Source organism: Pistacia vera, unplaced genomic scaffold (assembly GCF_008641045.1).
Source record: "Pistacia vera cultivar Batoury unplaced genomic scaffold, PisVer_v2 Contig650, whole genome shotgun sequence".
Lineage (NCBI taxonomy): Eukaryota > Viridiplantae > Streptophyta > Magnoliopsida > Sapindales > Anacardiaceae > Pistacia > Pistacia vera.
Window position 1 is genome coordinate 567,643 of NW_022196502.1, and position 60,948 is coordinate 628,590.

At 35.4% G+C, this 60,948-nt stretch overlaps 8 protein-coding genes and 1 non-coding gene across 10 annotated transcripts; 4 read left to right on the forward strand and 5 right to left on the reverse strand.

Moving 5' to 3' along the window:
* Positions 1–11,225: 11,225 nt before the first annotated feature.
* On the reverse strand, positions 11,226–13,490 carry LOC116111828. The gene is made up of 3 exons (XM_031397978.1): positions 12,914–13,490; positions 12,048–12,737; positions 11,226–11,661 (listed from the first exon to the last, which is right to left on the reverse strand). The coding sequence occupies exons 1-3, from the start codon at positions 13,408–13,410 to the stop codon at positions 11,415–11,417; spliced, it is 1,434 nt and encodes a 477-aa protein (XP_031253838.1). The 5' UTR covers positions 13,411–13,490; the 3' UTR covers positions 11,226–11,414.
* A 506-nt stretch (positions 13,491–13,996) lies between these two features.
* Positions 13,997–19,393, reverse strand: LOC116111837 (lysine-specific demethylase JMJ25-like). Its single transcript, XM_031397985.1, has 11 exons — positions 19,239–19,393; positions 17,964–18,551; positions 17,477–17,619; positions 17,299–17,398; positions 17,005–17,137; positions 16,876–16,930; positions 15,860–16,541; positions 15,398–15,727; positions 14,480–14,899; positions 14,312–14,384; positions 13,997–14,154 (listed from the first exon to the last, which is right to left on the reverse strand). The coding sequence occupies exons 2-11, from the start codon at positions 18,495–18,497 to the stop codon at positions 14,012–14,014; spliced, it is 2,613 nt and encodes an 870-aa protein (XP_031253845.1). The 5' UTR covers positions 18,498–18,551; positions 19,239–19,393; the 3' UTR covers positions 13,997–14,011.
* Positions 19,394–22,907: 3,514 nt separating this feature from the next.
* Positions 22,908–31,198, forward strand: LOC116111838 (acyl-CoA-binding domain-containing protein 4-like). Of its 2 annotated transcripts, XM_031397987.1 has the most exons (18): positions 22,908–23,213; positions 23,823–23,893; positions 24,345–24,408; positions 24,503–24,574; positions 24,968–25,162; positions 25,269–25,346; positions 25,633–25,734; positions 25,882–25,948; positions 26,206–26,267; positions 26,632–26,771; positions 27,326–27,452; positions 27,536–27,650; positions 28,521–28,609; positions 29,174–29,257; positions 29,342–29,530; positions 30,025–30,180; positions 30,689–30,748; positions 30,876–31,198. In XM_031397987.1, exons 1-18 carry the CDS (start codon positions 23,052–23,054, stop codon positions 31,065–31,067), a joined length of 2,025 nt encoding a protein of 674 aa, XP_031253847.1. In that variant the 5' UTR covers positions 22,908–23,051; the 3' UTR covers positions 31,068–31,198. The 2 variants fall into 2 exon arrangements, with proteins under 2 accessions (XP_031253847.1, XP_031253846.1); XM_031397986.1 differs by having other exon boundaries at positions 30,689–31,198.
* A 1,224-nt stretch (positions 31,199–32,422) lies between these two features.
* On the forward strand, positions 32,423–37,352 carry LOC116111826. Its single transcript, XM_031397976.1, has 2 exons — positions 32,423–33,836; positions 34,453–37,352. The coding sequence occupies exons 1-2, from the start codon at positions 32,690–32,692 to the stop codon at positions 36,864–36,866; spliced, it is 3,561 nt and encodes a 1,186-aa protein (XP_031253836.1). The 5' UTR covers positions 32,423–32,689; the 3' UTR covers positions 36,867–37,352.
* A 921-nt stretch (positions 37,353–38,273) lies between these two features.
* Positions 38,274–39,497, forward strand: LOC116111820 (protein SRC2 homolog). The gene has a single exon (XM_031397969.1). It carries the CDS (start codon positions 38,274–38,276, stop codon positions 39,495–39,497), a length of 1,224 nt encoding a protein of 407 aa, XP_031253829.1.
* Positions 39,498–40,895: 1,398 nt separating this feature from the next.
* On the forward strand, positions 40,896–43,118 carry LOC116111839 (autophagy-related protein 18a-like). The gene is made up of 4 exons (XM_031397988.1): positions 40,896–41,744; positions 42,352–42,553; positions 42,709–42,835; positions 42,911–43,118. The coding sequence occupies exons 1-4, from the start codon at positions 41,022–41,024 to the stop codon at positions 42,999–43,001; spliced, it is 1,143 nt and encodes a 380-aa protein (XP_031253848.1). The 5' UTR covers positions 40,896–41,021; the 3' UTR covers positions 43,002–43,118.
* Positions 43,119–44,004: 886 nt separating this feature from the next.
* LOC116111841 (putative protease Do-like 14) lies at positions 44,005–47,748 on the reverse strand. Its single transcript, XM_031397989.1, is given in 12 exon segments — positions 44,005–44,154; positions 44,157–44,172; positions 44,285–44,377; positions 44,476–44,596; positions 45,422–45,564; positions 45,853–45,934; positions 46,072–46,283; positions 46,430–46,557; positions 46,645–46,866; positions 46,973–47,086; positions 47,252–47,354; positions 47,447–47,748. Coding segments are annotated over 12 exon segments (1,347 nt in total). The 5' UTR covers positions 47,462–47,748; the 3' UTR covers positions 44,005–44,056.
* A 1,567-nt stretch (positions 47,749–49,315) lies between these two features.
* LOC116111836 (probable histone H2A.5) lies at positions 49,316–50,268 on the reverse strand. The gene is made up of 2 exons (XM_031397984.1): positions 49,994–50,268; positions 49,316–49,591 (listed from the first exon to the last, which is right to left on the reverse strand). Exons 1-2 carry the CDS (start codon positions 50,198–50,200, stop codon positions 49,367–49,369), a joined length of 432 nt encoding a protein of 143 aa, XP_031253844.1. The 5' UTR covers positions 50,201–50,268; the 3' UTR covers positions 49,316–49,366.
* Positions 50,269–55,591: 5,323 nt separating this feature from the next.
* Positions 55,592–55,662, reverse strand: TRNAG-CCC. The gene has a single exon. It is a non-coding gene; the product is annotated as a tRNA-Gly (tRNA).
* Between the last annotated feature and the right edge of the window lie 5,286 nt (positions 55,663–60,948).

The following is a 60,948-nucleotide window of genomic DNA, read 5'->3' on the forward strand; positions in this document are numbered from 1 at the left end:
AGGGATAATCAGTTTGTCTGTCAGGGTTCGGCAAAGTCTTATTTTACGAGTGAGACAACTTTTTCTCATCTAAATAATAGTTTAATAACATTTTCTCACTCGTAGACTTTTAAAATACTATTTTACTATTTAAATTTATGTTTCAATAATAAACAAAGAGCAAACTCAATCCAGACTATTAAAGTTTTTGGAGACAAGAGGTCAATCAGTCTTTTGGTGGTAGAGTATTAAATTTTGGTAGTTTGAATTAACCAGAATTTGACTTGAGAGGGGCAACTGTATAAACTCTAATCGCTCGATTGTCGACGATTGACAAAGTCGATAAAAGTAGGGTTTAAGGGATTTTAGTGAATGATGATCAAGAAAAAGAATAGTGGTGGTGTAGGGTCGCAATGACACCAAAATATGAAACGGAATATAAATTTAGGTAATAAAATAGTATTTTAAAAGTATGTGGATGAGAAAATGTCATCAAGCCTTTATTTGGGTAGAAAAAAGTCGTTTACTCCTTATTTTACAAGAAACCATACATGTTTTCATCGTAAAGCCCTTACTTTGTCTTTATTGGCGTTTGATTGGAGGTAATAAAAGACTATTAAGGTTATGTCATTTTATATTACTTGATTACCATGTTTGGTTGTCAAGTAATATAAGATTCCGATAATCTTTTATTACCAATAGTTGTTACTGTTGGTAATATTGAAGGTGATCTGATTACTTCTATTTTCATAGGTATTGTAAGATTACTTTAACCTTATTTTTGTTACAATTCTATATTTTATTAATGAAAATTTTGGACAATAATGCCCATGTTTTAAAATAAATTTACATTAATATATCATTTCAATTTTACCCTTGTTTATTTAAGTTTTTGGACAATAATACCCTTATATTTAAAATAAATTATAGACCACCACTGCCACCCAGCCACAACTGCTGACAGCGGGCCAACCACCATGGACCGCTGTCGGAGTCCTTAAAAACTTACGAGATTCGTCAAGAGGCTTTGATATAGTCGTTTCTAGCCATATTGATGGCCGAAAACCGTCATATTAGGCAAGCTTTGGCCATTAGCGGCTAGATCTCTTCTGTCCGGAATAGATCTGGCCAATAATGGCCAAGGATCTGGCTAGAAATGGCCATATCGAAGTCTTGTGGTCATGATGAGCTACTCACGACGACTTTTAGAGACTTTCGACAGTGGTTTGCAGGGGCAGCCGGCGGCGACAGGGGGTGGGGGTGGGGATGATTTTATCATAAATTAAAGTTTTATAGAGGCAGGGGTGTTTTGGCTAAATCTAAAATATTGGAGGTTAAAAGAATTATTAAAAAATTAATAATAAAAATAATATTATATTAATATTTAAAAAAAAAGGTAATTTAGTAATTAAAATAATATATCTACCAATTTATACCCCATAACAAAACATATTAATATAATATACCCACCAACTAACCAAATACTTTTTCCTAAAAATTTTCAATAATCTTCAAAGTAATATAAAATTCTAGTAATCTAACATTCCCTGAACCAAACGTACCCTTAATAATTTTAAAAAGTCGTTAACTAAGGGCCAAAACTGTGATGCCGACTGAGCTTCAGTTTATTATTCATACCGAAATTGACTAAAAGACCAAATTAACCTTACTTTGTCTTTATGTGAATGGGTCAAAGCTTTGAGATGATGGCTAATGGTCACGTTAAGATTGAAATATAGAAGTTGGTAGAAAAGTTAATATCTTGAAGTATAGGTTATGAGAAGTTAACTTGAAGTGTAAAACAAGTTTTTATGGGTTATTAGAGGTTTTATCTTCTTGAATGCCAATTTTTCCGCTGGTTGTCTCGTTACACAACAATCTTTGAGTCTACATCCCTTTAGGAAACTTATCGGGTTTGGGTCTCCAGTGGCCCAAAATCACCAATTTTGCTCATCTTTGGTAAGAAGATAGGTCTTCTTTTTAAATCTTCAACAAAGAAACTACAAATAGAAGAGAAAATACCAAGAATCTTGGATGAGAAGTTTCTTGGTAAGTATTAATTATTTTCTTCTCTAGCCTATCATTGCACTTTTCTTATTTGGTAGTTTATTGCTTAAACACTTGATAAATTAGTGTTGTTTCTCGTAACTATCAAAGTAATTGTCATTGTGGAACATCTCTCGGTATGTAAATCATATCTTACCTATATACATCATATTATGGTCTTCATTAGCTGTGTTGAAAGCTCATTCATACACCTACAACTTCTCCGTTGACCAAGCAACTCAGTTCAATCATTATGATACTCAAACACGCGTTGCAAGTTGACGGATTAGTTGGTAGCCGAAATCTCAGGAGGCCTTCAGCTGGATGTTGGGACATTTTTTTTTAACCAGAGTTTTAGGCCTCAAAACTCTCTTCATATGCATTCTCTTCTTTCTCTAAGTATGTCTTTCTAAAACTCCTAGCTAATAATTTGTAGTTTCGTTTCTTTGATTCTATCTTAGCACTTCAACTCAACGTCTAACAGAAATTCATTTTATCAGCCCTAGCACTTCCGTTCCCCACTTAAGTGATTAACGACCAAACACTTTGCACTTCCGTTACTTTTGTACAGAAATCATTTTATCAGCCAGCTCCGTTAGTCCTTGTCCTTAATTGTAATTTTTGACACTAACTAATTCTTTTTTCTTCAAAATAGCATATAGTCTTCAAAGTGGTTTCTTTCTCTCAACAGTTATGATTTATGAAACAAATAATGTCATCCAACATACTCATGTAAATATGATGATGTTGCTGGCGTCAGCATGATAATTGTTGGTGATTTTTTATTTATTTTTGGTTTTGTTTATGTAGTGTTAAGTGTATTTGGATTATTAGTTCTTAATTACTGACCGCCTTTTTTTTTTTTTTTTTGTGTTAATGTTTGGTGATCGTGAGCTTAGAAGAAGGTGTTTGGTAGCTTAGTAGATATTGAATTGTAATGTTGATAATAAAACAGAATCTTAACGTGCTTATTGGGATTAATGGTTTTTGAATTATGACTTGTAACTTGACGTTTCAAATTAGTAGTTGAACATGGATAATGGATAAGTGTTAGGGGGCGATAAGTTTTATGATTTTGGGCTTTTGGTGGAAGGATTTTGGTGGTTAAATGGAATTGTCAGGAAGGGTTTTAACAAGCTGAAAGAGAGAAAGGATAGAGACAGAAAATAGGAAATTTAGAGCATGGTTGTTGATTATGTTTTACTTGAATGGTGGACGCCGAAGAGCAAATGGGGGGCTATTGGGAGCAGCATAAAACAATTACCATTAGAAAAAGGGTTTCTGTGTTCACCTGAATATTTTACATGTCAAATATTTGAAATGACCTTGAAATTTAAGATAATTAACTAATGTTTGCTATACTGTTTTATGGAATTTATGGCCTATATCAAGATTAATTGGTTTCAAATCCCAGTCTTGCCATAGAGAACTATAGTTGGCTATGATTTGGGATCTAGAGCATTACGTCTACACTTAACAATGCCTTAACACTTGAGTTATGGGCCTCGAGCTTGGGTTAGCTGTGATTTGTTTGTTAATAGATTTGTACTTTAGGAAGCTCATTGCTAGCATCATAGATCGGATAGGCATGGCCCAAAACCTTGTGAATTGGTCTTTACGGTGCTTCCTCTATCAATTAGATCCTTTATCCATAGAATAAAGTATCTAGGCATATTTGTTTCTTTCATAATTCGACTTCTATGAAGTTGCTTCCTTTGCTACAGCTGATAAAAATCATTTTTTCCACATGCTATGTATAAAGCCTTTTTTTTTTTTTTTTCTAGCATTTATTAGTGTGTTTGCTCTTTCTTCCCCTTTTTTCCTCTATTGTCGAGATAGTCCCAGAATGACAGAACACAACCATATTATTAAAAGCTTGTATAGAACGGGTTTGTTCTAGTGCCCAAAATAATATTCTAAAGCTTTGTATGTTCTCCTTACTTGTGTGGATAAGGCCTATGTTGTAGATATATAGCTGCGATCATAGGATCAATTTCTAGTTGCATAGTTTCATAATAATTCTGTAAACTTCTGCATAATTTCATTCGGATTGAGCTGACTCCATTACGGTCTTCATTATATATATAAATTTAGATGGATGTTCCCGATTACTTTGAGCATGCTTATGTAAATTAAAGAACCTTGTGATTTATTTTAGATATATATAAAAATTATTAGAAGTTAAGCCCAAATGATAAGCTAGATAGTTGGATGCCCGAATCACATAAAGCACTACCGGCCTAAAGATATTAATAGCCCAAATGATAAGCTCTCCTACTATTACCCCAATGTTTAAATAGGTGAATTTAGAATGACAAGTTTATGTTTGGAATGGTGTATTAAATAATAAACATCATTAATCTATGTTTGAAATTGTTATAACTTAGAATTAATACTTCATTTTTAATTTCTAAAATTTAATGAAAACTGAGACACGAGAATAAATGTAATTAATTCAAATCAGAACATTATTTATCATTCACATTCTTTCTCCAAATAAAAAACTATAGAATTTGGATTTACTGTTATGATAATAATTAATTTGGTAATAAATATCCACTTTGGTTTAAATGCATTTATCAGTTTTAAAACTGAACTTGTTTTCTGTTTTTGTTATTGTATTTTCATTATCATTTTCCTTTGCTGAAGCAATATTATTGAGGACTTTAAGTTTATTGAACTGTAACTTTTATCAGTCAAAAATGTTCATGTAATACATTGTAAACTAAAGTAAATATGTTTGTTCATAATTTTTCTTTCAGTGCCCATTAGTCAAATGCATAATAATCATCGTGTGGAATTCTTCCCCCCTTATTACTTTACCACAATTGATATGGGGCTACATGGCTTCATAATCTGTTCGCAATAAACTCGTTTTATATTATATACTGGTAGATGACTTTAGGGGGACTTGTCAACCTTCTTGTTGAAATACCTTTGTTATACTATTTAGTTCACATCTTTGGATTGAATTTTGTGAGTTTTAATTGTTTGGATTTGATGTCAAAGAGTCTGGTGCTGATTTGTTACATTATGTTTAGTTGTACAAGGTGTACTGCTATTGGTGGACTTTTGAATGATACATTCTTATAATATGTGGTAGTTGTGCTTGTGTTGGAAATGGGGAATATCCCTATTCGTATAGCTCTTTCTTGTTTCTATAAAATAATGTTTATTGATCTTATTTATGTCTTTCCCACAGCTGCTTAAAAAAAAAAAAAAAACATAACTGCAATATTTTTCACACTTTATACTGATTGATTTAATTGTTTTATTTTTACACAGATTGCTTCAAAATTGTTTGAATGACATTGCAACAACAGTTGAACCATGGTTTCAAGTATGTTGACTGGAAAATGAAGGTACCCTGTTATTTCGCAATCAAAGAAAGAAACAATACTCAAGCCATAACTTTGGTTGATTGGTGGCCAAGTTCATAGTGCAAGTTGAATTCTCTTACATCATTGCTGTTCACTGTAGCTCTTTTTGACTTGCTTATGTTTGCTAGCTGCTTCACTCAGCTGCAGACTTTGAATGACCCTTTTTGGCATCTCACTACGAGAATACTGACTCTTGAGTCAACTCTTTGTTTTCAGTGTTCTTTTAATGAAGAAAATGCATGATCACTGGATTATTTTATGATTGTGAAGCAAAGCATCCCTGTATTTTATGAGTCTTCAATTAGCTTGTGTCTCATTTAAAACTTTTTCCAGTCGAAAGTATGGGAATATATCGATATACTTGAGCTATTTTTAGTTTTAAAAGCTTGTGTTCATTAAGAAGTTGTCGTAATTTGCATAGGTGGTTAGGGGATTGGGTATTCAATTTTTATTGAAATATGATGTTATTAGGCCTGTTTTTTGTATTTTCACCTTTGTGCAAGTTTCTTTGATGCATTTGACGTTAATTAGTTTACAATCAGTATAGGCTTGTGAGCATTGTCGGATGTATATGGTTATAATGCATATTATGTTATAAGCATTTTTTTTAAATTTTTTATTTAATCTAATGTAAATATTTTGCAGATGGCTTAGCCAGAAAAGGTGCCATGACAGTTTTGGGAAAGTTGCTGTTCCTAAACCATTAACTTATCCAGCCAAAGTATCCAGTTGACTGCTCTCTTTCCTTCTTTTCATTTATAAAGTTCGATTAATGGATGTGTTGGGTTTCCCTTTCAAATCTCATGTTTTCTCTCTTTGCTTCAAGGTTAGAAAATCTGGGCTGGACCCATGTGGAAATTTTCCCTAAGTGGGTAACATGTCTTGTGTTTGGGTTCTTTCCTGTCTCTCCCCATATTTTAAGCATTTAATGCCTCTGGGTGCACTTAATTGCTTCCTTTTCAGCTTAAAATTGCCTAACTGGTGCTTGGATTAATTAATGATTTTATATACTTCATAGGGTACACTTAGTTGGGAAGTATCTTATTTATGCCTGTGACTGCTTTATGCAGCGTGAAGCTATCCATGGTGTAAGTTAAAATATTTAATTTATTTGGAACTTGATGTCAATGGCTCATATTGCTTCGTTTTTTAATTTCCTTATAGTATTTTACCTGATTATGGTATAAGCTACTGAATTATGCACAAGTTTCGAGTAAAAGTATAAAAAATAAACTTTATTGTTTTTAATTAATTTTATAACACATAAAATTAAAAAAAAAAAAATTATTGGAGAAAGCCTTTAGAAAATTTAAATAGATAAAGATTAATACATATGGACTGTCTATGGTTGTCGAAAAATATATGGGTGTTGATGTCATCATCAAAACCTTAGGGGTTTCTATGCACGTTTTGTTTACTATCACAGCACAAAAAAAATCTCGCCTGCCCAACCAAGCAAGACAAGCTAATCTTTTTGTTTTGTGTCTTTTAGTTTCACATGGAAACGTTCTTCGACTGATTGATTAAAGTTCTTCTGTCGGCGAAAGCTGTAGTTTTCTTGGTTTCCTTAACTGCTTGTGTTTTTTTATTTTGTATTAGTTTTAAGGATCTGGCAAATCTTGTTGGTTTCTTTTAGGGAAAGTTAGTGAAACTAATCTTACAACTCATTAGGATTTTGAACATATTCTGTTTTAAGTTATTTAACAGATCCACACAAGATCAGAGTTCTCTTGGATGTATAATTTTTTTTGTCAAATTTATATTTTTTTTTTTTCTGGAAATTATATATATACTTTTTGTTTTTCCAAATTCAGTGTCCCGCATAGGAGGAATCTGGTTACATCGACATACCTGCATTGATACATTGACTCTCATTTCATAAAACATGCAGGAGAAAAAGAGAAAAAACAGAGCACTTAAATATTTTCCATACCTTCTCCCCGTTTGAATGGAGGAAGACCCTTGCAAGGGCTGTGCTGCATCGAAAAACATCCCCTAATCCACACTGTAATATAATTGTCGAAGCGCATCAATTGATCAAACACAAGCTACCAACAATGATAGATGAACAGAAATTTGGTATCTTGTACGATAATAACAAATATCCGTATGATAAATTCAGAGTCATCATCCAATTGAACTTTCAATAAACGTTTAGGTGCCTCTTCAAGCAAAGGAAGACCCAACTTCCCAGGAAGGCTTCTTACCCTTTACCTAAATAGCAAACTTAAATTCAACTAATGTATTGTTAAATAACACTCGAAACCTCAAAATGCAACAATAAAGTTTACTGCCATAATTTTCAACTTCCAGAGCATAATTGAAAGTTGAAATCCTCATATAATGCTGCTTGAAAAGCAGGAGTAGGAAAAAGCAATAAATACAATAACTACCTACTGAATTTTGTATCAAATGAGAACCCCACCATAAACTTCAGCAATAAATAAAAACCCCTAAAATGAAGCGCATTCACCCAAAGTTAAGGCTCAAGATTCGCATACAACAAATCTCAACATAGGCCTCATATAAAAAAAGAAATCAATGAATATGTAATTTAATCATTTCTTGTGGACCAATCTTTAACCAGCGAGGACTCAATTCAAGTCTATACGAACACTTAAAGAAGGGGACGCAGAATGAAAATGATACCAAAATTACCAGGTGACATAGAAGCTCACCCCAAACGAGTGAACATTTTCAGCTGCTACAACTGATTTTAGGTCAGACAAACTGCATCTACAAATCCGGCTACACTAACTTGAGCTCAAGAGCCAGAATGCCTGCAATGAAAGCCCTGATCGAATACATGGTACAGCAAAATACAAAGAAATAACAAAGTACACATATACCTTACCGGCATTCCCTTCCTCAGACTTAAATTTCTTGTAAAGCAAGATTGTTCCACTGGGTTTGAGAACTCTCGAACTTTCGCCAAGCACCCGATCATCAGGAAACTCGGTGGAGTACTAATAGATATAACAAGTCGAGAGAGTTGGACTCCATTGGCACTGACCTGTCAAACAGAAGAACAAATTGAACAATAACATTGCATACAAAAGGATTGAATTGAATTAGAAAAAATAATGAAAATTGAAAATGAAACCCAAAAGAGATTGAAAAAGTACTTATTGAAGATGCTTCGTGATAATGTAGGGATCACAGTATTCCTCTGCTTCATCCCTGAGCTCTCTCGTTGCATTAAAAATCAAGAAACCATGCTTCTTCTCCTTGGTGCTTGAATAGAAGTGATTAATATCTCTCGAAGAGACTTGCAGGATGGGTACGTAAATTTCATTATTTTTTTTTTCCTTCCGTGCTTGTATAAAAATATCTGGTGATAATTATTTGATCAACAGTTTTAATTATTGTGGTTTATGATAAAATTTGCAGTTATGAGTCAGAATTTATTGAACATTGTTGTTAATGCAGTAACAAGAAAATTAAGTTGTTCATCAGCTTCAACATTTATGAATCTGGAGAAAGTTTTAGTTGGAGTGAGTTTCATTTTTGGAGAAACTACTAATGCAGGCTAAAAACACGAGGCCAATGGTTCAATGGGACCAATTCTCAATTTCCCCAACACAGACCTCTTTTTTTATTTTAATATCAGGACATTGAAATCATTTGATACATTAATTATAAGTTACTGAAATTTGAGTTCTGTGAATAGAAATGATAAATATGTTGAAAATTTCGGTTTATAAAAAATGAAAATCAGTTGTACAAAATTACAACCAGGAGAGGGTTTAATTATTGCCTATACTTCCCTTCGAATGCAAGTTCACTTAGTATCATTAACAAGAAGATATATCGCAAACTTTTGTAAACTAGGGTACATAATTAATCTCTTGAACGTGAACGTGAGATATTTTTAAGGTATTTGGTTACATAATGGTGCAATAAAAAGATATTTTTAAGGTATTTAACTAACTTTTGAACATTAGCTAAATTCTTCGTTTCTTCGAAGTAGCCTACAGATGCTGATGTCAACAAGATGATGTCATGCTGACATCAGCATGAAGGTGTTATCTAATATGAAAAGTTTAAAAATTATAAGCCCTGTAACAAAATAAAATCTGAAATCCAAGGAACACTGTAACAAATACAATAAATCCAAAATCCAAATCCAAAGATCAAGCCATAAACTAAATAAACTAAAAATCAATGTCCAAATCCAATTCAATTTTAATGTTGCGGAGACCCAGATGCTGACATTCTCGGTCTTTTATCTCTTCTCTGACAACCAACATTAACTAGCAATCATACTATTAGATTCAATTTAGTATTCTACATATGATACTTTTGATTAGTAAGAAACTGCATAATTAAACATTAAGTAGCATAGCAAAATTTATTAAACATCCAGCTTACAATTTTCTATATCCAAGTAAACCCACAAACCAAAGCCCACAGGGGATATCCACTAATGATCAATTTCACAAATAAAATTCCCGAAATATATAAATATAAATAAGTAATACAAACAAATAAACTAAATCTTTATTGATAATAATACGAGACAATGACAAGCCTTAAGCTTTCAACATAAATTTCACTAATATAAAACATTCAAGTTATTGATATAATTACACAAACCAAAACCAAAAGCAATAATGCCCGAATTTTCTTCTAAAATTTGGGTAAAAAATCTATCCTAGAAATAGAAATGAAATATACATTAATATTAATTCATTAGCATAAAATGGCTATTGTTTTGTTGAAAAACAAACAACCAAACGAAATGTATGTAAATAAAAAACTACTAAATAATGGAGCAATATTAACCCTCTTGCAAAGAATTGGTATTGCTCCATTATTTTCAAAAACTTGTATACACATAGATCAAAATTTTATCCATTTCTAGATGTAGCTTCAATAGCAGCTAAGTCTAGAGGGAAATTATTAGCATTACATTCAAACATAACTTCCATATCAAGGTAGCATTACATTCAAACATAACTTCCATATCAAGGTTAGTGCGGTTAATAATATCAAACCCATCAACTACAAATTGGTTGAAATTGAAACCATCTAGGTTGAAAGCCATAATGCTAATACCTAAAACAATGAACTAGATAGCTGCTACAAGCCAAACAGCTAGGAAGAAATTTAAAGAACAAGAATTGTTGAAACTAGTATAAAGATTGATTGGCCAAAATAACCATGAATAGCTACAATATTATAAGTTTCTTTCTTTTAATTGAATCTTTAACCTTCATTAGTGAATTTATTATTATTATTATTTTAATCAAACTAGAGGTTACCAAGGAACCATGCATTAGCACTTAATAGGAAGCCGACGAATACACCAACTACGCTTAACATGTTATTGTTATGTCCAAAAAAGTTATTTTGATTTAGAATAATTAGTAGAATTACTCAAATAATTAAGTGTTTTCCACTTAGTGAACTAGATTTATTGTCATTACCTCTTTTTCCAATTAATCCCTTGATCTATTTTAATCACAATGATGAGCAAGTGTATAAATATAGAAAAACACTATACTTACTCATGAGTTGTACTAACTGCCTTACCTTTGTTAAAATTGCACATGGTATCTGTACTATGCGTATAGTATCTGTACTATGCGTATAGTATCTGTACTATACGTTATATTTACAAAGGATAATAAGATGGTTAGTAAGATGGTGAGTAAGCATAGTATTACTCATAAATCTATTCACGAAAAGATAGTGGATAGGAAGTAGTGTTGCTCAAATCCATTTAATACAAAATAGACTTGAAATATATATCGAATCAGTAACATACAATTTAATGTTTATTTCGTTATATTTTATTATTTCTAAAATAATAAATTCCCAATGAAAAACACTGATATCTACAATAATAAGATGAAGTAATGAATATGTGCGTGGAAAATTAGAATGAGAGTCTTCTGTGGGGGCCTATAAATATTTTCACCAGATGAGCCACAATCGCTAACAAACAAAAATATGTACGCCCTCCAGGACCAGGAGTTTACAACTTGTTAGTCCCATGTGGAGCCTCTAATCATTCACATGCGCCAAAAAATGAGCCGGCGATAAAAAGTTTTTTAAAAAAAGACATGGTGAGATCATTGTGGATTGGCCCCACGCAACTCTGGGTGTCTCCACCTTCATCAGAGAATTCTCTAAACGGGAATTTACTCCAGCTACTAATTTTTTGAGATTCATAAATTTTGAAGTTGAAGTTGAACCACTTAATTTACTTGATATTTCCTTCACAACACCTTCGATAAATTCTGCTTCAGGACTGCAAAATAATCAATTAACATTCATTATATTTACACTAATCAATAACAAATTGCATAATTATTATACTGAATTGAGCCAAATCAAATTAATAAACCACAAGGAATTAAAATCACTTACAGCCTTTCTTTTATTTTCTCTTAATCTAATATATTGAGGCAAATCAAATTAATATATACATACACATGATGAAGTGATCATACTTGTGCTTTGCCAATTAACCTCTCCACTCTACATCATCTATACTGTAAACAACACCACCTAAATAAACTTATAGTACAGAACAATTAAGTTATGTGCTTGTTGCTTTCGAAATTAGGCTCTGCATATTGTAAAGACCGATAAATAATATTTATTGTAAGGAATTAAGATTAAAGAATTTTTTACCTATCCTTCAACTCCCTTCCAAACAGATTGGTGATCTCCATCAAAGCGTTCCGCCATGTTTGCACGTTTTCTATATGGTCCGCAAACACTTTTTGATGTTGACCAATAGCTACCTCCAACTTTGTTATTACCAGGGATGGATTCACATCATAGAAAATTGGAATGACTGATTGTCCCCTTGTGTTTTTACATTCCACAATTTTCACAAGTTCATCCAAGCACCAGGGTGAAGAAACATAATTTTTTGAGAATACAACAATTGAAATTCTTGATTCTTCTATTGCATTAACAAGTTCTGGTAAAATGGGTTTTCCTATCTCAAGTTCTAGATTATCCTTGAATACCTTAATTCCCTCTCGAATCAAATGACCATATAGATGATTTGTAAAGTTGTTTCGAGTATCTATACCTCTGAAGTTTAGAAAGACATCATGTTTCGCACTAGTGGATGAAGAAACTCTTTGTATTCTCATGGTGCTGGAAAAAAGTTGAAAAAAAATATAAAAGTGGTAAGATAATTGTGGATTGTACCCACTCAACTCTCTGAGTGTCTCCAACTTCATCAGAAGTTTCTCTACACAGAAATTAACTCCAGCTACTAATTTTTTGAGATTCATAAATTTTGAAGTTGAACCGCTTAATTTACTTGATATTTCCTTCACAACACCTTCGATATATTTTTCTTCAGGACTGCAAAACAATCAATTAAAATTCATTATATTAATTATATTTACAGTTATCAATAACAATACTACACTGTAAAGAACAATACCTATATAAAGTTAATAGTAAAGAAGAATAAAGTTATGCTTGTTGCTTTGGAAATTAGGCTCTGCATAGTGTAAAGAGCAGTAAATAATATTTACCTGTCCTTCAAGTGAAATCCAGAGATATTGGACACCTCTTTTAAAGTCTTCCTCCACATTTGCACTTTCTCCATATCCACTTCAAAACGTACATCATGATCATCAAATGCTTCATGAAAAACTCCTATTTGATATCTTGGGTCGTCTGGCTCCAGATAATAGAAAATGGGAATGACTGTTTGTCCCATTGTCTTGTTGCATTCAAGAATCTTATTAAGTTCATCCAAACATTGGATAGAAGAAGCATAGCTTTTAGAGAAAACAACAATAAAAATTCTTGATTCTTCAATTGTTTTGTCTAGTTCCAATGAAATGGGCATTTCTCTTTCAAATTCTTTGTCACCCTTAAAAACTTTAAATCCTTTCCGATCCAAAGCAGCATATAAATTCTCTGTGAAGTTCTTGCCTGTGTCTTCATTGTGAAAGTTTATAAATACATCATATTTCCAACTAGCGGAAGAAGAAGAACCATATGAAGGAACTCTCAGGTAGCTCATGTTAAACAATTAATTTTGAATCAACTAGCTTCTTTTGGAGCAAGTTCTGTCTATGCAACCAATTTCCTCCTGTGTAAAGATAAATTCCTACANTCCAGAAGTACTTTATAGATGATAGCTGAAAGTAATTTCACCGAGAATTGAAACTCAAGGAGCACTTTGGTTCTCTTTCTTTTTGTTCTTCTCTTGTTTTTACCTTAAATCAATTTTAGTTTCGCAAAAACTAACCCAATATCTATACTGATATACAGATATAACACTAAATGTGGAAAAACAAATGTGTGCATGAACAGTTAGGCAAACAGAAGAGTAAACGACATTGTTTGCGATGCAATGATACAAAAGATTTAACAGTCATTCTGCTTTTTAAAAAAAAGGCAGTATATATTTCTTCGTGATGAGCAGTACAAAATATCTGTTGACCTCAATTTCTACACCACTTCCAAATATCTGTCAGCTAACACATAAAACAATTCATATGCTTCTTTTTTATCTATGAGATACCAATTGCTTATTTGTTACTGTGCCAATTAAAGTAAAAACAAAAGTAGAAAGAAATCTCACTGGTCATATTCAATATAATCAGACCTCGTGTTTAGAATTAACAATGAAATGTAAAACCCATCCAAATAACACGTTGCATATCATAATGACTCACCTGAAGATTTCTCACTTGATATGGGCAGCCAGCAGGGACAAATACAGCTTGCCCCAAATGCTGTTCAAACGACCATGGCTCAACTCCTGACAGAGAAAATGAACTGTTAGCATTGATCCAATTCATCAATGTGTTATTGATTAACCATTCAAGAAAACCAAAATGGATTCAAAGCTCACTGAGATGCATATTCACAATTCTTCCCAGCTCATGAAATATTTTTAACAAAAAAGTTTTACTCACCAAATTCTTCCTTCAATTTTCTTTTATGATCCCCATTCAGGTATATTTTTTCATCATAAAGAGGACGTGTCACCTGAGATCCAAACAATAGAATCAGTAACTCAAGGTTATATAATCCAACCATTTATGCTCAATAAAAAGGATTTATTTCTAAGGAATGAAACTTACGAAATCCTTTATATCATCACCAGGCTCCCCAAAATCGTCCCAGTGTTCTTGCAAATACTTGGTTAACTTTGGAACATCCTGCCGACGGAAGATATCCCAATGTGCTCCTGGAAGACTCTTTTCGGACTTATCTCCATTATCTCTATTTAACTGTTCAGAATTAACAGCTTTCTCTTCATTAGTAGCAGGTTCAATCCCTTGATCTTCCATTACCTCATCCTCATCTTCAGCAGACTTTTCCCCACATTCATTCTTCACATCATCTCCACCAAGTGATAAATCAGGTAACTTTCCTTCATCCAAACTCTTTTCAGGATTGTCAGTTGGCTCATTCACTTCAGATTCTGAGGCAGAACTTTGAATCTTCTCAGCTTCTGCTTTCTTCTGCTTCACTTCGCACGTATGTACCAATAAATATACCTGATAATAGTTTAGCAAATATCAGCAATTTTATTTTATCACTACGTTAAGTCACTGTAGGGAAGAATATATTATAGAAAGAAACAAAGTATCGTATTCTCCTAAGCCCTACAAGTTTGACACCAGTGGGATTTCTATGTAAGAACCCAATCAAACTCAATTACTCGTATCAATATAAGATAGACTTTCATATAAGTTTTAAATGTGATATCAGGTATTAATACATTGATAAATAGCAAGCACAAGGTAAGATTTGAAAACTTCAAATGGCGCAACCCGACTTTGAATTCAATTTCTTTTAGTCCACGCCAAGAATTCGAGCCTGATATTGTACCGATTAAATAAGAATCAAATATTCTCAAATCATCTTTGGTCAAGAAACTAATTATGGAATTACAAGTTATAAATTCATCATCTTCTCCAATGATAAATAGAGAAAAATAGCTCTTAAAAGTCAACTGATCATAGGTCAGCAAGAAAGCAGAATGTGTAACGTACCATGTCACGCATATTGAAGTGAAGGTTGGTCACTGAATCACCTCTACCAAGTTCCTCATTAGTCCCATAAGACATATAAATCTTAGGTCCTACATCGTTTTGCAAGGAATAATGAGGCAGTTTTGCAGCAACGTTTAGAAAACCCAACCGAGAATGAATATACTCAAGTAAAGGCAGTTTACTGATAAATTCAGGTTTATGATACAATAAAAATTCTTCAGAAGCACTGGAAGAAGGCCAATCCTTCAATTTCAACATTTCTGGCAGACCGTCCTCACGAAATCGTCCCTCTGAGTACCCATTGATGAACTGACTAAGTTCAATATCAACCTGCCCAAAAGTGAAAACCACATATCACAGATATTAGTTGCAAGCAGGAAATAATTTCAAGAAATATAGAGGAATACCAGGATGAAAGAAGAATCATAAACATAAATATAAGTAATAGCAACGAAAGCCCACCTCAGACCAGTCTAAGCAATCTATAGCCTTCACTGTTCTGTTCTCATCTTTTGTCTTCTCATCTGCTGTCTCCCGAATCCCCCTCCATATTTCCTTTGGGTCCCAGATTGACATGGATGACCTGTCACATACCTGCTTAACAATAACAGGTTCACCCTTGACCCAGTGTTTTCTAAAATTGCCAATCCCTTCAGTTTTAGTATCTTCAAATGATGGGCAGTACAAGAAATTATCCTCTTCGTCCTCTCTGTGAGCACACTGGAAGAGTCTTGGATTGTTCGACCCAGTTATTTGTAGAGTTCCAGCATCATGAACCTTACAACCGCTAACCATTTCCTCCACATTTTTCACTAGTTTTGCAACCCAATTCATTTTAAATATTCGGCTTAGGTTCAATGATCGATGACCACAGCCACCATACTCCTTGGAGGGGCATGGAATACTGCCATCACTGTTGGCTTTCCAGCCAGGGAACCTATCAGATAAATTTAATCTCAGTTTGGATATTTTAACTTGCTCTGACACAGTTTCTGAGTCTTGATTTCTCCCAGTAGCATGATTTTCTCCTTCACTATCACTCCTAGATGGTCCTCGAAGATCTTGACAGCAACTAAGGCACAGATCTAACAAGCAATTTGCACAATGGCGGTGATAATCAATGATGGGTATTCTACAGAAGTTGCTGCAAGAAAACAAATAATGATGAACTGCAATACTTAACAGTTTAAATTGAATCAAAAGCCAACTATTTTTTACTATTGGACAATTTTACAACCTCCTATTAAAAAATTCCAAGGAAAAAAGACATAAGATATTAATCAGTAGAATAATTTCTTCCTTCAATTTTGTAATTGATGTAGATCACCAAACACCATACACAATGGGATCTATGTATTTATGACAACAAGATCATGCTCTTGGATTGGAATCCTTAATATATTAATGTTTAAGACTCTAATCATACGTAAAACAAATGGCACCAATAAAAAATATCTTTAAAGTTCCGAAAGTTGTACCAGCACATCTGTTCATCTGCATTCAATTTTGTCCTGACAAGATCTATGTCATTGCCTGGAAAAATAATTGCAAATGTCACATGCATACATGTTATATTCTGAAAATTTGAACAAGAAAAGCCTTTTTACCACGAAATTTTTTTTCCAGTTCTACTTCATAGCACTGTATTTGATGGATCTGTTTAATCACAGGAAGCACAGCAGACAAAAGGGAATAGAGATATTGCAACTTGTCCAGGACAGGTATTTCCCGTATCCTTACCTGCAACTCAGTCAAAAAGATACTTTCCTTCAATTAGACTATTATACGTCTTATCAAAAAATTAGACAATCATAGCAAACAAAATCAGCACTCCTTATGAGAAGATAACATGAAACTGAATAATACAGTTACAAGGAACCTTTTGCTCACGAATGAAATACCTTAACCATATTATCCCCACGTAAGCATGCCTTGCAATTACAAGAACCACGACACGCAGGACAGGCCTTCTGAATTTCTTCCAATGGGATCTCTGAGTACCTGAGAAGTTAAACATAAATACTCAATATGCTAGTAAATTTGTAATATATGTATGTCTATCTAGAGACTCGGCCTCACCATGTTGAGATACAGTTATCACAATATCCTCTCTTATCACATTTTTGGCACCAAATAACTCTATCTCTATCATTCCTCCGGCACTGATGGCAAATCTGTCCACCGGTATCTTCAGAAGAATTCATGCTTCCATCAGAATATTCCTGCATAACTTGTCCATCTACAATCAGTGATGTAATATGGGAAAAATGGGAACCAAAAGAGTAATTAAGGATAATCATTCCAACAGAAAATACCCTTTACTTAATACAGTTTTCTACAGCAGGAACAATCCTCTTGAGTAATGCAACTTTAATTTGAAGCTAATCAATTTATGCTACTTTCTTGAAGCAAACCCTTACATTATTTTCCTCCAGTTATGTTGTGTGTGTTTATATTTGAAATAAACATATGTATACTTATTTATATATCGATGTGACAAAATCCATAACAACAAACCAGGAAAAATACTGACACATTGTGCTAAATACAATGTAATTTGACTCACCATCATTGTACTAGCGTCAGTACTCTTCTGAGATCTATTTCTGGAAGAGTCCATGGCAGAATGAGGTGGTGTCTTATAAGACCTCAAATTCTCGTCAAATTCTACAACATCTCGTTGCGAATCGTCATTTGCCTTCAGAGAATTACGTGCTGACAAGCTCCTTGTAGGAGGTGTTTCAGGTGAATATCGAAAATGGCTTTTTGATACCTTCTCCATATATTTCTTCCCAGACACCGGAGGATAGTCACCACCTTTCATGCTCACAATTGGCATGTCATAATCATCACTTTTACTCTCCAAGTATATGTCACTTTCACCTACAGATTTCCTTTTTGCTTTCTTCAGACTAGCCCTTAATGCAGAATTTGCAGCCCTCCTCTTTGCCTGGATATAATGTTTTTCACACACAGTTTTATCCGGCATAGACATTGCAGTGCATCTCCACTGTTTCCCATCTGACCTCTTGCACCGCAAATCATCCGGAATCCCAACATTGTCTTCACCATTCCCTGAACTTGACCGTGGATGATCCATCAACAAAATTCAACAGTAATACAACATTCACAGCTGTATTCTCATGAAACCAACCTGCACTCAAGATTAATGAAAACAACCAAAATGTTCATCCATAATCACACCATTACACATCAAGCTACTAAGGATACAAAAACAATCACACATTAACATTAACTTGGTCCAGAAACCATAGTATATTATATAGTTGAACTATCAATATAACTAATTTTCTTTACAAGAAAAAAAACACAAATAACAATTTAAAAAAGAATAAAATACAAAACAAAATTTGGCACTCCAGAAACCCAAATTTTCTCACAGAAGTTGCATTTAGTAAAGCATCATGCAAAATAATACGGAAACGAATTGAGCTACTAAGAACAACAAAATATTTACACACATTAACATTAACTCGGTTCAAGAAGCAATCTATACAATTATATCCAATTTTCAATACTAAGGTTTCGCTGACCATAATTTCCACAAAGCTAAGATACCAAATTCCAAGACAGTAGAAGTATCAGATTTACTAGTTTCCTCCAAAGAACCCACCCCAGAACAAAAACAAAATTTAAAACCTAAAAACCCGAATTTTTCAAATGCTACACAATTACTAAACAAAAGAAGCGAACTTTTGTCAAGAATCCAAGAATTGAAGAGATGGGTTTGCAAGAGTAACAAAAATTGACAGAATGCGAATGTAGTAAAAACAGAAATATTCAATTATACCCGCAAAAATATTAACAAAAAGAAATATACCTTGGACGAGGGTTTGTCAAGTCTCCCAGAACAACACAAACAATATGATGAGATTAACTTCCCAGAGCCGTAATTTAATGCAAGGCAAGGCTTCACTATGTCGAAAGGTTTTGATTTTGTTCTTTATTGTTTTTTTTTTTTTTTTTTTTTTTTTTTTTTTTTCCTTTAAGACTACTGGGAAGTGTGAACTTCAACAGACCGGACTCTAGACCCAGAGCTTAACCTGTTACCTCGGCCGTACCGAGCAAAAACTGTTACCTGAATAAACGGTTTTTTTTTTTTTTAAAGGTAAAATAAATTATATATTATAGATATATATATAACCAGACCAATTTATACGTACTTTAATTAATATTCAGGGTCTATTAAATACCCTATTAATCAAATAAATTAAATAATTCACAAATATGATAAATGATCACATTATGGAATTCGAATACAAGAATTCTAAATAACTCATCTAAATAACTAATTTTTTATATATTTCACTATCTGATAATGGTTTTTTTTTGTTTTATTGTGGGATACATTTTTTTTTTATAAATTTTATAAAGATTCGATTAAAAATAAGAATTTCTTAGAATTTAATGAATATTTAATGCAAGCAATGTTTGAGTCTTATATTTTTAAGTTTATTTTTTAAATTAAATTTAAAAATTTAAATCAACCCTTGTATTCCTAAAAAAAAAAAAAAAATTGTATATGAACTAATTACGTAAAACCAACTTATCATCACGTTTTACTTAAATATGTAACATACATTTGTCTCATAATTAATAGATTAATAACACACTATGACATTGTAAATGTTCTCACTATCGTATGCATAATAATTTGCAATAGATAAGCCGATAAGGGTTTCACCGGTGTTGATATTTTGACGCTCACATCGGTTTACTAGAAATGTAACTTAGGTTAGACCTTGGAAGGATTAACTTGAGTAAACTTGGATGTAGAATAGGGTTATTCAAGTTAGGTCTAAAAAACTATATAGCGATGACAACGGGCCGGGCCAGGACTGGGTACCTCGGAACCCAGACCCAAGCCTGACCTCATGACAAAGGTCCAAGCCCGGTCCGGGCCCGTCACGGGTATGACATTTAAAGCTCAAGCCTGGTTCGACGGGCTTTTTGTAACCTCAGGCCCGACCCAAGCTTGTCCATTTTTATAATGTGAATTTTTAAATATTAATAAATTACAATTTTTTTTTATATTTTTAATTATAGAAACAACTTTTAAATATTAATTTATTTTTGAATACTTACCAAATATATAAATGACTTTCCACAAAGTGCATTAATCTATCCATGTAGGGTTTGGGAAAAATGAGTATATGTATGTAAGATAATCTTGTAGTTAAATATATAGTATAAGGGTAATTTAGTATAATTAATACTAAAATTGTCAAGTCGGATCGGGCTTGAAGACATACCCAGGCCCGACCTGGCCCGTACCAGAGATCGAGCCTTAAAATTAAGTCCAGGCCCAAGCCCGAGCCCAACCTCACGAACATCGGGTAAAGCCTGACCTTTTCTGATTGGGTACCCGAAAATATCGAACCCATTGCCATCTCTAAAACTAGACACGTTAACTATGCCAGAAAGGAATGTTGCGTGAATCTAGGCTCCGTTTGATTCACTTTTTTGTATTTTTTAAAAAAATTTTTTTAAAAAAAGTTAAAAAAAGTTGAATTGGGCGGGTATTACGATGTAGGATTTGAAAATTAATGAAAATAGCCCATATGTTTGTTTATTTACTAAACACCCCTATAATAAAACTTTAAAAGTTAACAAAAACACCCCTAACCCAGCCATTGAATAATCACAGTCAGCCACCACCGCCGGAGGGTGGCCGGAGTCTCCGTATCGACGCATGACCTGCTGGATCTTGCCGGTTGTGTGCCGATATGGCCTTTGCCGGCCAGATCCACAGTAGATCTGGCTAGCAAAGGCCAGATCTGGCCGCATTTGCTCGTCAATGACGGCCAAAGATACGGCCGTCGTTGATGGTCAACGACGACCATATGTTGGCCATTGTCGACGTCTAGTTACAGCCAAAGATCTGACTGTTGAAAAGGCCAGATCGGCGCACTACCGGCTACATTCAGCCGGTAGTGCACCATTATATCAGATTCCGGCCAACTTCTGGTAGTGGTGGCCGGAATCTGGTATAATGTGGGTTTATGAGTGTTTTTTGTAATTTCAAAAAAAAATTAGGGATATTTAATTAAATTAACAAATTTAGGGGTTTAAAAAAAGTTAAATAATATTAGATAATATTGTGAGTTTTTGGACATTTTACTGTTTAATTTTTTTGGAAATACTAATAATAGTATTCCCAAAAACCAACCAAATGGAGCCCTAGTATTTGTTACTAAGTTTTCTCTTATCTGAATTCTCTAAATTCTATGTGTATTTACTTTTTATTGGATTTAGAAGAGTATTTATGACATATTATATTTTTTATAGGATATCTTGATCCAACCAAATTATTGAATTATAATTTCAATAATAAAAATGGCCACGGTACAAGTTTATAGCAAACAGATATAAACTTTTTGGATGGACAAAAACATCTTTATCAAAATTACAATAAAAATTAGTGTTTAAATAATTAACTCCGAGTTGAAACCTAATAAAGTGGGCAGGTTCAGGTTGACTAGTATTCAAAAGTTTGAACTATAACAAAAAAAAAGCCCTAAAATTACATATAAGTCTCAACAATTTTGAAATCTTGCAAAAACATCCCAAACCCCACTATTGGCGTCGACAAACCAGGGCAAATAGGGTCTATTTCCGCTGACAACAACACTCCCCTCAACCTCTTGACCAAAACCTATATCACCCCTCCTCCTATTGCCTTGCCAATCGACGGCAATAGCAATTGTAGTTGCTAATTTTGTTTTGCGAATTTCGATTGACTCACTCATCGAAAATCACCTTAGTTGCCATCATTGCACTCACTGATCCTTCCTCTTCAAAACCCTAACATTCCGGCCTTCAATTGTTTGCCAGTCATTGTCCCAATTTCTAGGGTTTTCAGTAAATAGAAAAATTGTTAACTTGACCCGATGAAGGGCCTGGGTCTCAATCCAATCGGCCGGGCTAGGCCAAGTTTTGAAAGAAATAAAAAATAATTGACACATGCCAAACCATATTATATAATGTATAATCGATGCTTAATATACACTCCAAATGTTATCTAGGGGTGTGCAAGTGTCATGTTTAATTAGTGGCCAAACTACATAGTTAAATTTCGGTTCAATTTGGTTACTAATTACTTCTATCATACAACCCAACTATGTCATACGGTTCGATTGGGTACGATGTTGATGTGGGTTTCGGTACATTTGATGTGGGTTTCGGTACATAGTTCAGCTTCGATTCGATTTGGTTACTAATTACTTCTATCATACACCCCAACTAAGTCATATGGTTCGCTTGGGTACGGTGTTGATGTGGGATTCGGTGGGTTTGCACACCCATCATCATCGACAAAATAGAGGTGTGCATAAAGGGTACTTTTGTCCTTCCATACATTATTGGATAGTTTTACAAAATAGGCTATTTTTGAAAAAAAAAAAAGAAAGAGAAAATGACCATTTAACCAAACTGTCAACAGTATTAGTACTGTTAAACAAATCCCAAAATACAAACTCCATTACCTGACTATTACCACCACCGAACGTGCCCGTATATAAACTCAGCGCATCGATTCAACAAACGAACAACTTATCATTTAATAATATATTAATCGTCTTCAAATTCACTCAATTCTCCGCTTCGATTTGATCGGGAGAAGCCGGACAGCGACATGTCAATGGCGAGGGTGAGCTCAGGCCTCGCGTATCCAGAACGTTTTTACGCTGCGGCGTCGTACGCTGGCTTCGATGGATCTCCTAATTCCGCCGCCAAAGGTCTCACCTCGAAGTTCTCGAACGACAGCGCTTTGCTCCTCTACGCCTTGTATCAGCAGGTGCTACATAGTTATTTACATTTCTCATTTCGATTTATTGTCATGACTGGATCCAATGCTTTTATCGGTTTTTTTGACGTGGCGCGCTCTCATTGCTGCTGATTTGTGATCATATTTGAGTTTGTCTGGTGATTTTGATTGTTAATCATGGTTAATACGTGGCGCTTGTCCGAACTTAGATTTTGGAATCATGTTCGTGGATTTTGCTGATTGTTTGTTTTTTGAAGTGAAATTTGTGTGTTTTGAGTGTAATTTAGTTAGATCTGATCTTATGAATTGAGAGTCAGTAAGTGGAAATGTAAGATCTGCTGGCCTTTTTGGTTTACAAGAAAAATCTAGAGAAAGTGGCATTACTTTGTAACAATTGCGCCATGTTCACTTAAATCCAGCAACGTTACTAGTATAACGTCTCACGCTTGTATTGTATAACATCGAAGTAGAGACATTTGATATTAATTTGTAACAAATGCGTGTTACCAGAACATATAGATTCAAAATTGTGTAATATTGAACTAATATGTGGTAAGTTGATATGTTTACAGGTTGGTCTGTTTAGATTTCGACATTTTGAATGTTTCCGTGCTGACATGGCATTTAATTTTCTTGCAGGCTACAGTAGGACCTTGTAACATTCCGAAACCTAGCTCATGGAGTCCTGTGGAACAAAGCAAATGGAAAAGGTTAGTTTATTGTAACGTATGGGGTATTCAGCTTTTGGTAGTTGCATTGAGAGTGGATTCCTGCTAATGGCAGAGTAAAATATACTTGGTGGGTAGTGTAGTGCAGTTTTTATTCTTGAAGTGCATTTGCTGCACTGTTATAACTCTTTGTTATTTTGAATCCTTTATGTCAATGGGGTAGACTGCGTAGAAGGAAATTTTTTTTTTTTTTTGGTTGGGGTTAGAATAGGGTTTAGATAATTTCGTTTAACTGTTTTTTTTTTTTTTTTTTTAACTTTCATATATGTATCAATGTGCATTTATTCATTTTATGTATTTTCTTGAAATATTTCTATTTAAGCTATTGCTTGCTGTTTAGTTGAGTTGAATACCCTATTAGATATTTGCATTGTCATGCATTTCCTGATATTGTGTTGAGTTTGTTCTCTAAAGCTTTTCATTTTGTGTGCAGCTGGCAAGGACTTGGAAACATGGCTGCCACAGAGGCAATGCGTCTCTTTGTAAAAATATTGGAGGTTATTCCATTATAATTCTCGTGATCATATCTATATATTTGCTTCATAGCCTTAGCTAATGCCTTTAGTTTCTTTTTAATCTTCAATTGAGCAGGAGGAAGATCCAGGTTGGTATTCAAGGGCATCTAACTTTGTTGCTGAGGCTGTTGTAGATGTGCCGATGAATGTAAGTGCATGAGAAATTAATATGACTGCTAATTCACTTCTTTCTTTAAATTAGCAATGGATTATCACTAGTTGTGAGTATTATTTTCTACATTTTTATATGATTAACATCTTTACCAGTAATTAAATTAGTGAGGGTGGTGGAATGTACATTCATATTGCATCGACTGAATCCGTGTTTGTCTAATTTGACTTTTGGTCTTGTAGCTGGTTTTGATGAGTATGCAGTTCTCGTTCTCTTTTCTTTCTGTTTGAAATTTCTTTAATTTATCCATAGTTCAGATTGGAATGGAAAACTGAAGAAACTGAACAATTGATCCATAGTACTAGAAGATTTTATTCAGTTATTTTCTCTTTGATGTCAAATATAATGGTGTATATTTTTATTTTTTAGCATAATTCAAAATTTGAGCCTGTCATGGAGAACGGGACTTTGTCTCCCGAGACTAAGACTATTTCCACTGAAAATGGGAGCCTGATGGAAACTGAGGATAAAGATGTAGTCTCAGAAGGCCTTGGTTCAGTTGCTGTCTACGATCAATGGATTGCACCTCCAATATCTGGGCAACGTCCCAAAGCTCGATATGAGGTATTGGAATTTTTTTTTTTTAAATAGTACTTCTATTGTTTCATGATCCTTTCTTCCTCTCAATCATTGTTTTCCCCCCTGACTGAAGCCTTCTTCTATCTTTCAGCATGGGGCTGCAATTGTTCAAGACAAGATGTATATATACGGTGGAAACCATAATGGTCGTTACCTAAATGATCTTCATGTAAGAGCATCATTTGCACAAACATGTAAACATGCATGTTCCACATAAATTTTACGTACAAAATTCTGTATAGGACTGCTGGCAGGAATGCCTATGCATTTGCTAATGTAAACTAGATCACAACTTTTTTATACATATGATCTTATTCTTGTTCCTTTGCTGGAGAAATTTGAATATTTCTCTTTTGCATTTATGGTCTTTTTTCTTAATATGTATATATCTCTTCTGGCTACTCTTGCATAGAAATAGATTAAGTAGTTTTTTCTTCATCTGGTGATCAATGCAGGTTCTGGATCTGAGAAGTTGGACCTGGTCAAAGGTTGAGGCTAAGGCTGGGGCTGAGTCACCAAATCCAGTGACATTAACCCCGTGTGCTGGTCATTCCTTGGTTAGTATAGTATGGAGTATCTTTTCATTCTCTGTCACTGCTGTGGCGATGTTCTCTGACAAACATATGCCCATTTTCATAATATCCATTTGCCGAAAGTATTTTGCTGATGTTGAATATTCTATTATTATCAAATGTTTCCTCTAGATATCATGGGAGAATAAGCTTCTGTCAATTGCTGGCCATACAAAGGATCCTTCTGAAACGATTCAAGGTACATTTTACTATTATGTCATCATTACTTGATTTCTGATTTGGTTTGTATCACTATTGTGGTATGAAACAATTCAAGTTACATTTTACTATGATGTCACCATTACTTGGTTTCTTATTTGGTTTGTATCACTATTGTGCTATATATGGCTCTTTAGAAATGTCAAAAAATTGTGGAATTATAAGTTGGATACAATTGTTTATGTTCTTGGGAAAATAGTTTAATAACTAATGAACTAATTTTCATTCTCATGGCAGTGAAGGTGTTTGATCTACAAACTTGTTCTTGGTCAACCCTAAAGACTTATGGAAAACCACCGGTATTTATCTGTTCTTTCTCTTTATCTTTTTTTTTTCCTTTTACAAACACATAATACATGTAGCTTCTGGTATCTGGCTATGGCTGAGATAGTTGCTTACCAGTAGGACTGTTTCAGAATTGATTATGTCCTTAAAGCAATTGAAACCAAAATCTTAGTTCCAATATCTTTCCAAGTTGTGAAAATATGCTTTTGAATCAAATAGGTGTATTTTAATTGGGCAGTACTCCTTGTTATCATTCTAATATCATCTCTTGATTATTTGGACTTAAAGATGATTAATCATTAACATGAGCTTTGATATTGTTTCAATTTCCCTGGTTATTACTCTTCATGTGAATGTTCCTTTATTTATGCATTTCAGGTCTCTCGTGGAGGTCAATCTGTGACCCTTGTTGGATCTAGCTTAGTGATTTTCGGGGGTCAGGATGCAAAGAGATCGCTCTTGAATGATCTGCACATACTTGATCTTGAAACCATGACGTGGGATGAAGTTGATGCTGTGTAAGATAACTCTTCACAATTTCAGTATCAGCTTTCTACTATTATTCTCATTTGGTTAAGTAAGCATTAGTGTTCAATCAGACTTTTTTCCAGTTAATAACTAAATATCATACTAAATCAGATCAAATTGTTGAATTTGTACCTAGTTCTTAGGATTTGGTCATAACAACAGTTGAATACTAGATGTATTTCAGCCGATTTATGAAGAGGTTCAAATTTAATTGAAATTGTTCAGTGTTTAAAATTCATCATAGATCATAATTCATATGTAGTCTGCATTTATGGATCTGAGTAAAATAATTTTTTATTGCATAATCTGGATTTAAAGTTGAATTCTAGTTCGTATTGTTTGAAGCAAACTTGGTTTCTACTAGATTGGGACGGAATCGAAAACGTTTATAGCCATCTCCATCAAACAGAGAAGCAGCATATTTCAACCTGATATTGATTTTTTGTTCAAGAAATGCCCTGTTTCCAGTTATGCTGGAACAGAGTGATTCTGAGTTTGTGTATAGATTTACTGTTGTCATTAATTTATCCTCGTTATTTTATAGGGGTGTGCCTCCTTCTCCGAGGTCTGACCATGCTGCTGCGGTGCATGCAGAACGTTACCTTCTTATCTTTGGCGGGGGCTCACATGCTACTTGTTTCAATGATCTGCATGTTCTTGATTTACAAACTGTAAGATAACCATTGGTGTATCTACTGATATCGTCATCTGATTGACTTATTTTCTAATATCTTCTCTACATTTGCATTTATAGATGGAGTGGTCAAGACCTACTCAACAAGGTGAGATACCAACTGCACGGGCTGGACATGCTGGTGTAACAGTTGGAGAAAATTGGTTCATTGTTGGTGGTGGTGACAATAAGAGTGGTATGTGTTCTACAACTTTAGCATTCGGATATAAACTTGTGTTCTCACTTATCCTTGAGAGTAACTTTTGTAATCTTCGTGGCATGCTTTCGGAAAGCATTTGAATGAAGAAAAACATAAAGATTGATTTTGACATTTTGCAAGAGACTGCATGTCAGGATTAAAATTATTTGATGGAAGCTTGTGCTCAATGTCTTTAATCTCACGGTAAAATTTTGAATCCAATGTATGCAAGTATTGACTGGCAGTGGAGGGGATCTAAGCTGCATATGATTGAACACATAGGATGCTTGAGCATTAAAATAGCAGTTAGTCAACTGTAATCAGATTAAGGTTATCCCATTCTGCCTTTTTTTGTCAATAGAAATCCCTTTGTTGAGGCTGGCTATTGCATAATTTTTTATTTTTTAATATCAAAGAGAGGGTGGGGTGAATGACAGCTGCAATATAGTTTTCAGGAGTAAAACTGATGCAAATAATTGCATGGTTGGAAGTTTTTTCTAAATGCTTGAAATTACTTGTACCAAGTATGGAGGTTCTGAGATGGTTTGGCATAGCATTTGCATCATTGTGTTTTGTATTGACTTTTAACTGATAAAAGAGACCATAGAACTATTGATTTACTTTTTCTTTCTAGAGTAAAATTGGTGTATATTTTTAAAGAATAGAGCTAGTACCTTATGCCATATTCTTTTGGGATGTCAGGTATTTGGATTTTTTTCAGGAGCCCTGTTGATTATATTTAAAACCTGTTGTTTTGAATATCTTCTCTAAAAGATCAGGAAAAAAACACCATGTTTTGTTAGGACTGCTCATGTTGTCCTTGTCCCATATAATCGGTATATTTTTGTTTCCTTGAACATTATGCAGGGGTCTCAGAAACTGTTGTCCTCAACATGTCTACCCTTGTTTGGTCAGTTGTAACTTCTGTTCAAGGACGTGTTCCTCTTGCTAGTGAGGTATTCTCTTGGGAACATTTGCTAGTTGTGATTGATATATGGTTAAACTCGGTCTGTAAGAAGTTAAGTTGTGTTCTCATTCAGATAAAGATTTAGGATGCTTCTTTTTCAAAAAGCTGATTGACATTGATTAATAAGTTACAAGGATGCATATAAATGAAATGGGAATGGCAAGCTTAAAAATTCTTGTGGTGTTTGAGGTCCTCTTAGGCTATCATATGACAACATTGTCATTATTGTAATACTTTTAGTGCATTTTATTGTTTTTGTTGTATCATCATTAACTTCTCATTTGTAATTGGAGAATTGCTACCATTTACTTCTAACAGTTCTAACAACTATTGGGTATGGATGTAAAAACTATGCTATATTTTGAAATTTTCTATTTAGAAAATAACATTTTCTTTTCAATCTCTGTTAAATTAATTTTGTTGTTAGTGTCTTGCTAATGTTTCAAAATTAAATCATATTTGTTGTCATTTTTGCGAGCATTTTGGTATCTTGACATTATGGTAATGCAAGATCTTTGGCTAAAAGATTATTGATGATTAATTCCTATTGCAGGGCTTGAGTTTGGCTGTCAGCTCCTATGGTGGTGAGGATGTTCTTGTTTCTTTTGGAGGATACAATGGACGTTACAACAGTGAGGTAAAGGGTAAAATTAGTGACTTTGCATGTAGCTTCATCTCCTTCTATGACAAGTTTCTTATTCTGATTTTGTGTTGCTGTTAGGTTCATGTTCTTAAACCTAGCCACAAATCAACTTTGCCATCGAAGATGATAGAGACTCCTATTCCTGACAGTGTTTCTGCTGTTCATAATGTTACAAATGCAACCAGAGATGTAGAGTCTGAATCTGAAGGTGGTCAAGAAGGAAAAATAAGAGAAATTGTTATGGATAATGTTGACTCAGAGCTATCGGTATGTAGTTTTTGAAAACTGCAACATTTTAAACAGATTGCAAATATGTTCGTCCATTGAAATTCTGCAATTTAAAATCTCCATCATTGATTTTGACATGCAAAATATATTAATTTAGACATTTAAATCCATGTCTGCATGTTGTGTGTTTGTTGTCATTTCTACAATGCATATGTTGCGTAGTACTGTTGGAGTGACTAAATCTTTTATTATCTTCACATCATTCTTGGTTGAGTAGTACCTGTTGGTCAATCAGGATAATTTTCTTTGGAATGTAGTCTTAAATAATGTTGGAGAATTAATTGGCTTTTGAAATCTGCTTATCAAGTCTTCAAACAGCAAAGTGATTGCCAAATGATTCTTTTATGTGGATTATTTGCGAAGCAATTATGCTAATTGATTTTATTATTGTGAAACTATGTCAACTTTTTTGACTGCCAAATTTCTATATGTTTGTATTTTCTCTTTTCACTGAATATACGACTTTCATGCAGAAATCAAAGGGTGCACAAAGTACTGAACCTCTTATAGCAACCCTCAAGGCAGAGAAAGAAGAACTGGAATCATCACTGAGCAATGAGAAGTTGCAATCTATCCAGCTAAAGCAAGAATTAACAGAAGCTGAGAGTCGGAACACAGACCTTTACAAGGTAATCACTTGATATGTGTATTTGCCCGTTATGTAGTTTCATTCTTGTACTGCTGTACATTTTCTATTTATTTTGTAAAAAATTAAGATTGGCAATATTTTAACTCTATGGGAGGTATTTTGTTAGTTAAAAAAGGATTGTCTATAGGGTTTCCAACAATATCTTCATGTCCTTAAAATTTTATGGAATACTGTTTGTTTTAGAAAGAAAAATGGGAGGTTTCCTCCCTGACATGAAGTTTCAAAAACTTGTTCCATGATGTACAGAAAATTAAGCTTTTGGCAGCTCTCTTAAAATAAATTTGTTAATTTACCTCTGATTCAGAAACTAGTTACATAGTTTAATACATGGTAGATAATCCACACCTCTGTTGCAACATAGAATATTATCATACATTTTGTTTTGTTGCTTGTACAAAATTGTTCCATGGCTTGTAAAATAGACTCTTTTTTCTTTTCCTGAAATGATTTAAGGCCCATAGTTTTATTTATTATTTTTCATATTGTAGGAGCTCCAATCTGTTCGTGGTCAACTCGCTGCTGAGCAATCAAGATGTTTCAAACTAGAGGTATGCCCACCTGATGTGTTGTATCACAGTCTTAATGCACTCTGCAGAAATTTGGTGCAAAATGGAACTTCGCATGCTGTAAGCGATGGGATTCTTGTAGTTAACTAATTAATGTCTGAACTGATAGGTTGACGTGGCTGAACTAAGACAGAAGTTACAAACAATGGAGGCATTGCAAAAAGAACTCGAACTCCTGCAGCGCCAAAAGGCTGCTTCTGAACAAGCGGCCTTAAATGCAAAGCAGAAGCAGAGCTCAGGCGGTGTGTGGGGTTGGCTCGCCGGAAACCCCTCTCCTAACCAAAAAACCGATGATGCTTAAAACTTGTAAAAAGTCTTGAGCTGAGTAGTGATTGCTAGATTCGATTCTCATCCATCAATTTTTCACAAATTTTTTTTTTTCGTTTTACCCGACCTGGTTCTTTCTCAGATGGGGAATAAGATACCAGAGTATTTCTCCGATGGCCAGACAAACAACCAACCCCCCCCCCCCCCCCCCCCCTTCTTCAGTTTTTTGAATGAAATACATGTAGTTTAGTAAAAGTAGAGCTTCATAGGCTGTCGATGTGTACCATTTTTTTATTATTTTTTGAATTGAGTTTGTTTTGAACTGATATAATGTTCCGAGTGAAATATAGTTTTCATTGTTTGCCAAAAGAAAAAAATGGGCTGAGGATTACAAATGTAATGTTGTTATGAAATATAATTGCACTCAAGTGGGATGTATACCAATTTATAAATATAATATATTTTTTGTTTATGCACAACTTTCTATATCGGTAATATTACCAAATTGCCTTCTAAATTAAATGGTGATGGATGAACATGACCTAAAACAGTACAATACGACAAAGAATTGTGTGGGGCATGCAAGTTTTTAAGGTAGAATTGGAACCGACAGTACTTAAGGCGTTAGTTTGGTTCCTACTGGAATAGACATTGTGTGGTTTCGGTTTGGTCCATCACTTGAGGATCGAAACGAGGTCTGAGTACCGAGGGGTGATATCGTTGTATATTTGTAATTTTTGTAAATAATTATGGAGTATTTGTAATTTTTATTAGGTATATTTGTATTTTGTGAATATTAAAGATGTGATTTTAATTTCACGTGAATAGGTCAGGTACCAGAATCGGAATCCACAGGTTTCAATTCAGTATTTAGAAACCAAATTGATCGATTTTCAGTTCCTAAATCATAAGAACCGATTGATTTCGATTTCAATTCCGGTTTCAAGGGTTAGGTCGGTACTGGACGCCCACCCTATGTTGTGCCTACATATCTTCTTCTTATGCATACTCTTCTTGCCTTCGTGCTTTCATCAATTTGTCCCCTACATGGGCGATGGAATGAATCATCATGAGGTGGTGATAATTTTAAAATTTTAATCATAATATATATATAATCTTAAAAAAAAAAAAAATGATTATACGGATAAAATTAAACTTTTATAATCAAAGTTACTGAAAAAGACTATTACAGCTATGGAAAGCTTAAATGAACGTACAGGATTTCACTTTGAGGAGCTAAACCGGTTTCAAAACCCACACGATGGAAACAACTTATTCAATATTTTGTTTATGACGTGGCACTCTACACTTACCACTTTAGGTACTCCACCATCCTCTCTTTACACCGCTCTACCTTATCATCGCCGACCCAAACAAATCCTCTAAGGCTATTATAAACTGAAACTCCGAGAGAGAGAGAGAGAGAGAGAGAGAATCTGAATCCAGATTTTCTTACAATCCAAACACACAGTCTCTGTAAAAAGCATCTCGTATTTTCTCACGAAACAAATGAATACGACGTCGTTTTCTATTTCAGGAGACGATAAATAAGGTACGGACAGTTTTTATTTTTATTTTTTGGGGCTCCTTCACCAGACCTGTAAAGAACTCGATTTGTAGGGTTTCGAGTTAGGTCTTTTTAGCTGTTAGATTAGAATGATATCTGTTATGAAGGGCGACAGTGAATTCGATAGAAAATCTGATGCTAATGCTGAGGAAGAAGTTGAGGCGAAACCTAGAGTTTCAGATGATAATGTTGTTGGTAGTTCAAATAAAGATGAGAATTTGTTAAAATCGGGAGTGGATAATGAAGTTAGGCTAGCTCCGGAGAGTGGAAGATCTGAGGAGGTTAAAGTTAGGGTTAGGGCTTCTTCAGAGAGTGGTAATAATGGTAATAGTACAGATAATGAAATGGAATCTGGGTCTTTTGAAGTTGAGGAGAACAGAGTGAGTGTTAATCAAATTGATAGACGAAATAGTGACCATTTTGAGGCTGGAAATGATAGATTTGACGATAAAAGTGATAGAATTGTGAGTAATGTCTCAAGGGTTGAGGGGCATGGAGAGGCATATAATTCTTTGCTGTCAGAGTTTGATGATTTTGTGGCCAACGAAAAGATGAACGTGGGGACATCGAGGTTGTTGAGTTATGGTTTTGAAGTGGGTGATATGGTATGGGGAAAGGTCAAATCGCATCCATGGTGGCCGGGGCATATATTCAATGAATCTTTTGCAACTTCGTCGGTGTGTCGCACAAGGAGCGATGGCCATGTATTGGTTGCTTTCTTTGGAGATAGTAGTTATGGGTGGTTTGACCCGGCTGAGCTTATTCCTTTTGACCTCCATTTTGCGGAGAAATCACAGCAAACATACTCTAGGACTTTTGTTAAGGCTGTGGAGGAAGCGGTGGATGAGGCAAGTAGAAGGCGTGGTCTTGGATTGGCATGTAAGTGTAGGAACCCATATAATTTTCGGCCTACTAATGTTCAAGGGTACTTTACAGTTGATGTGCCGGATTTTGAGCCTGGAGGGCTTTATTCGGCTAATCAGATTAAGAAGGCAAGAGATGGGTTTCGGCCTCCTGAGACTCTTTCCTTTGTCAAGCAATTGGCATCAGCACCACGAGGTTGTGAACAGACGAGCATTGATTTTATTAAGAATAAGGCTACTGTTTTTGCTTTTCGTAAGGCAGTGTTTGAGGAGTTTGACGAGACTTACGCTCAAGCTTTTGGTGTGCAGCCAGCACGCCCTTCTCGGGATCGGGGTGCCTTATTAGATCAGTCTGTTAGACAGCCAACTAGAGGTACTACTTTGAATGCGCTGCTGACTCGTTTTAGTTGTTTTGAGATTTATACATTTTGTCAAATTTCATTAACATTTTAATGCATAATCAGCCTATTCAGTGCTGATTATTCTTTTTTATATATATATGTATGTGTGTGTGTGCATTCAGCTCTGAAACCATCATTTTGTTATTCTATGCATTCTTTTCCATTTTAGAATAACACGGGGTGCAAAGGTGTTGAACTTTTTGAAAGCCCCTGATTGCTATTTTTCTTCTCAGTTTCTAATGATGAAAACAAACTTACTTAATGAGGCCTATCTAGAGTTTTCATAAGGGTTATTTTCTGTGTGACCCTGTGCAGTGCCCTTCCACAGTTCAACCTCAATTTCATTCCAATTAATTGATGGCCAAGCATGGATATGTTATTGGCTTTTGTTGATTAATTGTCCTTTCTTACTATGTTTGCTTTCTGCTTGTACTGATACCTAAGGTGGATGCCACATTTTTGCTTTTATGGGAGTGGTTTCCTGTAATATTTAATGAAAGTGACTCTATATTAAGCCAAAGTTGAAATAAAATCTATTCGCATGCAAACACTGCCTTATTTCTCTTTTGTGTTTGTTGCCTTCTTCAGCTCCTTTGAGTGGTCCTATGGTATTTGCTGAAACTCTGGGTGGTGGGAAGAAAAAGTCTATGAAGGCCAAAGACCTGTCAAAGAAAGACAAATATGTTTTGAAGCGAAGGGATGAACCAGGTGACTCAAGAACTAATCAGATTAGCCAAGGGCCTGAAATTTTATCAAGCCCATCTGCCGTCATGGAGGGATCATCAACATTGGCAGCTGGACATTATGTGTTGCAGAAGAGGGCTCCAGCAGCTCATACAGCAGTAAAACTAGAAGAAACTGGGTTTATAAGCAAGGACAGTCCAGGTTCAAGCGGGGATGTATCTGGAAAAGAAACCACAAGCAGAGATCACGCCCCACCCTTCGCTGGTACTCCTACCATCCAAGTTACTGCTTTAGATGTAAGATCATCTCCAGATATCCATGAAATGAAAGAGAGGGTGGAGCCAGGTTTTGTTTTGGGCTCCACTAGCAGAGATGGATCTGATATGTTAGAAAAGGTGGTCCCAGGTTTGATGGAGGGTGCATGGCCATCTTCTAAACGGGAAGATGAGGTTATGGTTGACTTTAAAAATGAAGAGAGTGCAAAACTGTCCAGATCGAAAGAAGGCTATCAGCAATCTGAGCAAAGTTTCTCCGCAAGAGGGGAAGGAGGTCATGGGTTAGATCTAGTTCAGGACAGTCGCCCAAGTGTTAATCCTTTGTCAATTGATGCAAAGCATTCTGTTGGAGTTAGTCCTGATGGTAAAATTAAAAAGCCTAAAGCTCTTAAGCGGCCTCTGGTGGACATGAGCTCTTCAAACTCTCTGATGGGGGATCAAAAGAAGAAGAAAAAGAAAAAGGAGCTTGGCTTGAAAGTAGGTTCTGATAATCAGCAGAAGCGTTTGACCGTTGGAAAAGGTGGGATTGCAGTTGGGAAGGTGACGAAAAAATCTTCTCAGGTTGGTTGGACTTCTAGGGAAGATTCACGGGTTAATAATCAGAGAAAAGATGTTGGTGATGGTAATTCAGAATTGACTTCAGTTGGGACCATGCCAAGAGTTAGCATGGAGAATGCTGAAGTTGGGCTTCCGCAGTTATTGAATGATTTACATGCTCTTGCTCTTGATCCCTTTCATGGTGTGGAAAGGAATTGCCCTGCAATTATTCGGCAGTGCTTTCTGCGGTTCAGATCCCTTGTATACCAAAAAAGCTTGGTTCTATCACCGCCATCTGAGACTGAGCCTGTTGATACTCGTGGTGCAAAATCTTCGTCCGGTGTTGCTCCCAGTGAGAATGTCAGAGATTTGCCAGCATCAAAACCAATGAAACACCTAGCCAGACGTGATGATCCTACAAAGGCTGGGCGAAAACGTCTTCCATCTGATCGCCAGGAAGAAATTGCTGCAAAGCGATTAAAAAAGATTAGTCATATGAAATCATTGACCACAGATAAGAAGTCTGGACAGAGGACATCGGATGACCAGCGAATAGAGGGCAAAGAACATGCGACTATTCCTCCAGCGAAGCCCGCCAGACCTGATAATATAAAGAAATTAGAGCATCCAGCCAGAGCCGTGGAGCCCACTATGTTGGTGATGAAGTTTCCTCCAGGGACATCGCTTCCATCTGCCGCTGAGCTTAAGGCTAGATTTGGTCGTTTTGGGTCAATAGATCAATCAGCTATCCGTGTTTTCTGGAAATCTTCAACATGTCGAGTTGTGTTCCGCTACAAAGCTGATGCGCAGGCAGCATGTAAATATGCGAATGGAAACAATGCCCTGTTTGGCAACGTGAATGTGAGATACATTGTTCGGGAGGTAGAAGCTCCTGCAGCAGAAGCACCTGACACTGACAAAAGCCGAGGGGATGACCCTCCCGTTGAGACCGTACGTATCAAGGATCCCATGCTTGATCGACCAACACATGCACCTCTCCCGCAGACAACAATCCAGCTGAAGTCGTGTTTGAAGAGACCAACAGGCGAAGAAGCTGGGCAGGTAACAGGTGGTAATGGCAATAGAGGGACAGCTCGTGTAAAATTCATGTTGGGTGGGGAAGAAAGTAGTAGGAAAGAGCCATTGATGGTTGGTAATAGAAACAACTTCAACAACAATGCTACTTCTTTTGCTGATGGTGGTGCTTCTTCTTCTGTTGCAATGGATTTTAATAGTAAGAACTTTCAAAAGGTTATCGTTCCTCCATTTTCATCACCTATTCCTCCGACCCCTCAATTTGCAAAACCACAATTTAATAATTCACATCATACTGAAGTAGTAGCAGCGCCCAGAAATTCTCACAATCTTAATACACCCACAGTCCCACCACCCAGTGCACCAACCATCGATATTTCACAGCAGATGTTAAGCCTTTTGACAAGATGCAACGATGTTGTAACCAATGTTACTGGATTACTAGGCTATGTGCCTTACCATCCTCTTTGATTTGGGCAATACAATAGCCAGATTATTAAAGATGGGATCACACTAAAATGCTGCCAATAGCATTCATGTTCAGAGCTGCATCGTGATATTTTGAGTTCTGGAAGTGCAGCAGAGCAAACCGAACCCCAAAGCAAGGACTCGGGGGATCATTTTGCTGTGAAAAAAAAAAAGAGGCAAATTTTAAGGAATCCATAATGAGGCATTTGGGATTCAAAAAGAGAAACACTCATGTACTGATATTTTGATAGTGCGTGCCTGCAATCCATCTGCTTTGTATTTCCTTAATTTATGAGACCTTTTGTGGCATACATATGGGCCAGCTGAGCTTGTACCTGTACTGCGAATGGTGAAAATTTTTGGTCTTGTAGTTTCGTTTGGTTGATTTGATTTGATTATTATGCCTCATCTACCCATCTAAGAGTCAATTATGAAGACTCTATAAGAGTCTTCATAACTTGCCCCTTGATCACCATTTCAATTTGCTGAATCTCTTTACTTTATTTCGAAACTATATTTTTGTTAGAATTCAGCTTTCAATTCCCATTTCATAATCATAAGTTGACAATAAGTGATGGAAGGCAGATTATGGGCACATCTTAACATTTTTAAAACCCAAAATAGCACATACATATATAAAAGATAACAATAAAGATTGGTTTACAATCCAATCTTATAAATTTTTTTTCACAATCTCGACTTATAAAGTCACAATTGATCGGTTCATAATTGGGTAGGTGGGATTTATAGTGAGCCGGCAAGACTCATTTATAAGCTGATCAATTGTGAGTTTTTACGTTGGGATTATAAGAGTTTATAAAATTAGATTGTAAGTGTAGTATTGCCTAAAAGATAGTGAACTAGGTTTACTATCCATTCATGTGAATTTGGGCTTTTAAGTTACGTTGACCATCTTAGTTTTAAACTATTTTTTTTTTTTCAACTGTGTTCATGTAAGTTTAGATGCATCTCGATTATTCCTTTGGAAAAGTTAGTTTGTAACAACACACCGTTGCGATCTCTTAGGTAAATCATAGGCAAAAGTACCACTTTTGTATCTAATAAAGAATTGAACATGAGACTATAAGTTGAAGTCATACATAATCCTTTTGGATCGCCCATAAGCCAAATATTATTAAATACTAACCCTGTATTAATTAAATATTAATAAAAAATAATAATATTATATTTATAATCAAACCTTTAAATAGTTTATTTTTGGTAATTTATGTCAAATATAGAGACTCCCTAATCACCCTCTAAACCTCCCATTAATTAAAACCTTAATCGTCATTACTTATTAATTTAACACCCTCCATAATTTCCCAACAAAAACCTCCAAATTCTCTCAAATTCAAACCTCCTCCTGGATCTTCTTCCTCCTGGCTCTCCATTATTGTTTACCCAATAATGGGGACCAGGTCTCTTGACATTACTCTCATTTCCGCTTATGACCTCAAAAATGTAAACGTTCTCTCCAACATGCACGTCTATGCCGTCGCCACCTTCTCTAGTGAGTCCCAGACCACCTCCGTCCACCGCGACTGCGGCGTTAAACCCAACTGGAACCACCACATGCGGTTCACCGTAGATGAAGCTTCCTTATCACAGAATAATCTTCATATCACTTACAGTGTTAAAGCCAGTCGCGGCTGTTTCGGTGACTCCGACCTCGGAAAAGTTCACGTTTCCATTCAAGAAATGCTGGCTCAAAGTAATAATGGATCAGAGGAAAAGAACATGACTTATAACATCACAACTCCCGGTGGTCGGTCTAAGGGTTATTTAAATGTTTCTTTCAAGTTTTCGCCGACGCCGCCGGCACCCGCCATGGCGGCTGCTCCAATTTACGATACCCCACCGCCTGGAATGTCTTATCCTCCTCCTGGAACTGTAGGTGCAGGAGGCTATCCGCTGCCGGATCATCATGCAGAGTCTAATTCTCCATACCCTCCGCCGGCACAAGGGGGATATCCACCACCGCCGCAACTCATGGCGGCGCCTCCAGCACCCACCACCGCTTCTTCTCCAATTTACGATACCCCACCACATGGAATGTCATATCCCCCTCCTGGAACTGTAGGTGCAGGAAGCTATCCGCCGCGGGATCATCATGCAGGGTCTAATTCTCCATACCCTCCGCCGTCACAAAGGGGATATCCGCCGCCGGATAATCATCATGATGGGGTTAATTCAGCGCACCCGCCTCCGGATAAAGGCGTATATCCACTGCCTGATCAACATGGAGGATATCTGCCCCCTGATCAGCATGGAGGATATCCACTCCCACAAAGCTCTTCACCCATTCCACCCCCTAACTCATGTTATCCACCACCGGCAGGATTCCCACAACTGCCGCCTCCGCCGCTGGGGTATGGAGGTACTCCACAACCTCAGACTCCACCGCCGGCACTCGCAAGTGGGTATAATTACCCGCCACCGGGTCCAGGGCCTAGTGGAATGTCAGCATATGGAAATTATCATGGTCGGCCGGTTGCGCCACCGAAACAAACGGGCGGTGGCGGTGGTGGTGGTTTGGGTATGGCGGCCGGAGTGGGACTGGGAATGGGAGCAGGAGCGTTGGGAGGGCTGGCTGTTGCAAGTATGATGGATTGGGATTTGGACTCAGATTAAAAGAATGGATAGACAATCGGGGGATTTTGATATTTGGATTTTTGATTTTAAACTTATGTGTTTTCTTTTTCTTTTTTAAAAAAAAAAAATTAATTTGTTTATAATTATATGCATGCATACAATTTATTATATATTTTCAATTTATTTAAATTCATAATTCAATTCAATTTTTTTTTTTTTTTGTTTTTGTTTTTGTTTTTGTTTTTATGATCTCGAGCGTGATGACTGATTAATAATCAAATTGATTTGATTCCTTGCTAATCTAATTACGAAGAGTTACATAAAATCATCATATTTCCGACATTATATCGATAATTAGCACATTCATCATAAGTAAGAGCTCTAACCCGGTATGAAGATCAGGATCGGTATCATCGTTAACATCAATATCGGTCACTATCATTAATATCAATATCATCCATAAGAAAAATTTTAAGCTTATTATTAAGGAACTTGTTGAAATACTGGATGGAGTATATGTCGCCTTCTTGATCAACATCTCTCTGTAAATTTCAGTCCAAAAATGGATTACAAACCAATCGACATCAACATAAAGAGTTCCCACACCTTCAAAACCTTCCAACACAAAATCTTTCTTCCTCAAGAACCGACCGTACGTGGTCGTATCCTATCAATGGTTTGCAGTTCTCGTTCGAGCCAAGAGACTCCATCAGGAAAATCTCACAGAAAAAAAAAAATGATAAAATGGGATTTTTCCATGATATTTTACGTTGAAAACTCCAAGTTACAATACAACAGGCTACTGGTAATGTGTCAAATTCGGAGCACCGGGATTATAGGGTTTGATAAAGTGGTGGGAGAAGGTTCCGGTGAAAGAGCTTCTGGATAAGTACATGCCTTCCATTAAGAATGATGATCATGGTGACTCTGCAACTGCTTCACCTCATCCATTGCCGTCGGCTCCGTATATTGCCTCACTAATCACTCTTCCCCGTTAATGGTGATTGATGAAGTTTGAATGTTTGATTGATTAGGGTAATATTGATGTTTTTTTTTTTTTTTCTGTTGGATTATAAATGTGAATTTAAGAGTTAATTTCATGTCTATACACACACTTGTTACCATTTCTCCTTGTAATTGTTCCTGAATGTAAAACTAACACTAAACAATAAAACAGTTGACGTAGGTTTGGTTATCATCACTTACCGAACCATTTTAAAAATCTGCTTCTATTTGTCTTTTATTTTTGACCTGTTCATCCCACTTTACTGGTTGGTACAATCACGCATCCACCTGATTCGATCCCGATAAGGTGATGGAGTCTTTCTGACTATTGCGGATTAGAGTCATAATACTAATATAATGAAGGATTAGAGTCATAAAAAGTCTTTGCGGTCAAAAGAAGATTCCTATGAGGATGGTGGGGGAATGTTTGATATAGTAGTCAAATTTGCCTAGGAAAACAACTCCTTTACCAAATCGAAAGCATAATCCAAAAAACAAAAACAAAATTTGAAGAACAATTTTTTACAAACAATTAACAATAAACAACTTTTGAAAAATATGGCCAGTCCCACCTCCCATTCTCAACCCGAATCTGAATCCATGAACCTCTCCTCCTACCCTGTCATCCACCCGACCAGAAACCCAACTCCCAGCACAGCCACCACCTTCCATCACCTTTGCATCAACCAAGACCACACCTGCTTTGCCGTCGGCCTCAGCACGGGTTTCCGGATCTTCTTAACCAACCCGTACAAACCCATCATGCACCGCGAAAACTTGGAAACATCCTCCGGTGGGATCAGGTTTGTCGCCATGCTCTTCCGGCACAACATAATGTGTCTGATCAATGGCGCCACCAACTGCGTCAGAATTTGGGATGATGTCAGCAGCCGGTACCTCGGCGAGATCCCGTGCCGTGCCGAAGTGAAGAACGTTAAGCTTGGGCTTGATAGAATCGTTGTCGTGTTGACGCAGAGAATTACGGTTTATGGGTTCAAGGACCTTAGGGTTTTGCATGAAATAGATACAGTAGTAAACCCTAACGGGTTGTGTGATGTGTCATACAACCCGGGTGGTATGATGCTTGTTTGTCCCGGGTTACTTAAGGGACAAGTTAGGGTTCAGAATTTCGAGTTCAGCAGAACAGAGTTTATAATGGCGCATGATTCGAATATTGCGTGTCTTGCTTTGACTTTGGATGGGCGTTTCTTGGCTACTGCGAGTTGTAAAGGAACTTTGATTAGGGTTTTCAATACATCGGATGGATCGCTTCTGCAAGAGGTATGTGATTTTCTTGCTGTTTAATTAATTAATGATGTGTTTGGAATTTTTAGGGTTCTTAGAAAGTGGTTTTAGTACTTAGCAAATGCTCTGGTTTTACTCGAAGTATAATGTAAGTACTTCTCTTGAAAGTGCTTTTCAACGATAAGAATGTTGCTGTTTTAATCAACCAAGCACTTTAAGAATCAGAAAACCCCTTTTTAGCAAAGGGTTTTAGGAAAATACTTGCATTTACCTCTCCGGATGACAGAACCTTTAGCCATTGAGGTTAGCTATACCTAAGGGTTTTGGTCTATTAGACTTGTAGAGTATTCCGTGACCCTGAGAACTAGGCAGAGTCCAATTTGGGCATGGATAGCTCACTTACCTTTAAAAAAAAAAAACTTGTATTTGAATGGTTTAAGTTGAATTGTTGTCAAAAGTTTGTTTTTACTCTTGAAAGCACTTTTCTGTTTCCAGAAGTATGTTTTACTTAAGGTACAATGCAATTCCAATTTTAATGTAGGTATTACTCTTTGAAAGTGCTTTTGAATGATTAAGAAAGGAGGTGTTTTTTGTTTGTTTGAATGTTCATTTTCTAATGGATGCAGTAATAATAATATTGCAGGTGAGGAGAGGAGCAGATAGAGCAGAAATATACAGCTTAGCTTTTTCTAAAACTGCCCAATGGCTAGCTGTTTCAAGTGACAAAGGAACTGTTCATGTTTTTGGCCTTAAGATTCATTCTGATACTTCACTAACTCAAACTACTACTACTGTGCCTCAACTTGATGTTTCCAGTAACGCTTCATCTCTTTCCTTCTTCAAAGGTAAAATCCCCCTGCAATATTCTCACCCAAATCTTCAATTTCTGAGTACTTTACACGTTCAAAGATTATGAACTTTGGTGGAGGCTTCAACTTCAAACTCCCTCGACATGAAACTGGATATTGACTTATTACTAGGGATTCATATATGTTTGCAGGTGTATTACCAAAGTATTTCAGCTCAGTGAGGTCAGTGGCTCAGGTAAGATTGAAGGAAGGTGTGAAGTACCTTGTTGGCTTTGGAAAGAACGACTTCACTGTTGTAATTGTTGGCATAGATGGAAGGTAATTCATGTCAGGTAATACATTTGATTTGTTATACTGGTAATGTGACCGATAATTGCTGATATTTGAATGCAGCTACTATACATATGAGTTTGATCCAGTGGAAGGTGGAGAAATGAGTCGGCTTGAATATTATAATTTCATGAAGAATGAAGAAACATTCTGAAGTCTATCGATTTCTGTTAACATTATCAGTTTTTAGTGCTTGTATTTGTACATGTTGTCTAAATTCTTTTAGGAGGCTGGTAATTTCTGTAAAGGTATACAAGTAAATGAAATGTCATGGGTGTATTTCTAAATTTTAAATTAATAGGGGATAATTGAAATTTTGCATTATACCCGAAAAGGAACCAAAACCTGCATTTCAAGTTCCGACTCCAAGAACCGAAGAACCGGAACTGGTTGGTTCCAATTCCAATTCCTTTTTCTAGGAACCAACCGGTTTCACTTCTTAACAACTCTGACGAATACCCAAAACTGCTCACTCCTTTGTATATGTTGTCTAAATTCTTTTAGGAGGCTGATAATTTCTTTAAGAATAAAACTACATCAACAACTTCCTCTCACAACCCCCATTCACAACACCGACGTGGTACCTGAACTGCCATTGCCACGGCGACTCCATCACACCCAAAACATGAAATGATTTTGACTAGGCCAAAAAAACGACCATTTCTTTCATAGGGAATGGCCGTTTCTCACAAAAGGAAAGGTTGTTTCTCCGTTTCTCAAAAGGAAGAGGAGGAGGAGAAGAAGAAAAAGAAGAAGAAGAAGAAGAAATGATTGTCCCTTAAAGGAACAACTATGTTCCCTCAAGGAACAATCATTCCTCATGAAAGAACGATCGTTCCTTCTTAAAAAGAACGACTGTTTATTTTCTGTAGTACTTGGATGTCTTGGGTGGGGTGAAAGATGACATGATTGTGCTAATCTATTGACACGTTAGGGTTATAAGAGAGATTTGTGAGAGAAGGTTGCTAGCGTAGCATCACTTTTTCTTTAAAAGCATACAAGTAAATGACATTCAGATAGAGCTCGTAATCACCATATCATATTTGTTTAAGTAATGAATAATCTGAAAGGACTACATAATCCAATGAACAAACATATCAAAACAATAAATTTTTTTTTTTTTTTTTTTTTTTTTTTTTTTTCAAAATTGTGGGTCATTCAATGAGATAACTTGGATGCAATATTACTCTGCATGATTTGTATGAATATTCACATAAATGGATTGGCTTCCTCAGGAGTTACAGTCAGAACCACCACGTTATCATTTGCTCTTTGTACAACTACCTTCAAAGGCTTTCCAACCCTGTCTCCATTATTTCTATGATCTGAAAAATGATCAGCAAACAAAGAATTCAGTGGCTTAATTGTCTTCACCAGTAAAACAGTATTATATAATATGATCTCTAGCAATTCCAATATTTTGGTGTCGTTGAATACCTCCTTGATGCTTCCGACAGGCCTCCCGTCGAATTTGATAACAACATCACCAGGACGGAATCCAGCGCGATGAGCGGGAGATCCAGGAGTTACCTATTTGACAAATAAGGAAATTTTCAAACGTGAGAGGCATCTAAAATTGCCAACAGCTTATATGCAAACAAGAGGAAAGACAATATTGGAGTACATACCATAGGTACAAGAACACCCCTTTGGACATTAGGGAAGGAGGGATCTCTTTCTTTAAGCTGAGCAACAATCATCTGATTAAGATCAAGCATTTTCAATCCAAGCCAAGGACGAACAACTCTCCTGCAGAACTTCACCATTTAGCACATTTACCATTCAAAACAATGGTGCTCCCAAAAATACATGAAGGATGAAAGTGGCACATTTATAGGTAATACCATAACGAAACCAAAAATGACTACTAGACTCAATTAAAAATTAAGAAACAGTTAGACTGACTTGTTTTTCTTTTCTAGTTTGTTTCTTTTCCAAAGGAAGAGCTGGACTGAGGGAATGATTGGAAGTTGGAACAAGAGATTAGAAACTGTTGGACCCTGCTTTTGATCCAAACTTTCAAATGGTGTTCTAAGGTTCCAATTTTACCTTGCTAGACAAACTGTAGACTGATAAAAATGGCAGAACTCGACAGAACATTAGTCAATACGAGTCAAACTATGGTATACACATAATTTACAAGAATGAAAAGGAATTAGTTTTTAAAAGAAGGGGAGTTGGTCCAGAGATAGAACACTTTGTGGTCTAAATCTCAGCCCTAGTTGAAGGGATCATCTCTGCGCTCACTGATGGGAAAATTAATTCACAGGAATAGCAATTACTTTTATAGTAAAACAAATTTCTAATCAGCAGCATGACTGTCGAGTCTATTTCAAGCATTAGAATAGAACTCATAACTACCACAAAACAACTTAAGGAAATTATAAGGCAGAAATAAGAATGTAAGAAATTCAAATCCTTCACTCTTAACATACTTAAGTCAAAGGTGATTTCTTATAAGCAAAACAATGGATGCAAGATGACAAGTATTATAGAACTAAGCAAGCTGATTATACACTGAATACTTGCATGCAATTATACAAGCAGTTGGATAAAATAAACATAGAAACATACCCCTTCTTGTTGAAATGCTCTATAATTTTGGCTACTGAGTCCACTGGTACAGCAAAGCCCAATCCGGCTGCAGCCAGTACTTTCATATTATTAACACCAACAATTTCTCCATCAATATTAACCAGGGGCCCTCCAGAATTTCCCTATACCGCAGAGGTAGAAATATGTACATGAGAGAGCAGCAATAATAATAAATAGTGCAAGGATTTGGCTAACTAAAGAGATGAAAATTTGCTATTCTACTGTATTTATAGTCATAAATAAAATATAAACTCTTATGAATGAAATCTATATCCTTTAACTTCCCCTATAACATTTCAAATTCTACAGCAGAACTCGCATGCGCTAGCGTGTGCAGATCATGGATAAAGCACTTCAATCATCTATAAAAGTGTATTTGTGAGCACATACACGAAGAGTATGAGAGTTACCACATTGATTGCACAATCTGTTTGCAGATACTCTCTCCGCATTCCACCAAGACCCAAATCACTGCTTTTACGGTCAACACAACTAATTCCATAAAGACCAAACAAATTAGAAAAAAGGAATCTCAAAATAGCATAAAAAACATTAAGACAAAATGGATTTCCTGTGATCCTATATTTAAGAATAAGTGAATTCTGCACTACATCCAAGTACTTCAATACCTTACAATACCAGCTGTTACAGTGTTTTGAAGAGAAAGTGGGCAGCCCACAGCCAAAACCCAGTCCCCAGGCCGAAGCTTACTGGAAGAACCAAGTTTTGCAGTTGGAAGAGGAGTTTTAGAGTTTATCTTTACAATAGCAATATCAGAATGTAAATCAGCATTCAGCACTGTACCCTCAAATGTCCGACCATCTTGCAGAGTTACATCAACCTGCATAATTCATCACATTTAACATTTTATACATATGCCAGAAACAATAAAATAAAGTTCTTAAAAATAAATTTGTTCCATTCTCCTAGCACAGCAACCATCATTACAATTGTACATGTGAATCTCTGTATGTATGAAATACAAACCTTTCCCATAGAAGCACGGTGAATGACTTGAAGATCAACCACAACATGAGCACATGTCAAAATAGTACCATCTTCATCTATTATTGTTCCAGAGCCTATACTCTGGCCCATAGTAATTCCATGGAAACCTACTGAAAAAGACTTAAAATCCACAGTTTATATACCAGGAAACGGCTAAATCACTTAACAACAAAAAGTATTTCAGAATTAAATACCCTGAGGAACTGCTAGATTGACAACTGCGGGACCAACTTTAGCAGCTGCATTGGCAATAGTATCTCTACCTAAACATCTACGATGTAGCTCTGCCTCATCTTTGACCTCAACAGGACCCGGATCCTGTTTCTTTATATCTCCAGAAGGAGCTGGACTGACTGGAGAATTTATATCTCCGGAAGGAGCAGGACTGACTCTAGAGGAAAAAATTGCAGACTTCCCTACATGTCCAAACTCGAAGTCAGCACAAAAACAATAAATAATAAATAAGAGGTAAAAAGACAAAGCAAAGTTGACAATCAAAGGTAAATCAAAAGGATGGCCAACCAAGTTTCCACTTTTCAGATGAAATAAACGGAGAAGGTTCCCGAAAGCCTTGCAAGAATTGTAAAGATGGTGATTCATTGGATATCACTGGAATCGACAGCGATATTCTTGTTCCTACAATTTAATCAACAATGATTAAATTTAGAGAAACATACTTTGACTCTCGAATTCGAAAAACCCTTTAGAACCCAGAAATCTTTCATCCTACAATCACTTTATAAGCAATCAAACACAAAAAAATAATAATAATAATAATAATAAATAAACGGGACGACTCACCATATTCTGAGTTGCTGCTGGCATACAGAATACCTGACCCGGCGGTAGCAATGGCCACTGCCCGGATGAGATTTTGTGCGCCGGATGAGATTGAAACCTTTCTCTGCCCGTTGACATTGAAATAATTAGATAAAAACAATAACACAACAGAGAAAACACTTGCCCAAATGAATGAGATAATAATAAATAGCTTACCAGTAATCTGTGCATGATAAATAATGGAAAATACACTTTCAACTTGATTGATGCTTAGAAATGGTAAACAATTTTGAAATGGATTGTGTTGTAGTAGTGAAAATAAATAGATAAATGGCGATTGATTCAAAAACCTTAGATAAACCCTCGTATCAGAGTTTATCTTTTTCTGAAGAGGGGTTCTAGAGTGTGTAATTATGATTATTCCAGTTACTACAGCCCGTATCTCAGGGACCGTTTCAAAATAAAATTACTATTTTAGCCTTCACTCAGTCAATTTCCAAAATACCCTTTTAATAAAATAAAATAAAATATGTACATACAATTTTATCTAATAAAACGCTAACCCGTCTCTAAAAATTTAAAAAATAAAATGAGTAATTAAAAAAAAGTCTTTACCGTTCCCCCAATTTAGTTACATTCATCTAGATTTTAATTTTAATTTTAATTTTACAATTTCATGAAAATTAACCATCTTATTGTTAGGGACAAAAATCGTCCTCGGCCTAAATAGGGAAACAAGATCACTGGTGAAGAATGACCAGGCCTAATTTTGCAGAGGCCCAGTTAGGATTAGCCCCATCTCTCACGAAGTATAACCGGCCCGAATTACATGGGCGCGAGCCTCTTAAGCTCTGTCCAATATCTAGGCCTATGGGTGAGCCCAGAGCCCATAGCCCTTTCAACATTTTCCCATTCTTGATCAATCCCTTATTCAAGGTCGTCTTCCTCTTTCCTGGCGACTTTCCCACTTGAGGGTCATTCTCCTAAATGGAGTTAACTTCCTATTTAGACACTGATAAGGACAGCTGATTACGGCCCTGATTCTTCTAGGGTTGGCATCACAGTCACACTAGGACTCCTGCTCCCACCAGGATTGGAAGACCATACGATCACTATATAAGCAGAGGCCAGCCCTCTCACAAGGGACATCGACATTACACCTTCACACCCAAGACTCTTTACTCGAGAGTTTCACTTATTCGCCGTAGTCACAGTCCCCGACTAGACTTCCGGTAATCTCTTATTCTCTAGCCCTCACTATATTAGCCTTTCAGCCTTGCTGACTTGAGCGTCGGAGTGCCTACGGTAAACACCACCCTGGTGTTTTCCGTTCGCTTCACGCGTGTGTTTCTCTACGTGTGCAGGTACAGCAGATCGCTAGTGGCCTCAACCTCACGGGATCAAACTCCTCTTCCCGTACAGGTAGATTTTTACGTCTACACTTATCCGTCATCATAACAAAAAAGCCTAATAATATATGCCAATGGTTAGAAAATTACCATTTCACCAAACCTTAAAAATAAAATAAATTGTCGAACTGTGTCTAAAAATTTAAAAAATAAAATAAGTAATTACAAAAATTACAAAAAAAAAGTCGTTACTATTCCCCCAATTTAGCTACATTAATCAAATTTTCAATTTTTATTTTATAATTTCGAAAATTGACCATTTTACCTTTCATCATAACAAAAAACCCTAAAAATATACATAAAAAAAATATCATTTCACCAAACCTTAAATAAAAAATAAAACACTAACCTGTGCCTAAAAATTTTAAAAATAAAATAAGTAATTGAAAAATTATAAAAAAAGAAAAATCGTTACCATTCTCCCAATTTAGCCAACATTCACCAAGATTTCAATTTTTATTTTACAATTTAATGAAAATTAACCATTTTACCCTTTATTAATCATTATAACTAAAAACCCTGACAATATATGCCATGGATAAAAAAGTATAATTTCAACAAACCTTAAATGGAAAAATGTCAACTTATATTAACATGAATAGATCATGGTTTTATATTTATTTCAATATTACAAAAATTATACCTAAAAAATATATTTAATCCCTCAAAATTAAAATTAAGAAGAAAAAAAATTTATTAATGTTATTGTTGTAATTTTGTACAAAAGTTAAGCCTTTTTAGGAGACTTTGAAGCTTTGTCAGCATCAGCAGTTACGGCCTTTTTGGGCAGGAGGATTGGATTGATATTTGGCAACACACCCCCGCTTGTGATTGTTACACCTTGTAGAAGTTTCCCCAATTCGTCGTCGTTTCTTACTGCCAATAGCACGTGCCTCGGGTTTATCCTGTTCTTCTTGTTGTCACGTGCTGCGTTCCCCGCCAGCTCTAACACCTTTCAATTATTTATTTCACAGCAACATCAGTTATTTTTTTTCCAATAAATAAATAAAATATAATTTTTTAGGAGAAATGATTTTATATTTTCCTAAATATTTTCTCAGTTACCAAACAGAAAATGTAAGTCATACTGAGACAAGTTTTCACCCACTCAGATTACTCACAATCACTATATATATATTAAAAAAAACACCTGAAAAGTTGGAAAAGGAAAGTTTAAGCCGCCTTAAAATTCGAAAGAATTACTTTCTCATTTGCCAAACAGAAAAAAATGGTAATAAAAAAGAAAATATATGAAATGTTTTAAGCCCATCTCTTTCTTTTTTCTCAGAAACCAAACAGAACCAAAACCCAAAACAAAAGAAAGGACACAAAAATCGGATCTGGAAATCGATACCTCGGCGGCGAGATACTCTAAAACGGCGGCCATATAAACGGGGGCCCCAGTGCCCGTTCTCTGAGCGTAGCGACCCTTTTTAAGGTACCGGGCGATCCGACCGACTGGGAATTGGAGGCCCGCTTTGATCGATTTCGTGACTGCCTTTTTTCTCTCTCCTCCTCCGCGGCCTCCCGCACCTTTCACCGGCTTCATTGACGCTTCCATCTGTCTCTTTAAGAGCTAATGCGATACCGTTCTAGTTAATAGCAGAACTTATTTGCGCCGAAGTTGCTTTGCACTGAGAATGTTTTGGATTTAAACGTTTTGAGTTTTGAATATATATGTAGGAGATACGCCACGTTGGCGATCCCCGTGGTTGAGTTGTGGCCAATGGGGGTGCTTTGCTTGGAGTCAGTTGTGTGTTCTGTGGATTGTTGATCGGACGGTTGCTGTTTGAGATGTGATGGTCATCCGAGTGGTGGTGGTGTTGACCAATGAGAATTATTTCGTGAAGGTCAAGGGGCTTTGGAACTTGTGAACCGTGAGATGTGCCACGCTGGAAATCCGTTGGTTTCTACTTTTGGGTTTAAGATCTACGTGTTTAACTTATAAAATGTTAAATTTATAAACTTCTAATTAATATAAACTTATTTTATTATATTAAAATTAATAGCAGAGTTTTGAGAAAAATAGTTCATATTTGTAAAGAAAAAAACAAATAATTCATTTCTCAATGTGAATTTTGATAGAGATAAAATACTACACTTACAACTTAATCTTATAGATTTTCTCTCACAATTTTGACATGATAGTCACGTTCGCTAGTAAATAGGTCATGTTTGTTCGGTATGGGTCTCACATGCCCAATTGCAAACTATCACGTCAAAATTATGAAAAAAAATTTATAAGATTGGGTTGTAAGTCAATCTTTATTGTTACTAATTTGAAGGAGAAATATGTTGCATATTTTTTTTTAAATGATTTCTAATTTTATTTTATTAAGTATATAATTATTAATAAAATTAACTTTATTCACATATGAGATAGTAATAAGTTCAAAAATTATTTATAAAAATTTATAAAAATCGTTGCTATATATTCGGTTTGGGGAAAACTCAAGCCCTTGATCGGTTCTAGGGTCGGCATGACATAATAAAATTTTAAAATTCTAATAAATTTCCAAAATAATTCCATCTAAATAAAATAAATCCAAAATCCAAAAATAAAATAAACAATATAACATAAATAAAATTGACGGTTGAACCGACCCAATTTCTATTATCGGGTTTAGGATGTACCCAAACCTAATAAGGGTCTAGTTCCCGATCAGACCAATCAAACTAGTCGATTCGACCCTAGGTCAATCTGACCTAATTGCTATAACTAGGTTTAGGATGTACCCAGACTTAATAAGGGTCCAATTCCTGATCAGACCAATCGAACCAATAAATTTGATATGAGTTTAAATACACTAATTCAAAAGAGTAAGGAGTCCAATCACATATATACATTATAAAAGTCCGCAAGATTGACGATGTTGGATAAACAAAACTTCTAACAAATATTATCATAATGCACAATTACTAAAAATATAATTATCTTAACAATATAAGTTAATAACTGATTTAATAACGGAATACATTATACATGCAATATTCTTCACCGTTCTTATGAATAAGAATATTATCCGACATCGAAGCATCAGTTTATATAGAGTCAAACATCTTAGTTTGCATATATCTGAGAGAAACAACAAAAGCTAAAGCACCATCCATGGCTTCTCGAGCACCCGCCAAGGCCTTCAAGAGCTCTTCAGTCACCGTATAATTAGAGCATTGGTTAAGAAGGCGGTCGTGTCTTTCTTGGTACTGCACCATCCTTTCTTCAGCTAGGTCCAATGCCTCACTTACGAGCCTCAAATTCTTCTGGGAAATCTGATGGCGGAGCCATCTCTTCAAGGATGGCAAACAAAGAAAGAAGGATGAAGAGAAGCCAATTATGGCGAAGATCAAGCGATCATAATCCATGAAGCCAGCTTTGTGTTGATTGAAGAATGAAGAACGTAAAAAGAAAGAGAGAATGAATTGACTATGGAGAGTTCAGAGATTCTTTGCTTCCATAATTAAGGGAAGGTTTTGAAGATCAAGCGACCATAATCCATGTAGTTTGTGTTGATTGAAGAATGAAGAAAGTAAAAAGAAAGGAAGAATGAAGTGAACACGGAGAGTTTAGAGATTCTTTTCTTCCATTAAGGGAAAGTTTTAATCATATAATAATTACAACGAAATTGTCATAAATATTGAATACAAATAAGCATATTTTGCAAGAAACTTATTTGCAATCTAAACAGAAATACAAAGAATACAATGTTCTTAGACTATAAATCAAGAATAAATGATTACCTCCCGTCATTGAAACAAACTTACGAAGTTGTATTTTGACTCTTCTAATCTCTCAAGACACTCTAATATTGATGGTGTATTTTGTCTTTGTTGAGTATTTGAGCTTAGGGACCAAAACATTATATATATAGCCAAGTTTTCATCAAACTCTTAATTGCATTGCTTAATAGCTGCCATAAATTCCAATAAATGATTAAACAAAAAACGTTTGGAAAATTAAAACAACAAATGTGGACCATTAATCTTTAAAACTGATTTATATTTAATGAGAATCAATTATCAACGTTACCTGAGTAATGTAAGTTTTACATATTTTTCTCTTGTATAAATGTGATTGCAAATCATAATAAAAGAACATTCTTTGTAATAAAAGAGGTAAGAAAATATTTCAATAATATTGACTCTGTTGGAGATAACCCGTTTATTGAGTGAGTCAGGGTAAATCACGTGTGTGTTTTCTATTTACTGTTTATGTTATTTGTGTGTGATTGTTTTTTATATTGGTTTTGGTTACTCTCTAGATTGTTTCATGTTGTGGAATGTGGATGTTGGCGTTTAATAGAAGAAGAAGAAGAAGTATGTGAATGTGAATATAATTAGGGTTGTGTGTGGAAAAAATGAGTTTATATATGGAGGGCAATTATGTAATTATTTAAATATTTGAAGGACAGTATGGTAGTTTATTGGATTTGAGACTAGACGAGGCGGGGAGACCTTTATCCTTGTCCTTGTTCCCATCCCTGATTTTTTTAGGGAATCCCCGTCCCGAATAGTTCGGGACGGGGCATGGAAAAGGTTCATCTCTAACTTCATTCACCCAAATCGAGTTTAATATTCAATACTAGCGTCCCTTAATTGAATAAATTAAAACTTGTGTTCATTTGTTAATATTTCATTTAAAAAAAATTGTACTCAAATTGATAATATCCCAAAATAAAAATAATTATTATCGAAAACATATCATAGTGTATTTTAAATTATTTTCTTTAATTTTCTTAATGTTTCGTATAATTGACAATCTTTTACATATAAAGTCTAACCTATAAATACATTCTGTTTTCTTCTTCTTTAATTTTTTTTTTGTTTTATGTTAATTTATTATTTTTTGAATACCCTCAATCATAATAAAAAAAAAAGAAATCAAAGTCAGAGAGGATTATATGTCCAACTTCTCTTAACATTTTCCGGCTTAAGAGTTAAGGCTCCGTTTAGTTGGTTTTTGGGAATACTATTATTAGTATTTCCAAAAAAGTTAAACAGTAAAATGCCCAAAAACTCACAATATTATATAATATTATTCAACTTTTTTTAAACCCCTAAATTTGTTAATTTAATTAAATACCCGTAAATATTTTTTTCGAAATTGTAAAAACACCCCTAAACCCACATTATACCAGATTTCGGTCACCACTGCCGGAAGTTGGCCGGAATTTGATATAATGGCACACTATCGGCTGAATCTGGCCGGTAGTACACCTATCTAGCCTTTTCTGGCCAGATCCATGGTGGATCTGACCGTAACCAGACGTCAACGACGGCCAACATATGGTCGTCGTTGATCATCATCTTTGGCCATCATTGACGAGCAAATGCGACTAGATCTGGCCGTCAATGGCCAGATCTAGCCGTAGATATGGCCGGCAAAGGCCATATCGACGCACGACCGACAAGATCCAGCCAGTCATGCGTCGATAAGGCGACTTCGACCACCCTTTGACGGTGGTGGCCGGCTGTGATTATTCAATGGGTGGGTTGGGGGTGTTTTTGTTAACTTTTAAAGTTTTATTATATGGGTGTTTAGTAAATAAACAAATATAGAGGGTATTTTTATTAATTTTTAAATTCTACATCGTAATACCCATTCAATTCAACTTTTTTTAATTTTTTCTAAAACTTTTCTAAAAAATACAAAAAAGTGAACCAAACGGAGCCTAAAATTCCAATAAACAACCCGAGTCATATGGAGATATTAAAGAGCAAGGAGAAAGTCACATCAAGGAAAGACAATATGCTTCTGTTTGTCTAAATGACAAAGACATTAAAATTACCTGAATACCCTAAACCTTGAACCCTTCACCTAAAATCATTGGCGATTCCCCTGAATGGAGCTTTGATGTTCTCCATTTCTGGTAGAAGAAAGAGTACAATTAGATCAAGATGGATTTAGTTGAGAACATTTGCACAAGAAAAGAAGAAACGTGCAATTAGAGAAATAAACAGGTACTAAACACATTAGAAATGGGAAAAAAATAAAAAATCAATCAGAGCAGGGAAAAATCAATATTTTTCCTCCGAAAATCATCCTTGCATGGCGTTCTATTTCCAGTTAACCAAACAGAAATATCTTTCTTTCAGAGAAAATAAAAGAAAACAATACAAAATGTAAAGCTTCATAAAAGAAAGACGAAACAAGAACAACTTAATATTTTAATACTTCCATTTTCCAGCGAAATTTCTCAGGAAACAAACATAACATTAACCTAAAAGTTGCTTCTTTCAATCCAACATAGGAAACCCTTTTCATATTCGTCTTCTATAATAAAAATTTAACAATAAAAACACAATGTTGCTCACTTGTAACAGTCCACCAATTTAGCGATACGAAACCAATATAACTTCTAACATACACAGTTACCAAATTTAATTATTTTAACATACATTACACATGCGATATTCTTCACCGTTCTTATAAATGAGAATAATCCGACATGGAAGCATCAGTTTCACTTGATAAAGAGTCCAAGATCTTCATTTGCATATTTCTGAGAGAAACAGCAAAAGCTAAAGCACCATCCATGGCATCTCGAGCACCCGCCAAGGTCTTCAAGAGCTCTTCATTCACCATATAATAAGAGCATATTTGATTAAGAATGCGGTCGTGTCTTTCTTGGAACTTCACCATCATTTCTTCGGCTTGGTCCAATGCCTCAGTTACGAGCCTCAAATTCTCCTGGGAAATCTGGTGGCGGTGCCATCTCTTCAAGGATGGCAAACAAAGAAAGAAGGATGAAGAGAAGCCGATTATGGCGAAAACCAAGCGACCATAATCCATGTAGCTTGTGTTGATTGAAGAATGAAGAACGTAAAAAGAAAGAATGAAGTGAATATGGAGAGTTCAGAGATTCTTTGCTTCCATAAAGGGAAAGTTTTAGTCATAGAAAAATTACAACGAAATTGTCATTGGAACAAAAAGAATAAAATAAATAACAAAAGATGCGCATCCGGGGAATCGAACCCCGGTCAGTACCGTGGGAGGGTACTATGATACCACTACACCAGATGCGCATTTGTTTGCCTTTTGGAAAAGCTTCTTATAGTAAATTTTAAATTACATTATAATTTATTGCTCCCATTCAACAAAAATGTTTCTCTATATATATGTTCATCAATTTTGCTTGATCATATTTTGAAAATTCCTGAGCTCTTTCAAACTCAGGTCTTTCTTTTGCTTAAAAATTTAATTTCCACCGTCAGGATAGGCCTTCCACACGGGTACATCTTCACATTAGACAATGATCTTAGTTGACAACATTCGTCTTTCTATATAAAACATATAGAACATTCATTTGTATAAATTATTGTACTATAATTATGATTGTTGCTCCTCTCAACCAGAAAATAGGCCAAGTATGATGGATATGGCAAAGCAACTAAGATAAATGTACAAGTCTAGCTAGCAATCGTTCATGAATCTATACCTTTTATTATGTACCTTGCCTGTTAGCATTTCATGTCTTCATTGCCATGGCAGTAGTTGAAAAACCTTCGAATAAACAAATTGATAAATTTTTAGGGCTAGTAGTTTTTGTCTGTCCATGCCTTTGTAGAAGCATACAATTCTGTTGGCACTTGAAAGATCAACGGATGGTTCCTTTATTGATTGGTAGGTACTTGAAATGGTTTAAACAAAAGAAACTTCCTAGTCTTGGTGATTGAGTAAAATTTCCCAGTGGGTCAACTATTTTTATGACTTTGAATGCTTTGTGGATTATATAATAATATTACATAGAAAAGACTTCCATTAATTCAAGAAGAGACAATAGAGTTTCTAGTTTTGTTATTCCGGCTTCAGAGGCAATTGAATAGAATCTATATGTGGATAACTCAGATGGTTAGAGCGAATTGAGAATAATGTAGATAAGAGCACGGTCTCAGGTTCGATTCTTTATCTGAGTATCTACGATTTAAGTGGGGGTTTTGGTAGTAGGTTACTGTGCTGGTCTCTATCGAAGATTAATCGAAGTGCATGTAAGCTGGTTCGAACACATTGGTTAAAAAAAAAAAAAAAAAAAAAAAAAATTGAAGTTGCAAACTTCTCTCTCTCAAGGTTTTCTCTGGCTCCAAGGTACTACATTAAAAAGAAATTGAACATAAAGACAAAATTTAGTTTGATATACAGTGGATAAGCTCCATAATCTAAACATTAGCTGATCCTATACATTGAAAAATGTAATTCATCTGTGGTATTCTGGCAATAAATTCCTATAAAATCTCAACATTCCCTTTTAAACAAAGTAAAATTGCCTCGTCTTACATGATAGAAATTTCCCAGTACTATATCAACTTGTTTCATTTGAATAATCAATTCATTCAAGAAACAAGCTTCTGGTTGGTAGAGAGTCCCTTTCGAGGCTTCTTCTTGCTTGTTCTCAGAAAGTTGTGTTCATTTCTTTTATCAGTAGACATGAATCGGTCACCAACCGCAACAAGATTCTCTTTCTTGGTGAAGAAGATATTACATTTCCTAACTAATATAATGCTCCAATGGCCAACTATACGAATGCAAAAAATCGTTTCCGAGTTTTCCTACTTATGTATATATTGTCACTTTCTCACAGACACTGTACTTTGGTTAAGAACAGGATTTGTCTTTCAGGTCCTGCCTCTGAGGGATTTCATGATCAAGTCAAGGAACCTGGGGGCTGGGAAAATAGATTTGAGATGATTAATTTGTTGTCTTGGTTCGAGATATGAAAATGGAAAGATGTTAAGCTATAAAAGAACGACCTACTGATGCACAGGAGCTAGGCTCGAAAGTTGGAGGGCTTCTTGTGTGATCATATCTCTAACCAATTCAACCAAGTAAAAATTATCTGAAATCTCTTGAACCCTCTCTCTTACTTGACTTGCTCATGAAATCCCTCTGAGACGAATATATATTTAATACTTGACATATATCCACATGCTTAGTATTTGTAGAGAATGTTCTTGGTTGATGAGATTGTATCTAAACTATAATTTACTCAAAAGAAAAGGAGTTCTTGTTTTTTTGTATGTTATACATGAGTATAACAAGATCAGTAGTTGGTCACTTACTTTCTGTGACTGACTTGTTTCAAGTGAAATTCAATTTTGTCCCATTTACATTTTTTTTTTTTTTGCTTCACTGCTAAAGAGATCGAGATGACAACAAACAACTATGATCAACAGAAAATATAGTAGAAGAATCTGGCTTTCATTGTATAAATTTTTTGCAGGATTGACCATTTTCGTTTTGAAGTTTCGGTCTAGTTCCTTTTATCACACCAATGTGGTTTTAGTAGATTGTATTTGATCTAAAGAGTCACAAAGTTATTTTGAAGTGATGGATGCTGTTAGAAACTTATTTTCTTGTTCTAGTATGAATGTGTGGAGTATATGCTAATCAAATATTTATGGTTCACGCCAACCACATTTCTAGCCTTTCTTATTGACATATAGGTTAAAGATTGCAATGGAGATAGCTAAGGCAATTGCTATCTCCATCTCGGGTCACCCGACCCATGTTTGATTTTGAACTCTCCAGTCTATCCAAGAGGTAAAACTATCTAATATCGTATTCCATGAACAATATGCTACCAAATTGTTTGATTTGAACTCTCCTGACTATCCCAGAAGGTAAAACTTACATACCTGATGAAGTGACAGGAACATACAGATTTGTTACACCTGAGTATGTTATGACAAGTAAATTCAATGGAAAGTTGGATGGTTATCCACAGTTGCCTCGTTTATTTGTCAATTCCTAGGTTGGTAGTGTGGCCTTAGTGGGTAATGTGTCACCGTCTTGATGTATTAAATTGCAGTATATCCTTCGAGTGTTAAATCAACGTTGACAACACTTTTTTTTTTTTTTAATGAACTATTTTGTACTTTGTATTAGTGGGTCAACTTTTCTCGTCAATAAATGAACTGATGAATCTGAATGACAGATTGATCAAATAGCTGGGGAAGAAGATCAGAAGATCCTCTCTCAAACTCAAGCCTTGCAGGCGTTGTTCTTTATCTTGCATGACACTTGAATATTTATCATCAGCAGGTAAATCCAGTTTGAAATTTTTTTCTCTCTTTCCGCAAATGGATTTACATTTCATTTATGCATTTTTAGGTTAGATGAGAGTTCGTTTTTGAAAGAAGCAAACGGCAGAAACGAAAGATTTCTGTTGAATGGTAAAATTTATTGAAAGAGTTGATTGCGTCTTTAATGATAAATATAATGCAATTCGTAGCTTCACTGATAAGAGGTCAAGATAGCACAAACAACTATAATCAACAGAATATTATAAGAAGGAGGTCCCAATTCATTATACAAAGTTTTTCTACAAGATCGATTGGTTTCTGTTATGAAGTATTCAACTAATTCTATGATGAAGCCACATGTGGTGTTAATAGCATTGTATTTGGATCGCAAATGAGTCACAAAAATTCTGAGTTTGCCGTTTGTTTTATCATCTCAATTATTGACTCCAATTCTAGATGTTAGAGCCCAACATCGACTAAACACACTAAGCCTACTAGTTTTAAGAGGGAATATCATTTTATTCAACAAGACCTTATTAGGTTATGAGTCAGACACATCTCAGATTCTATCATGGTATCAGAAACTAGGCTTAGTTGAGCTGAGGATTTAACCAGTGGGTGAGAATGTAGAGCCCGCAATTACCTTCATCAAAAGCATGACCCAATATATGGGTTTGGCCATGAGGTGGAGTTGGAGTCCCACACGACTAGGCACACTTAAACCTACTGATTATAAGAGAGGGTAATCTCTCATTCAACAAGGCCTTATTGGGTAAGGAGTTAGACCTATCTCAAATTTTTTCATGATATCAGAGCTAGACCCGTTGAGTTGAGTGTTTTGTCAAATCTAGACCACTATTCCCATTTTTATAAGTAAACAACATATTACCCATTGAGGTTAGCAGAATCCTATGTTGATACCTTTGATTGATTTATTATAGATTCCCACCTTTAAACAAAGCATAGGTAGGAAACAAAAGAACTAAATAATACACTAAAATTGAAAACGAAAGTTGTTTTTAGATCTGGACATTTGGGACTGGTCCCAAAAAAAGGGTCTAGGAGGTCTGGTCCCAACCCGGACCAAACCCATGGAGAAGGGACCGATCCCTAGATAGGGCTAAACCCCTTTGCATTTTTTCAAAAAAGTTTCCTAAAAAGTATCCAAAAACACCTTGTAAATTTGAAATTGACACCTATTGAGGGTTAAATTCAAATTTTTACAAAATAACCTTCTAGGCCCTTAAAATTCATGAACCCCTCAACATAATTTTTACCCCTTAAATATAAAAAAAGGTAGAGGGCAAAATTTTTTTTCAAGCCCTGAAATTTCTCATGGGCTTGGGACCGGTGCTAGGCCCATGAGTGATTGGTCCTAATCGAGCCTAGGCCCGGATCTGGTTGGGACCAATCCCTGCCTCAGTCTAGTTGGTTTCAAGGAAGAGAGAATAGTTATTTTATTTTATTTTTTTAAATTATAAGAGAAGAGAATGTGAGAATGAAACCTTCTAGATTTTAAACTTGAAAGAAAAAAAACCTTAAAACTTTATTTGTAAGAGACGAGAAACTATTTTTATTTTTATTTGTAATATTTTTTTATTACCACTTGCCGTTAATGTTACGTGTCCTTTTTTGACTCCTCTAGTGCCACATATCTTGAGCCCACCAAATGAGTGGTTCTTTGTTTTGTATGGTGTGATTTGTCATTTTCTCAAACAGATAAATTTATATCCCTAATAAGTAATAACGTATATTGTGCAAACTGATGAGAATGCCTTTTGCAGTTAAAACTTAAAACTAATGTCTGAATTTTAACTATGGGACGGAAAATGTTTTTTCCAAAGTTTACGGGTGGAAATGTTTTCACCAAACTGTGGGTGGGAAAAGTCATTCTGTCGTCCTAGGTGGGTGGTGCGGCCTTGATGGGTAACGTGTCATCGTCTTAATGCCTTGGAGTGTTAAATCAAAAGTTGACAGCACATTAAAGTCGGGGAAACTTTCCATTTCTTATAATTTGTTACTTTCGATGAAGCTTAGGGGACAAATAAAATATTTTGTATTTTGTTAATTCATGGAAAGCATGAGCCCCCAAATTTGACTTCCATTTGACATTATCAAAGCAAAGGAAGCTTCCTGATCTTGGTGATGAAAATTTCAGATTCCTAGTGGGTCAACTTTTCTGGGTAATAAGTGAAACTGATGAGTCTAAATCAAATAATTGATCAAATAGTTGAGGAAGAAGATCAGAAGACTCTCTCAAACTCAAGCCTTGCAGGCGTTGTTCTTTGTCTT

Excerpts from the sequence above, each read along its gene's own strand:
- LOC116111828 (XM_031397978.1), bottom strand. The coding sequence starts at position 13,410 with ATGAGCTACCTGAGAGTTCCTTCATATGGTTCTTCTTCTTCCGCTAGT. Across the intron at positions 12,738-12,913 it reads GGATTTCACTTGAAGGACAG|TCCTGAAGAAAAATATATCG; the intron begins GTAAATATTATT and ends ATTGTTTTGCAG. Across the intron at positions 11,662-12,047 it reads GGAAGGGAGTTGAAGGATAG|TCCTGAAGCAGAATTTATCG; the intron begins GTAAAAAATTCT and ends ATTATTTTGCAG.
- LOC116111837 (XM_031397985.1), bottom strand. The coding sequence starts at position 18,497 with ATGGATCATCCACGGTCAAGTTCAGGGAATGGTGAAGACAATGTTGGG. Across the intron at positions 15,728-15,859 it reads ATTGCTTAGACTGGTCTGAG|GTTGATATTGAACTTAGTCA; the intron begins GTGGGCTTTCGT and ends ACTTTTGGGCAG. Across the intron at positions 14,155-14,311 it reads AAAATTGAAGGAAGAATTTG|GAGTTGAGCCATGGTCGTTT; the intron begins GTGAGTAAAACT and ends TTTCTCTGTCAG.
- LOC116111838 (XM_031397987.1), top strand. The coding sequence starts at position 23,052 with ATGTCAATGGCGAGGGTGAGCTCAGGCCTCGCGTATCCAGAACGTTTT. Across the intron at positions 27,453-27,535 it reads ATGTTCTTGATTTACAAACT|ATGGAGTGGTCAAGACCTAC; the intron begins GTAAGATAACCA and ends TTGCATTTATAG. Across the intron at positions 30,181-30,688 it reads GGAACACAGACCTTTACAAG|GAGCTCCAATCTGTTCGTGG; the intron begins GTAATCACTTGA and ends TTCATATTGTAG.
- LOC116111826 (XM_031397976.1), top strand. The coding sequence starts at position 32,690 with ATGATATCTGTTATGAAGGGCGACAGTGAATTCGATAGAAAATCTGAT. Across the intron at positions 33,837-34,452 it reads TGTTAGACAGCCAACTAGAG|CTCCTTTGAGTGGTCCTATG; the intron begins GTACTACTTTGA and ends TGCCTTCTTCAG.
- LOC116111820 (XM_031397969.1), top strand. The coding sequence starts at position 38,274 with ATGGGGACCAGGTCTCTTGACATTACTCTCATTTCCGCTTATGACCTC.
- LOC116111839 (XM_031397988.1), top strand. The coding sequence starts at position 41,022 with ATGGCCAGTCCCACCTCCCATTCTCAACCCGAATCTGAATCCATGAAC. Across the intron at positions 42,554-42,708 it reads ATCTCTTTCCTTCTTCAAAG|GTGTATTACCAAAGTATTTC; the intron begins GTAAAATCCCCC and ends ATATGTTTGCAG. Across the intron at positions 42,836-42,910 it reads ATTGTTGGCATAGATGGAAG|CTACTATACATATGAGTTTG; the intron begins GTAATTCATGTC and ends ATTTGAATGCAG.
- LOC116111836 (XM_031397984.1), bottom strand. The coding sequence starts at position 50,200 with ATGGAAGCGTCAATGAAGCCGGTGAAAGGTGCGGGAGGCCGCGGAGGA. Across the intron at positions 49,592-49,993 it reads TAGAGTATCTCGCCGCCGAG|GTGTTAGAGCTGGCGGGGAA; the intron begins GTATCGATTTCC and ends AATAATTGAAAG.